The 51,493-nt window shown below is 36.0% G+C and overlaps 5 protein-coding genes across 5 annotated transcripts; all 5 read left to right on the forward strand.

Moving 5' to 3' along the window:
• The first annotated feature begins 6,365 nt into the window (after positions 1-6,365).
• On the forward strand, positions 6,366-13,183 carry LOC121413836 (plasminogen-like). The gene is made up of 4 exons (XM_041606805.1): positions 6,366-6,469; positions 6,864-6,949; positions 7,800-8,060; positions 12,211-13,183. Exons 2-4 carry the CDS (start codon positions 6,889-6,891, stop codon positions 12,474-12,476), a joined length of 588 nt encoding a protein of 195 aa, XP_041462739.1. The 5' UTR covers positions 6,366-6,469; positions 6,864-6,888; the 3' UTR covers positions 12,477-13,183.
• Positions 13,184-17,597: 4,414 nt separating this feature from the next.
• LOC121413835 (plasminogen-like) lies at positions 17,598-25,972 on the forward strand. Its single transcript, XM_041606804.1, has 4 exons — positions 17,598-17,702; positions 18,074-18,159; positions 22,982-23,242; positions 25,404-25,972. The coding sequence occupies exons 2-4, from the start codon at positions 18,099-18,101 to the stop codon at positions 25,667-25,669; spliced, it is 588 nt and encodes a 195-aa protein (XP_041462738.1). The 5' UTR covers positions 17,598-17,702; positions 18,074-18,098; the 3' UTR covers positions 25,670-25,972.
• Positions 25,973-35,461: 9,489 nt separating this feature from the next.
• LOC121412944 (ileal sodium/bile acid cotransporter-like) lies at positions 35,462-39,228 on the forward strand. Its single transcript, XM_041605707.1, has 2 exons — positions 35,462-36,909; positions 39,214-39,228. Exons 1-2 carry the CDS (start codon positions 35,557-35,559, stop codon positions 39,226-39,228), a joined length of 1,368 nt encoding a protein of 455 aa, XP_041461641.1. The 5' UTR covers positions 35,462-35,556.
• Positions 39,229-42,633: 3,405 nt separating this feature from the next.
• LOC121413837 (transcription initiation factor TFIID subunit 13-like) lies at positions 42,634-47,076 on the forward strand. The gene is made up of 4 exons (XM_041606806.1): positions 42,634-42,731; positions 44,150-44,246; positions 45,926-46,023; positions 46,912-47,076. Exons 1-4 carry the CDS (start codon positions 42,693-42,695, stop codon positions 47,074-47,076), a joined length of 399 nt encoding a protein of 132 aa, XP_041462740.1. The 5' UTR covers positions 42,634-42,692.
• Positions 47,077-47,292: 216 nt separating this feature from the next.
• Positions 47,293-47,904, forward strand: LOC121413839 (ribonuclease P protein subunit p21-like). Its single transcript, XM_041606807.1, has one exon. The coding sequence runs from the start codon at positions 47,386-47,388 to the stop codon at positions 47,746-47,748; it is 363 nt and encodes a 120-aa protein (XP_041462741.1). The 5' UTR covers positions 47,293-47,385; the 3' UTR covers positions 47,749-47,904.
• The last annotated feature ends 3,589 nt before the right edge of the window (positions 47,905-51,493 follow it).

The following is a 51,493-nucleotide window of genomic DNA, read 5'->3' on the forward strand; positions in this document are numbered from 1 at the left end:
GGACAACTGAAGAGGACATCAGAAAAAAAGGTTAGATAAACATTTAGAAAAAACGATATGGAAAAATGCAATGAGCGTTACATAACTCTAATAATTTATGTACACGATCGTTAATTTTTTTAATTTGATATTAATCACATTCAAAAGCCTGGATTGCCTCCAGGAAATTTAAAAGCAAAACCTGCCAAGTTGAAATAGTCGATCCCCAAATGTTAAACTTACAATACCTACTTTAAGACTCACATTCTTCATTTTCTTGTGTTATATTCTTTAAAATCCAGATTTCTCTAGACTGGGCTGCCCTAATTTAGACAAGGGCGGTAGCCCGCCCTTTTTCATAACGAAACAAAAGGATTAAGGAGAAAAAAGGGAAGAAAGAATGTTGATTCTAAAAAAAAAAAGATTTACCATCAAATAGACACAGCCTGTTCATCCGTTACTAGCTGCTTCAGTATTTTTGGACTCATTTTTCAATAACAATTTTCAACCATAATTTCAACCTCAGATCCACGGCTCTTTCAAAGGTGTTACCAAGGATTGAATGTATTGTATCTAAGTGCAAGGCGATCTGAATCGGAGAGACGGAGAGGTGGCTTGCCCACAGAGCGACGGAACATCTTCGCTCCATCAGGATAAGGTCAGCAGATTTGCCCGTGGCTCATCATGTACCCAGCCGGGCCACATCATCCAGTGTCATCAGCCACTTCTAATGTGCGTTCTTCTGACTGATTTTCGTTTTGATGCGGAGAGAAGGAGGGGCGCTTAATCCACTCTCTCGGCTTTCTCCATTCTAACATGTCTAATGGGATGAATGTATCTTTCCACTCTTTCCCGTATTTTCATTCTCTAAATTCTATTTCCTCCCTCTAACTCTTCCCCCTTTTTGTTTCTTTGTTTCCCCCATCCCTCTCTCTCGGCCTTCTCTTTTTTGTTTTACTTTGAACTGCGATTTTACAATGACCTCGCTTGCTGCACTAAGTAGTTAGTGATATTCTGTTACCCGCAACCTTATTTTGAAATACGTCTTACTCTTAACCTATATCAACAACTTGTCGTCAGAGCGATTTCATTTTTTTATACTAAAATGTGCTGGTTCACTTCTCACGAAAAGCCTTAATATAACACCTTCCACTTCAGACTAGACGTTGCAAATTAACCTCTCCAAGACCTTTTTTCAGAGTCAGTTTTATAATAATATTCCCATGTTCTAACTATTTTGGGATGTTCATGGATGCGATTGTCATTCAGTGGTCAGACGACTTATTTGTTATCTTCTTAAATATAAACTAATCTTTCGGCTGCTTATTTAGATTAGATTAAAGTTACATTAGTATAACAATTATCAAGGTTGAATTATAATTATTATTACATTAGTATAACATTAGTATACATTAGTATATATTATTATTATTACACTATTATAACAATTAACAAGGTTGAATATTTATTGGCATCTCGATTATTATCGCCCTTCTAGTGACGATATATTTGTCCAGCTCCATTTAATAATAGTAATAATAATAATATATACACTGCGTATTAAAAAAACGGGACAGATTTGAAAGTCTATATTTTTTGTTTCAAATTATGATGCCTATTTTTTTGTGTTAATAGCTTGCTCTGAAGTCTTATCTTTCAAATGCTAGTAAAAAATAGTTTCGGTTATACTTGAGCGAACATGGAATGTTTTTGTCTTGGGTTAAAAGAAAGCTTGCGCCAAAATGATAAATATGTTGATCGGACTTCTTGCTAATCAGCAGACTTCCTATTAATCTTTCATTATCTTTGCCATAATTTTTAGATTATGCGGTCAAAATTCATTTTGAAATCTATTTATTTGCTTGAATTGTTCTGTTGTTGCTTCTTTTTATATGTTCTCTTTTACCTTTGAATATTCCTTCTTCAAGTAAAAACATTTTTTTCAACCGAAGTATGGGAGAGCGTGTATTTTTTGTATTTTTTCAAATCCTTTCATTGTGTGCTACAAAGGTTATGGAGCCTTTTTGAACAGTGCCATACAGATGGGCGGGGGCTCGCCCCCCCCCCCTCCTCAATTAAAAAAAATCATGACCAAGAAAAAAGTGGAAAGGAAATAAAAGAAACGATAAAAAGCAAAATATGATATTATTTTCTGATTACGGTGTGTCAAAATCTATCACAAAATCTGATATTTTAATGATAAAAAAGTGGGAATATTTGCGTGCTCGCTTCGCCACAACTTCGCTCACAACTCACAATACATTTTACCCGATCTGCCATATCTAGCTCCTTCAAAATTGACTCAATACACCATTGAAAGACATGAATCCCTTTTGTTTGTCCTGTCCAGCATGTAATTAAACTACTTGGTCAAGGAATCAATAACCCCTTGAAAAAAGGATTCTTGTCTTTAAAAGGTACCATAACATAATTTGTTTCACATAATAAAAGGATTTGAATATATATGCAAATCTTCTCGCTTGGGTTGATAAAGGATCTTCTTTTCTTACTTATGAAGGAAAATTCAAAGGTAAAAGAAGTTTAAATGAAAAAACAAAGTAATTCAAGTAAATGAATAAATTTGTAAAAAAAATGACAGCATAATACGAAAATTATGGCACAGATAATGAAAAGGTTAAGAGGAAGTCTGCTGACTAGCAAGAAGTCTGGTCATCATATTACTCATTTTCTGCCATTCTAGCGCAAGCCTCTTTTTGAATCCCCAACAAAAACGTCCCGTGTTCGTTCAAGCATGAACAATTTTTTTTAAATTGCATTTTAAAGATAAGATTTCAGAGCATCTATTAATTTCAAAATATAGATATCATAATTTGAAACAATTTTTTAGACTTTTCAAAACTGTCCCGTTTTTTATACGCACTGTATAGCATTTATGAGGCGCCGAATTATCTAGTTGCCTATTCAATGGCGCACTATATATTACCCCGACTGTAGCTCCAGCTGCTAAAGGCGCTTGGTGCATTCAAGGAATTAATCCTGCCGTGTACACATTCACCTCACCTGGGTTGAGTGCAGCACAGTGTGGATAAATTTATTGCTGAAGGAAAACACGCCATGGCTAGGATTCGAACCCACGCCCCTCTGTTTGATTACCCTATGTCACCTATGTGACTCAAAAAATAAATACACGAATCAATGTCATATTAAAGAAAATATAGCCAGTATAAAATTGCATATTATCAGTAATAGTACATTTGTTTGAAAGAGGAAGTACAACAGAAAGTCTGCGGTATGAAAATAAAATATTCCTGCCTTTTTCTAAATGAAATCTGTTCGTAATAAAGTCATAGCATGGAGCTATTAATAGCTCCATGGTCATAGGCAGAAGTCATCGTATCAAAAAAATATTCACATACAAATTTGTATCAGTTCTCTTGCGTCAACATAATCATTCAGATTAATTCTTCTTACAGTTGATTTATTTCATTTCATTTATTGGTTTCTGCAACACTTTTTCATAAACACATGAACAAAGAACACATGATAATAATATACGTATAACTGACAAGCAAAACATTAAACATAATTGCATTTTCTATTAATACATATCGATTTTTAGAAGGTTTCAGGGGTTGCCACTATAAGCTAAGCTTATATTTTATGATATGTTATGTTATGTTATCTCATCCGAGGTGTCCAAAAGTAGTCTTGTAAAATGGTTTCAAGCTATTCAACATGTATGTTCAAGGCAACTAAAGAGTACACCAGAAATGGGTTTGATAAACATTTGGAAAAACGATATGGAAGAACGGAATAAGAGGTTAATGATATAATTCATATAAATCAGGAACGGTAACGGACCAAAGACTGAACCTTTGGGCAGTGGCGTACCTAGGATTTTCCACAGGGGGAGGGCCAAACCGTCCGCCCCAAAATTTGACAAGCAAATCAAAAAAAAAATTAAAAAGTCTTCAATCACAAATAAAGGATTTCGTACCAGAAAAAAAAATTGACAAGCAAAAAAAGGTCTTCAAGCTCGTCAGGGGGGGCAAAAAAGGTCTTTCAAGCTCGTCAGGGGGATGGATACGTCCTTTGTATGGGCTGTGGCTCGTCAGGGGGGCAGACTGCCCCCCCCCCCCCGTAAGTACGCTAGTGCCTTTGGGGATACCACATTTTATCTCCCTAAACACAATTGAGCATTAATATATAATATTTGTTCATGACTTTTTACACGCCAATGCACACAATCGCCATATTTTTCATGTTAATATTAATTGCATTCACTACAGTGGATTGCCTTCAAGAAATTCAAGAACAAAACCCACCAAGTCAAAATGAGTATTTGCACCATTTCTAGTAACTCATCACTTTTTAGTCCCCACCAGGCCCGTAGTAAAATAGTTCGCACCATTAGCGTTATGTATCGGCTCGCAGTTCTGAACCTACTACTTTGGTGGTGCAAAATGCCGATTCTGACCCGAGAGCCGATGCAAAAGCCGATCAAATGTAAACACGGTATGTAGCAGATCCGCGCTACTTTTTGCGCGACTTTTACGATGGTCTGGTGCTGATAAAAGCAGCACCAAAAAGGCATGGGCATACTGCTGGCTAATTAAGCCCGGGGCATTTATGAACTCAAATCTTACTACTTAGTACAGGCCTGGTCTAACTTGGTCTGGACCAGCAAATTACTGAGAGCAGTATTAGTTATCCAGTCCATCCGTTCCTAGCTGCTTCAGTGTTTTAGACCCATTTTTCAATAGCAAATGTCCTCTCAACATGATCAACTTCTCAAATCTGATATATTCGTCAGCTTGCAAGCTTTGCATCTGTAGGTCCTTTACATCATGAACAAAGTGATATGATTGTGAGGCAGTGTCCAGGGTCCCGTAACACAATACGTTAGCGATTAATCGTATGTTTGATTTTCGCGATTGATTGTACATCGTAGCCAATACAATCAATGGTAGAAAAATGTTCTACGATCATTGCTAAAATTTGTGTTACGGGCCCCTGATTCGTTTTTAACTTGAAGTGGATTGGCGGGACGAGATTTTTTTGGTCGTCATTACTAATGCGAGAGGGCGCTGGAAATGACGATATAACAGACTACACCTCGTGATTTTTTTTTATTGATATTAATAAAAATTAATATCATGAACACGATACATGGGGATATATCGTAATTTCAGACCCATCGATTACCTTGATTGCTGTGGCCATGGCTCAATCAGTAAGCCAATCCTGCATGGACGCAGTTTCGACTATCACCTAGAACGATTTTTCAAAGGATTTTTAAGTAATTGAGGCCAGATTCAAGTCCAAGACCTGTAATCCGATACAAAGCCCCTTATATTGTTATTTCCACTCCCCTCTCGCGTCGGGTGGACAAGTCCTGACGAAAAAAAAAAAACCGCGGGCGGAACATGGTCAGTGGTGGGATCAATGCTGCTTAGTGAGCATGGACAGTAAAGAGAAACTGGAGAGCAAAATTCATGACAGAGATTTGACAGTGATTTTCAATGATAAATGCTATGAGCTATAGAAAATACTCGTGACAACGTGACAGCAGATTACTGGGTGAAAATCATTTTATTATTATTATTTGTTTGGCGTCACCTGTGCCTGGGAGGCGAAAAGCGAACTGAATCACTATGACCCGAAGGTCTCTCCTCCCGCTATAACTGATTAGGGGGATGCAGGTGGACCACTACACCGGGGTTTCCCCCTACTCTTATACGAATAGTGCAGTGGGTTCTTAACGTGCAAAGGTGGTGACTCTCCTATACACGGGGCCCCCATTTAACGTCCTATCCGAGGGACGGAGTGTTTTCCATTGTAACATAGCCTGCATCTATGAAACATGGGAGAGACGTTTACACACAACGCACTGACTTTTAAGACTCTTCCTAAAAGATGTCTAGACTAACGTCCCATCAGAACAACCAGATATGTCTCGCTGGCCTGGTATGCATCTCTTGAAACAAATAGTCCTTTCATTGACTTTTGTTATGATCTACTAAAATCTCTTTATCTGAATGATTGACTAAGAAGTTTTTCAGTAAAAGTGACCGACCACGGTTTTAATGAAGCAATCCCTTGATATGCACTTCTTTAACCAGGGAGGTCTAGGACTGGATTTCGTTTTGTTTTGTTTTTTCTTCATTAGAAGGATATAATTAGGTGTGGTTTCACTCTTTGTCCCAGCCAATCGCGACGTTTGCTTTGCATTTCAAGAGGATAATTTTCATGTCCTTCGAAATATGGGCCGGGCTTGGATGGTAATTTGGACCAACCACACAATCGATTAGACACACGGTAACATTTGATTGGTCTCTGATATGGGTGGCTTTAGTCTTTGCGTCGACCAATGAAATTTGAGCCCGGTATAGTGCGTGGGGTCACCTTCTAATTCAAACATTATAAATGTAGGCATCCTGTCCTTCCAGAATCACATCGAAGATTCGACAGGCATTGGAACTGCGAGACTGGGCGAACAACAGATCTTCAACAAATCTTTTCGAGTAGAGTAAGTGAATTCACTATTCAACCATCTATACAAGAAGCAAATGAGGGTTTATTAATTGTCTTGCTCCTTAAACATTGTCTGAGTCTCAATGCTTCTCTAAGATTAATATTACTTGTGATTTCATAAAATGTCATATATTTTCTTCCTTCTGTCTTACCGTGTTTCTGTACTTTTTTTTATTTTGACTTCAGATGGGCCTAAAAAAAATACTTTTTACCTCTAAAGATTTTTTTAACAGCGCCTAGGCATCCAAGAGCTAAGAGCTAACAAATAGAAATAGTTGAGAAGGACTACTTGTAGTCTTTGGAATAATTCTTCATCTGCCACTACAGAATAATATACCACGGTTATTAATCTTTGATTTTAACAAATGTGTACGTTGTTTTAATTTCAGTCCTTCTTTGACTTCGAAAGTGAACATGGGCCGACTGTTCTTGCTTCTGGCATTCACTGCTGTTGTCGGGCTTGTTTCTAGCCTTCGTAAGTAATAGCAATTTTATCTCTCTTCTTCTCCAACCACCCCTCCCCTTCTCTTTCCCTCCCTCTCCCTCTCTCTCCCTCGCTCTCCCTCCTTCTCTCACACACACACACAGAGAAACCCATCACCTTCCCTTTAGTATAATAATAGTTATAATAATAATGATAATAATACATGGGATTTGTATATCAGCGAACGCATTAGATAGAACGATTCGACGGAGAATACAATTCACTGAATTGAAATCGTCTAGAGCTAGACTATTCTAGATAATGAGGAGTAAATAAGAATAATTCATATAAATAAATACAAAAGAAAATAGTGAGTGGATGGCATCATCATTCTCCTCATTTGCCATGTTTTCATACCGGCCAGGATGTGCGCATACCTCTTTTGTGCATTTAAGCGAAACCTAAAAATGTCATAACTTTTTATCTTGCATCCAATTTTATTGAAATTTTCAGTGTTATGCTTGTTGAATTTTTCCCGTTTTATTCAAATCAACTTTTTGTTGGGGTGGACTTGTCTTTTAAACATTTCTTTTGTATTCTTCATGAAGTTTCTCTCGCTGATGGCTAAAAGAGATTGGATTCAGATTCACACGCGAGATTCTACGCAAATCGTTTCCTGTACCTCGTATATCTTGTTTGTAATCTGCCATGCGTGATGGATTTGCAAATTTGAGTATCAAATTTATAGCAGAAACATGTTTAATGATTGTGAAATATATCATTGAAATGGATTTCCTTCTTGGTGGGACGCACCACAGTTGTTTGACTGAAACACTTACACTGTCATGTTTAAGACAAGTAGTTCATGTATTTTTCAGTATTTATTATCGTTATTTTACAGCGGCATGCACGGATGATCCAAATGGGTCAAACTACAGAGGGGATTTATCTGTAACTTTGAGCGGTAAAACATGCCAATCTTGGACATCTCAGACCCCTCATGGACACAGCAGGACACCCGACAACTACCCGGATGCAGGCCTTGGAAACCACAACCACTGCAGAAACCCTGACAGGGCCTTTACTGCCTGGTGTTACACTACTGATCCCGATCGCCGATGGGAATATTGCGCCATTGGTGATTTCAGTCGACAATGCACAGGTAAGTGAACATTAATGTCTATTCATAGAACACTCTTTCCTGCAAAAATGTGCTCAATACACAGGCAAAAATCCCAGGGGATGGGATGATATAGCCCCCCCCCCACACACACACACACACTTTTTGGCGAGGGGGGATGGCATATACAATCACCTCCCTCCCCAAATTTTCAAGACAGAAACATATTTTTTTAAAAACAATATAGCATAGCCCCCCCCCCTCTCACACACACACTTTTCAGCGAGGGGAGATGGCATGTACAATCACCTCCCCCTCCCCAAGTTTTCAAGACAGAAACAACATAATGGTAAGTCGCGTGCATTGAGTGTCCGAAAGTCCGCACACTCATCAGCTTCAAGACAGGGAACAGATTTCACGAGCGTAATATTGCTAAATCCGGGTATATCTTTAAAATTATTAATAATCTCACACCAGATTGTTAATAGTGTGAAATTTTTCTTTAATTCCATTAATTTGATGTCGATATTATAACAATTAATTCACCTTTTATGTCTCGCTGTTGATTTGAAATTATCCATGTTCACAACTCTTGCTATGGCAAACGGTCCGAAACCATCCATGTTTTCGAGACATTGGCATCTTTGTTTTCCTACTGAAATATCCCTAAAAGTAAAAAAGGTCGAGATTGATTGTCATCTCAATGCTAAATAGATTACCTACATGTTGATGTATAATACTTTATGACTGGTAAAATGGTTACATCTCGTTTTTCTCCCAAACTTTTAGATCACGCAGGCAGAACATAACATATTTCTGTGAACAACGTCACGTGATTAACATATGATAGTTTCCGTTCCTAGACCCCTTTCATTTGGAACAATTAATACAATCCAAACAAAATTAACTAAAATATTTAATATTGAAAGTAACAATTTTCTTGTACTACAAAACTTTGTCTACTGAAATTCATAATATCGTCTGCTCGTTAACCAAATGAGCGAACATGACCGAAACTAACGATTATGTTTCCTTTTTCCAAAATAATTATTACATGATTAATACTACTGTTCATGCGTGGAATCATCTTTAAATGCAGTGAACGTGCTTAAAGGACAAGTCCACCCCCAACAAAAACTTGATTTGAATAAAAAGAGAAAAATTCAACAAGCATAACACTGAAAAGTTCATCGAAATCGGATGTAACATGAGAAAGTTATGGCATTTTAAAGTTTCGCTCCATTTCACAAACTGTTATATGCACATCTTGATCGGTTTGCAAATGAGGAACCGATGACGTCACTCAATCACTGTTTCTTTTGTATTTTATTAAATGAAATATGAAATATTTTTATTTTCTCGTCATTGTCATGTGAAATGAAGTTTCATTCCTCCCTGAACACGTGGAATTCCATTATTTTTACATTTTGTGCTTCAGGCAATGGGGTCCTAATCGTCAAATTCGTAAAAATTGAAATATTGTATAATTCTAACAATAAAAAACAAAAGAAATCGTGAGTGAGTGAAATTATCGATTCTCTTATTGGATGTAACTGGCTCGTTCATATAACTATTTTGTTAAAAACAAGCGAAACTTTGAAATGTCATAACTTTCTTATTTTACATCCGATTTTGATGAAATTATCAATATTGTGCTTGTCTGATTTTTCTCTATTGATTCAAATCAACATTTTTCTGAGGTGAACTTGACCTTTAAATTAGCCCAATATTGCATTATAAGAAAATGCTTAATTTTTCGCACGGTCGCTCCGATCCTCCGCGCTCAGTCTTATCTTACAAGATTTTGGTCATAACAAATCCCTACGTTTAGCATACTGTAAAATGTTATATCCCATGCATCAGAAGAGTAAGGTTATGATACGTCCATTTATAAATTGTAAAATATCATCGACTTTTAAAATAATATGGTTACAACTTTGATCAAAAACCAATCTCGAAACATCATTTGAATAATAACCTACCATTTATGGAAGCGGGTGGTAATGTGCACAAAAATATAGGCATACTCTATACTTCATGTTAAGTGTGCGATGAGTTACTGATGGAATTACCCAAATCAATGCTGTTAATGAAACACAGAGGCAAATTAAAACAGCAATATTAGCTAGACAATTTACATCCGTTTACAGGAGACTTTAAATCATATTAATTCATTTTTTATCAAGTTTTTATTGGGTTTTCATAATTTTGTATAACAAATCACATATAATTCAAAATTAACAGAATGAATAAATGAGAAAAGAACACAAAAAGCAGCATGTACATTATTAGTTTACATTAGAAGAAGTACAGCTTATCAACAAATAATACTTGATAGGCATGTAGTAAAAGCAGTCACTTCGTCTCTTCTAAGTATTCCTCATCCCCTATAGTATAGTAAAGGCAAAAATGTAATAACAGAGGGATAACAATCAGGTGATTCACTTATTATTAATGGTTAACAAAATTCAATCCTCAGAAGGCATATTAAGATTTTCTTCAGTTTCAAAAATTGATGATAGAATATCTTACAATTTAAATCTCGTTAATGTGGCTTGTAAGTTTATTATTTTTCTTGGCAATACGATATTCAATAACCTTGTTAGAGGTCAAATATGGTTCATAACCGTCAAAAGTTGGTGGTTTGTTCTGAAATTTACAAATATATATATAATACTTAAGCAAAAGATACGAATACGTTAGGAATTTTTCAATATAACCGAACATCTTTTCAAATTTTGAAACATTCTGTAAACCATGTTATTGGGGTTTCCTTAATAATACCTTTCATAGTTTCATCCCAAATAGGTTTCACAACAGGACATTCAATAAAAATATGTAAATAGGTTTCCGGGTCAGTGTTACAAAAAGAAAAATTAGGGGAGTCCTTCCTTTTGATTGCTTTATGAAATCACTTGAAATAAAAAGAGCGCACACGTGTCATTATAGCGAACTTGAAATTATTTGCATAAACTTTCTCCCAATTTGCCTCATCTGTATTATGGAGATCAATCCAAAACACTATACGTTTTTCTGGAACACATGTTTAAGTAAAATACTATATGCATATTTTGGGATTTTCTGCGTTCTCAGCAGTGTTACTCTGATTTCATCAAAAATGTTATGTGGGGATAAAAATCATATTAATTCTTTAAGTATCTAATAAATATTTCAAATATGAGTTTTGTTCAAATTCAAAATGTTATATTAAAATATAATCTTAAAAATCATTCAACTTTTATCTGCAATATTTTCTTTTGATTTGCATCATTGTGCTATCTCCACCTTTTTGGAAGTTTATTTTGTGGCCTGTGATGCTGCATTTATCCCATAATTACTCACCCCTGAAAGATGGTTTTTGGTCATTATTCTGTCTTCCAACTTTAGAAAATTTGGTCGCTCGGTTTAACTTAAACTCGGGTTTAAAATTATGGTTTAAGTATGGATAGCCAATTTTTACATTAATTACTAATAGTAGAGGTATCATATTTCAGTTCATTTGATTCTTAAATCATTCATAATTGTCTCGGAAGTGTAAATAGATGATTGTCTTCACCATCAATCAATCAGGAAAGAGCACATAAGAAACAAAACCTCCAAAAAAAATGAAACTTTTGGCTTCCCATAATTTTAGCACAGAGTTAGACCATAGTCTAAGTTAAACCTGACTTCAGAATATGGGCCAATGTACCAGGTGGCCAGTGAGGCCTGGTCTTGAATATGTGAGCAAGACTGTTAACACGTCTTTAACAAAATCATTTATAATCTGCATTTACATTCCGGTCAAGAATTTACATATTGTTCCTTCTCCTTTTTCTTTCCTGTATATATACGCATATATGAATAAATCGACTATATTTTCTTCCTTTCCAAGGGGGTTCCACACTTTATAAGCTTAGTGGACCCCCTCATTTCCATTTATGCTCAATATTATACTGTGTTTTTTTTTCTTTTGTTTTACGAAGTAAGAATGCTCGTCTGTAAAATTTTACTTAATTTGTATTACTTTATATTACTTTGTATTGTGTTTTGAATGGAAATTGAATAAAGAATTGAATTGAATTGAATTGAAGGATTTACTAGTCACTGAAAGTGGACGCCGTGCGCAGCCCTTTTACACGTTTTATCTTCGCAAGAATGACCCATATACGGTCAATGAATAAACATACTCCCTTTTTCTCACTCTACCCAGATCCTGAGTACTATGAGGAACCCAGTGGCACCGATTACCGGGGATACGTCTCTACCACAAGGACCGGACTCGAATGCCAGGCATGGACCTCCCAGAGTCCTCATGGACACTCTCGCACTCCTGAAAACTACCCTGATGCTGGCCTGGGTAACCACAACTACTGCCGCAACCCTGACAACTCGGACTTTGCCTGGTGCTACACAACCGACGCTGGCACTCGCTGGGAGTACTGCAACATCGGGTTGCCAGCATTTGATGAAGACTAATGAGGGCATCAGTCATGAAGTTTTGTTGTCTTCTTAAAATGCCGGATACTGGTTGTGTGGGGATGTGTGTTCTGAAAACATCTCATGGTCATAGATTTTCATTTCTGCAAATCTCTTGAAACAAGTTTAGAGTCATAGGGTATTGTGAAGCCAGTCCATTTCCCATTTTATTTATACTTACCTTAGTTACCATATTTGCCATAGTCTCCTTGTAAGTCATTGTGGGTCATTACAATTTCATCAATAATTTTATTGTAGACTATTTAGACAATCATGTCGTTATGCATGGAACAGATTTTTCGTAGTCTTTTCACATTACTCGGCATCTTTATGACAACATTATGATGAAAACACTACCAGTTTAGCTTTTTATCGCCTCATCTAGTGTCAGTTGATTTGAATATTAACAAATAGACATTATCTCAAATAATGAGTAGCAGATCGTGGAAAGTGTACATTTAAGATGCTCTTTATGTTACAGTATTATTATTGAGCTAATTGAACAGTACCTATACTGTAAATTGAATTAAACATTGCAATAAACCAGTTAACTTTCATAGAATATTCTTTATAACGAAATTAAGGTGAGCCTGTCCCTACGGAGTAAGTTTGTTATCTATCGCTATTGATTTCTAATAATTATTTTAAATCGCCACATTTATCTGTTGAAGATATAAAAGACAATTAAAACATTTCAAATGTAACCTTGATATTAGTTTTGTTTTATTATTATTTTTGCCTGGGATTATGGGGAACATGGGGAATACAAAAAAGAGAATGCTGTTTTTTCTACGTTTATATTCCACTTCACAGATATTTTTTTTATCAAAATTTACACATATTAGTATGATCAGGGGGGTGTTTCATCAATAGTTTTGTCCGACAAGTTGTCGAATCTCACAACTTTCCTTGATTCTGATTGGTTGAGAAGCATTGTTACTATAGTAACTGTCGGATAAAACAGGACTTGTCGGCTAAAACGTCCGACAAGTCCTTTCATGAAACGCTCCCCAGGTGTGTCAAACAACTAGGCAACGTATCCTCGCGAATATAAAAAAGAACCTTTAAATACACTAGGAGTGCGTGGGTGTATATATGAGTTCTGCGTCGGCGTCATAATGTAGAAACAAAAGAAGACTTAAAAAGAACGCCGTGAGGAGACATAATCTTCCAAATTTTCGGTCAACCTAATACATTGCGCAACAGCATAACGCGACAGGTGCACCTGTCGAGTTAGGTTGTTGCGCATATATATATATATATATATATATATATATATATATATATATATATATATATATATATATATATATATATATATATATGTGTGTGTGTGTGAGGGTGTGTGTGTGTGGGTGGGTGTGTGTACATATGAGAAACTATACATGTACAAGGGCTTTGTCAACTCTTTTATTCAATATGTTGCGCGAAAGAAATGAATGAAGACAGCAATGGTAGGCGCGTATATATATTTATACATATAGATCTTCCAAAACGTATCTGAAATAAAAGAGTTTCTGAAGCTTTTGTACATGACACTTTCTCACATTTATATTTGTATATATATATATATATATATATATATATATATATATACATTCAACAAAAAAGTAAATCCGCCCTTAAACAAACATCCATAATCCATAATTTATTCATTTATTTATTTGTTCGAAATAGACATAAAATGACATATTCCGAAAATTTGCTTTGCCCAATTGATCGTGGGCCCGGCAGCCACTGTGCAGCGCCAGATCGACGAGGCTCTATCCCTTCAATCGTTGAACGCCAAACAGGGTAGCAGCAACTCCCATCTTTTAACGTCTTATGGTCTGACGCGGCCGGAGTTTGGACCCCCGACCTCCCGGTTGTGAGACGGACGCTCTACCAACTGATCCACACACCGGTTGCGTATATTATAATATAATCTCCGAACCAATGCGAGTTTTTAATATATTTTTACATGAGCGTGTAGGTAATTTTATGGGCTACCCTCTAAGTAAATGTTATGGATGTATTTCATGTCATGCTTCAGTGAGCACCGCCAGAAGAAAAAAATGTTACTTTTCAAAAGTCACAAGCAAAATATGATTTTTATTCCACTTTATTAGAACGAATTCCACATTCTCATCATAAAAATAGTCAGAAGGCTTCTAAAGGTACTTTCCAAAAGACCATACAATTTTTTGGCTTATTTTCACGGTTGAATATAAAACACACTTAGGCGGATCCAGGGGGGCCCGGGCCCCCCAACCCCCCCCCCCCCCCTATTGGCGCAGCAGAAAAAAAGGAAAAAAGGAGAGGAAAAAAAGGAGGGAAAATAGAGGAGAAAAAGGAAGACGAGTGAATAAAATAAGATGAGGGGAAGACTTGGAAAATAAAAAAAAAGCTTTCATGTCACTTTAAAATTTCGCTCGCGCTTCGCGCTCGCATTGCCTTTTACGTGACTTTCATTTCTTGTTCAATAGGGATTTTAACTATCAAGTTTGGAAGTCAATATACAAAACATATTTCACCGCGGATCGAAATCCAACTTTCATTATTTTGTGTGATATAAAAATTTATTTTTTAAACGTTCTCTGTAAAAACGTCGGTTTTATGGTCTAAATATTAACATTTTCTGCTCGCGCTCGCAAATTTATCAGGTACCTATCATTTTCGTATATTCCATAAAGTTTTCAAAATATCCCTTTTCAGGTCTAATTGTCAAACATATCAGCTAGCGCTGCACGCTCGCATTTTGATTGGCGAGTTATGTATGTGTCATTGATTATACAACAAACTATACTTAAAATCCCCTTTTCATGAAAATGAATAAAAAAAATTGGCTCGCATTAATGGTTAAAAATATATTAACTAATGCATCCTATTTATAATAACAAAAGTGCTAGAAATGTCCAGTTATCAGGCCAAAATATCATCAGATTTCGCGACCTCATTAGGCATTGATGAATAAGATATTAATTTAATAATCAAATTTTCCCTTTTGTTTGATCTCGCGCTTAGCAAGAGGAATAGGAAGATAGTCTTTATTTTGATAAAATGACATGTGATAATAATAAAAAAATGTCAGCTCTTCATTAGGAACGATCCATATCCACCTCACAATAAAAAAGCATAGAGCTGAAATTGACTCTTTTTCAGATTAGAATATCAAATAGTTAAAGCTCGCGCTTCGCACTCGCTTTGATTTTTATAATAAAAGATTATATAGAATGCCTAGATATTCAGATACTCAACTTTATCTCTATTTATAACATTATCCAGTTTCGGATCACAATACCAAAAATTTTCTGTTTGGCCTTTGGGCTCGCCGCTTGTAGGACGATGCACTATTACTCATTCTTTTCATACTTTACAAAACATGAATACAGTTTTTTTTACCGTTTTTAGAGCTAAATCTCGTTTTTTCGCTCGCACTTCGCGCTCGCATCAATTGCTTAGTTATATAGCTATCCTGTTCACGATTGATTAAAATTTTCCATTCTTTATCTAGAAATTTCAATCTAAATCTCGATTTTTTTTTCGCTCGCGCTTCGCGCTTGCATCATTTGATTTTCAAAATATGTAACGTCTTCATGGCTAACTGCATGCAGTGTTTAACAGGTACCTCTTCCATCAGTTCATTTTTACTCGCGCTTTGCGTTCGTAAGTAATTACTGAGCTGTATACACACCTTCTTCAGGATAACAGACATTGCCCATAATGTTCAAATTTTAGGAAAAAATACACAAGAATTCATAAGAATAAAGCTAATAGTGACTATTAGGACTACCCCTTTAAAGAAACCAAAAATCATCTTCGAGCGGCCGGTCGGGGAAAATATGACTGAAAAAGAATTCCGCCCACCCCCCCCCCCCCTGCGTTATGTTCATGATCTTTTCTCACCCTTTTTTGTTATGTTCATGATCTTTTCTCATCCTCTTTCGTTATGTCTATGACCAATTAACATGCTTCAATTATTCAAATGCGTTTAATTAAACATTCACGCTTGAATGAACATGTGAAATGTGATCAGCTTTTTTATGTTATTGGAATAAATGCAATTGCTAACTATGGATATCTGTCACAAACCTCCTTGCATAGTTTATTTTATTTTTATAAACATCCCGATGTCTAATGCTTCAGTGAGCACACAATATTCGAAAATTATGCAAATGAGAAGAAAGTTTAAGGCCTTGGCCCACTCTGTGCGGTATCGAATGATTATTTTTTGCGCGCCTTTTGGATAGTGTTACTCTGAAGCAATGTGCGAAGTTTCTTTTAAAATTCTTCTCAGTAGTAATAAAAACCGTCCATGAAACAAACCCTCATTTCATTTTTGTTAAAATTTTGACTTCTTCTCTCATAGACATTGTGTACCTATGGGTGCATATGTTTAAGAATAAGTGACCCCTTATTCAATATGGTGGAACTTTTTTTTTCAAGACAGTCTTTATCAATGTCATTTGGCAGTTATGTATATCAACCTACGGGCAGAATTCTGTGCAAAAATTAAAAATAGATATGTTTATTCATGGATGAGTGAACATTTTAAATGTCACAACTTATTTTGAGGGGTAATAAAGTCAATAATGGGGGCAAATTCGATATCAAATGCTCCCCCTAATCTCTCGCCAGGATTGTATCAATATGTCTAGGTCAGCTTCCCATCAGAACAACCAGATATACATCTCGCTGGCCTGTTATGCATCTCTTGAAACAAATAGTCTGTTTGTTTTAAGCAACTGAAATCTTTGCATCTGAATGATATTGACTCAGAACAGGCTTTTCAGTGAAAATCACCGACCAAGGTTTTAATGAAGCAGTACCTTGATATGCACATGTTTATCCAGGGGCGTCCAGGACTGGGATTTTTTTTTCTTAATAAGAAGGCTATAATTAAGTGTGGTATCACTCTTTGTCCCAACCAATCATGACGTTCGCTTTGCGTTTCAAGAGGATGATGTTCATGTCCTTCAAAATATGGGCCAGGCTTGGCGACAATTTGGACCAATCAGATAAGCGATGAGACACTCGGTGACATTTGATTGGTTTCTGATATGGGTGACTTTTGTCTCTGCTTGGACCAATGAAATTTAGCCTGGTATACTGTGTGGGATCGCCTTCTAATTCAAACATTATAAATGTAGGCATCTTGTCTTTCCAGAATCACATCGAAGATTCGACAGGCATTAGAACAGCGAGACTGGGCGAGCAACATATCTTCAACAAATCTTTTCGAGCAGAGTAAGTGATTTCACTATTCAACCAATCTCTACAACAAGCAAATGATTTTGATATTGTCGTGCCCCTTAAAAAATGATATTAGTCTCAATGCGTCTCTAAGATTAATATTTATTGGGATTTTATAAAATGTCATATAATTTCTTCCTTCTGTCTTGCCATGTTTCTGTACTTTTTTTTATTTTGACTTCAGATGGGCCTCAAAAAGAGAGATTTTTACCTCTGAAGAATTTTTCAAATCCAAAGTGGGCCTAGACATGCTGAGAAGGACTACTTGTAATCCTTGGAATACTTCTCCATATGCCACTACAGAATAATATACCACGGTTATTAATCTTTGATTTTGACAAATGTGCATTTTGTTTTAATTTCAGTCCTTCTTTGACTTCGAAAGTAAACATGGACCGACTGTTCTTGCTTCTCGCACTCTCTACTGTTGTCGGGGTTGTTTCTAGCATTCGTAAGTATTAGCAGTTTTCTCTCTCTTCTTACTCTACACCCCCCCCCCCTCGCTCTCTGTCATTCTCTCACATACACACGCACACAGAAATCCATCACCCTCCCTTATAATAATAATGATAATAATAATCTTTTTGAGGCCTATCTTAATTTTAGAAATAATGAAATAGAAATCAGAAATGAAAATGACAATGCACTTGCATTTAACGAATATTTTACCAACATTGGACTATCAGAAACAACATTGCAAGAGGTAATATTGATTATAGTTTTTACCTGAAAAACACCCTGCCTTGTTCTTTATATCTCAAACCAATTACAGAAAAGGAAATTATTAACATTGCCAATTATTTACAGAATGAAAAAGCCCCAGGAATTGATGGTGTTGAAAATGATGTTGTAAAAAGGACAATTCATATTTTTGTAAACCATTATGCTTTATTTTCAATTTATGTATTCAAGAAGGTATATTTCCTGATAGTTGTAAAATATCACAAGTTATTCCTGTATATAAATCTGGTCCAAAGAATGTTTTCTCAAGTTATAGACCAATTTCCTTATTATCGTACTTCTCCAAAATGCTATACTTTATCAAAAACAATTTGGATTTAGAGAAAAAACATTGTACGTCTCATGTTCTGATAGATTATTTAAATGATATTATAAATGCTTATGAGAATAACGAAATATCGTTTGGAGTGTTCATTGATCTAAAAAGGCGTTTGATTGTATTAACCATGACATATTGCTTAGTAAATTATCTTTTTATGGAATACGAGGTATTGCCCTTAAATTGATACACAATTATTTAAGTAATACAAAGCAATGTGTTCTTTACAATTCATGTCATTATGCGTTCACGAAAGTATCAATAGGCGTACCGCAGGGTTCAATCCTCGGTCCTCTTCTTTTCCTTTTATATGTTAATGATCTTCATCTCTGCTCTAATTTATCAAAATTTGTTTGTTTTTTGTTTGCTGACGACACAAATATATTTTTAATCACATTGACATAGATTATTTACAACAAAATATGAATATTGAACTTAATAAAGTACAGGAATGGTTCTCTAATAATAATTTAGCTTTGAATATTCAGAAAACAAATTTTATGATCATCAGTAGAAACGATGTAGATAAAAAATCTGCTAAATTATATATTAATGATACTGAAGTAGAAACGGTGAAGAATGTGTAAAACTTCTTGGAATTTACATTGATGATAATTTAAAATGGAAAAGTAATGTTAACAAGATAAACTCCCTCATTTCTAGAAATATAGGTGTTTTAAATAGATTACGTGAATTTGTCCCACATAATATTCTCTTAATACTTTATAACACTTTCATTTTATCATATCTCAATTATGGAATTGTTGTTTGGGGGTCTTCAAACTTTATTAGATAGAACTTTAGTTTTACAAAAAAGAGTTATCAGAATGATATCTCATTCTGGTTTCAGAGCTCACACTGCTCCACTCTTTCTTAAGTTTAAAATATTGCCTGTGTATGAATTATATAGTTACAATCTTGGTATCTTTATGTATTTATACTATAAGAAATTACTTCCAATAAATTTTGATTCTTTATTTTTAAAAAATCTCATATTCACAATTATGATATTAGAAGAAAATCTGATTACCGTTTACCATGTGGGAACTTATCCTCATCCCGAAAGTCAATTCATAATGGTCCTATATTCTGAAACAGTCTCCCTGAAGTTGTCAAAAATTCTCTTTCCCTTAATGTATTTAAATATAAACTTAAAACGTTTCTTTCTACAAAACCTTTAATTTCCTAGACTAAGTTACCTCAATTAAGTCTTTCTCTGCAAAACTCAAACTTTTATTGCAAAAATCGGGATTATGTTATCACTTTTTAACTTTTTGAATGATCCCCCACATTTACATATAGTGTTTTTCTTTTTATCTGATTTAAGCATTGTTCAGATTTTGGTTTATTGTTTTGTGTAGTACAGAACAATATATTCTTTATGCATCGGAATATATTGTACTGTGTTTTGTAATACCATCTTTACTCTGTATTGTTCTTTTTATGAAGTGTGGAAATAAATGAATCAATCAATCATTACATCAGATTTGTATTGCGCACTTTCCATCTTGATTCGATCCGAGAACCTGTCCACCCGAAAAAAAAAAGAAAATAAAAAATAAAATCTCGGGCGGAAAGGTTCTCGGATTTGCGCGCTCACTCGGCTTGAGCTTACGCACGGGATAGTACGATACGACGGAGAATATAATTCATTGAATTAAAATCGTCTAGAGCTAGACTATTCGTGATACGAAGACCGCGCTTATTCGACCATTGGCCAAGTCCACCCCAGAAAAATGTGGATTTTAATCAATAGAGAAAATCAAACTCGCATGATGCTGACAATGTCATCACACTCGTATGTAAAATAAGAAAGTTTTGACATTTTAAACTTTCACAAAACAGTTATATGCACATCTCAGTGACATGCAAATGAGACAGTCGACGATGTCCATCACTTTCAATTTTATGATTTTTTTTTTTTAATCATACAATATTTTATTTTTACAGACAATAAGGGCCAACTTGGCTAAATCATAAAATAGTAATTGCACATGTTTAGGGAGGAATTAATCTTTGTTTCACTTGATAATGAGGAGAAAATAAGAATATTTCATGTAATAAAATACAAAAGAAAATAGTGAGTGGATGGCGCCATCATTCTCCTAATTTGCCTTCCCGCCAGCGCGTTTCCGTTTTACACCCTGGCGAAGGCATTTTCCGGAAAAGAAGCCAAAAAGCGACTAGTGAAGAGTCTACACACGTCGCTGGGTTGCATGCAGCGTGCGACACAGGCGAGTCCACCACCGCATGCAATTTGCACAGTTACTGATCAGAGTTCCTCGGCACTTCATGTACAGAGAGAGCGGCAGTCAGGAGTGAAATCCGAACATGCTTTTGCAGTCGCGTTGTTTATGATAGTTTTTTTTTTCTAAAAATAAATTATTAACTAAATGAATAGAATGACAGACAAAATCAAAATAAACAGATACTTATAATGGAAAGACAAATTTAAGTTTGATGGATTGATACACTTAGAAGCTGCCGAAAGATAGATATAGAAGACTGATAAATAGATAGATACAAGATAGAAACAAGATAGACAGATAGATAGATAGAAATAGAGAAAGAGAGAGAGAGGTGGATAGATAGAAAGAGAGAGAAAGAGGGAGAGATGGATGGATAGATAGAGAGAGGGGGAGAGACAGAGAGGTCGAAATATAGAGGGAGAGGGGGAGAGAGAGAAAGAGAGAGAGAAGGATAGATAGAGGGAGAGAGAGAGAGAGATGTTGTAGATAGAAATATGGACGGACAAAGAGAAAGAGAGAAAAGACAGACAGATGCTAGAGAAGGAGAGAGATAGAGAATTTGAGAGACAGATAGATAGATGTTAGATAGATAGAAAGATAAAGAATGAGAGAGACAGAGAATATAGACAAATTAACAGATAGATACATAGATATATAGATAGAGAGAAATAGAGAAAGACAGACAGATGGATAGATAGAGATAGATAGATGTTAGATAGATAAAGAGGGAGAGAGACAAAGAATATTACCATATAGATAAGTTAAAAAATAGATAGATAAATAGATAGAGAGAATAAGAGAAAGACAGACAGATGGATAGATAGATAGAGAGAGATATTAAATAGATAATTAAAGAATGAAAGAGACAGAGAAGATTATTAACAAATTAACTGATAGATAGATACTCTAGTTAAAAATAGATTGAGAGAAATAGAGAAAGACAGACAGATGGATAGATAGATGGATAGAGAGATAGATAGAGAATTTGAGAGATAGATAGATGTCAGATAGATCAAGAATGAGAGTAGAGCGACAAATTAAACGATAGATACTGTAGTTACATAGGTAGGTAGAGAGAGAGAAATAGAGAAAGACAGACAGATGGATGGATAGAGGGAGAGAGATAGAGAATTTGAGATAGATAGATGTTAGATAAAGAATGAGAGAGACAGAGAAGATTATTAGATAGATAGATACTGCAGTTACATAGATAGAGATAGAAATTGAGAGATAGATATATAGACAGATAGAGAGAAAGACAGACATCAGCAAATCGGCAAGGCAAATGATCAAGGCAAACATTCGTATTGAACCTGGAAAGTATAAGCTCAGCTGCGGATAACTTCGGTGCGGACTTTGGATCGCGCGCCCAGCTGATAATGTAAACAAACGTAGACTCTTCACTAGTCGCTTTTTGGCTACTTTTCCGGAAAATGCCTTCGCCAGGGTGTAAAACGGAAACGCGCTTCCGGCCAGGATGTGCACATAGGCCTACATGTTTTGTGAATTTAAGCGAAAGTTAAAGATGCCGTAACTTTTTATTTTACATCCGATTTTGATGAAATTTTCAGTGTTATGCTTGTTGATTGTTTCCTGTTTTATTCAAATTAATTTTTGGGGGTGGACTTGTCTTTTAAACTTTTGTATTTTTTCGTGAAGTTTCTCTCACTGATTGCTGAAATGAGATTGGATTCAGATTCACACGCGAGATTATGCGCAAATCGTTTCCTATGCCTCGTATTTCTTGTTTGTAATCTGCCATGCGTGAAGGATATGCGAAATTGAGTATCAATTTGATACTCAAATTTGCAAAAAAACATGTTTAATGATTGTGAAATGTATCTCTGAAAACAGGTTTCCGTCTTGATGGGACGCACCACAGTTGTTTGACTGAAACGCTTACACTGTCATGTTTAACATGTTTAAGACAAGTAGTTCATTTCATTATTATCGTTATTTTACAGCGGCATGCACGGATGATCCAAATGGGACAAACTACAGAGGGGATTTATCTGTAACTTTGAGCGGTAAAACATGCCAATCTTGGACATCTCAGACCCCTCATGGCCACAGCAGGACACCCGACAACTACCCGAATGCAGGCCTTGGAAACCACAACCACTGCAGAAACCCTGACAGGGCCTTCACTGCATGGTGTTACACTACTGATCCCGATCGCCGATGGGAATATTGCGCCATTGGTGATTTCAGTCGACAATGCACAGGTAAGTGAAAGTTAATGTCTATTCATAGAACACCTTTTCCGCAAAAATGGGCTCAATACACGTGCGAAAATCAAAGGGGATGGGGTGATATAGCCACCCCCCCCCCCCACCACAGACACACACACACACACTTTTCGTCGAGGGGGCTGGCATGTACAATCACCTCCCCCTCCCCAAGATTTCAAGACAGAAACAATATTTTTTTCAAAACAATATAGCATAGCCCCCCCCCCCCCACACACACACACAACACATTTTTTTTTTTTTTTTTTAAACAAAAACAAGTGCACACCTAGTTACCAATAATGCATATAGCATTTCCATTTATTTGAAAGCAGGATAAAAGAGCATTGTAGATTAAACGCCTTGCTCACAGGCATAGGTGCCGCAGCCGGGGATCGAACTCCGGACTTTCCATGTATAGCCAGGCGCCTTAGACCACTCGGCCACAGCACCTACACACACACCCACACACACACAAACACACACTTTTCGGCCAGGGGGTGGCATGTACAATCACCTCCCCTCCCCAAGTTTTCAAGACAGAAACATTTTTTTTTTCAAACCAAATTATTAATACTGCTAGTCTTAATTGCTTAAAGTGCTGAAATTTGCCCAATTTTGCATTCTAAAACAAAGCTAAATTTCTCGCACGGTCGCTCCGATCCTCCGCGCTCAGTCTTATCTTACAAGATTTTGGTCATAACAAATCTCTACGTTTAGCATACTGCAAAAATGTTATATCCCCTGCATCAGAAGAGTAAGGTTATAATACGTCCATTTATAAATTGTAAGATATCGTCGACATTTAATATGATATTGTTACAACTTTGATCATAAACCAATCTCGAAACATCATTTGAATAATATCTTAGCATTTATGGAAGCGGGAGTTAATGTGTACAGAAAATATAGGCATACTCTATACTTCAAGTTAAGTGTGCGATTAGTTACTGATGGAATTTACCCAAATCAATGCTGTTAATGAAACATAGAGGCAAATTAAGACAGCAATATTAGCCAGATACTTCACAATTTTATTCGTTTATAGGAGACTCTATATCATATTATTTTTTAACAGTCTAATAGATATTTAAAATATGAGTTTTGTTCAAATTCTAAATGTTATATTGAAATATAATCTTAAAAAATATTTTTTCTGCAATATTTTTCTTTTAATTTGCATTATTGTGCTATTTCCACATTTTTTGAAGTATATTTTTGGCCTGTGATGGTCTTTAATTATTTTATAAAGCACCCTTAATCATGATAATCATGATCCCTTTGTTTTATTTTCATCTCGTCTTTGACCGGAGTGAGCAAATGGGTTTTCATTGAAGTAGTGCACTTTATGTGTGGAGAAATTATAGATCCTATGACCGGGGTAATGGTAATTGCAAAAAGCGCTTAGAAACCAACGTATGACGCGCTGTGCAAGATATGAAAAATAGTAATAGTTTTATTTATAAAGCTAAACAGATCAAACTATCATTATCATACCTTGCAAGGTCTTTCTACATTTTGTTTGAGCAATAACGTGGACGGAGGTCCATTAGAACACAGACGCCCGTATTCCGAAGTCGGGTTTAACATAAACTCGGGTTTAAAGTTGTGGTTTAAGTATGGATAGCCAATCGTTACATAAATCACTAACAATTAAGATATCATATTTCAGCTCATTTGGCTCTTCAATCATTCATAATTGTCTCGGAAATATAAATAGATGATTGTCTTCACCATCAATGAAGCAGGAAAGAGCACATAAGAAACATAGAACCTCATTAAAAAATTGACACTTTTGGCTTCCCATAATTTTAGCACAGAGTTAGACCATGGTCTAAGTTAAACCTGACTTCAGAATATGGGCCAATGTGCCTGGTGGCCAGTGAGGCTTCGGCTTGAACATGTGAGCAAGTCTGTTAACACGTGTCTAACAAAATAATTTTTAATCTGCATTTACATTCCGCTGAACGATTTACTGGTCACTGATCAGAAAGTGGACGCCGTGTGCAGCCCTTTTACATTTTTATCTTTGTTGGTCTTGCTTGGGGACGTGGGCCAAAAGATGGTCGAGTCGTGATTTTCATGAATTGCGACACTTTCGCGAGAATGACCCATCTGTCAATGAATAAACATACTCCCTTTTTCTCTTTCTACCCAGATCCTGAGTACTATGAGGAACCCAGTGGCACCGATTACCGGGGATACGTCTCTACCACAAGGAACGGACTCGAATGCCAGGCATGGACTTCCCAGAGTCCCCATGGTCACTCTCGCACTCCTGATAACTACCCTGATGCTGGCCTGGGTAACCACAACTACTGCCGCAACCCTGACCGCGAAGACTTTGCCTGGTGCTACACAACCGACCCTAATACTCGCTGGGAGTACTGCAACATCGGGTTACCAGCATTTGATGAAGACTAATGAGGGAGTCAGTCATGAAGTTTTATTGTCTTCTTAAAATATCAGATACTGGTTGTGTGGGGATGTGTTTCTGGAAATATATCATGGTCATAGATTTTCATTTCTGCACATCTCTTGAAACAAATTTAGTTTAGTTTAGAGTCATAGGGTATTTCGAAGCCACTCCATATTCACGTTTTATTTATAATTACCTTAGTTACCATAGCTACCGTATTTACCATAGTCTCCTTGTAAGTCATTGTGTGTCATCTTAATTTTTTCAATAATTTTATTGTAGACTATTTAGACAATTATTTATTTATGCATAGAACAGACTTCGTAGTATTTTCACATTACCCGGCATCTTTATAACAACATTATGATCAAAATAGTACTCTACCAGATTTGCTTTTTTATCGTCTCATTTAATGTCAGTTGATTTGAATATTAACAAATACACATTATCTTAAATGAGTAGCAGTTCGTGAAAGTGTACACTTAAAATGCTTTTTATGTTACAGTAAACCATTTAACTTTCATAGAATATTCTTTATGGCTAAATTAAGGTGAGCCTGTCCCTACAGGGAAAGTTTTTTTTATCTTTCGCTATTGATTTATCGCCACATCTATCTGTTGAAGTTATAAAAAACATTTCAAACATAACCTTGATTTTAGTTTTGTTTTGTTATTATTTTAGCCTGGGATAATGGGGAACATGGGGAACACACAAAAAAGAATGCTGGGTTTTTTTTATTAGAATTTACTCGGATTGGTATGATCAGGGGCCGTTTCATAAAGTTGTTCGTAAGTTAAGAGCGACTGGTGATCATTTCTTGTGGTAAATAGTATATACCAAAATGTTAATTGGCGATGGTATAGTGCGTAAGAAAGGATCACCAGTCGTTCTGAAAGTCGTTCTTAACTTACGAACAGCTTTATGAAACGGCCCCCAGGTGTGTCAATCAACTATATGGCAATGTATCCTCGCGAATATAAAAAAGACCCTTTAAATAGACAAAAAATACACTAGGAGTGTGTGGGTTTATATATATTTCATATATATATATATATATATATGTATGTGTGTGTGTGGTTATACATGTACAACATATATTTCTGTATATACATATATATATATGTGGGTGTGTGTGTGTACATGTATATGTATGTATATATGAGAAACTATAATGTACTACGGCTTTTTTCAACTCTTTTATTTAAATATGTTGCGAAAGAAATGAATGGAGAGAGCATTGGTAGGCAGGTATATATGTTTCTTGTACATGACACTTTCTCACATATTTGTATATATATATATATATATATGTGTGTGTGTGTGTGTGTGTGTGTGTGTGTGTGTGAGAATATGGATCTAAATCGTGTTGTGGGTAGTGTTTGATGTAAGATGTGCGTGAGGGAGTATGTGAATGTGAGGGAGGGGTGTGGGCGGGTATAGGGGTTAATGAACATGTTTGTAATGTCTGCGCAGGGTATTTGAACGACTAGTGTCTTAACTGAGGTGCCCGATATCACACGTGAGAAGTCCATGGTTCGATTCCCGGCACGGCGCTTACTAAAGTTGAACATGGGAGATATCTACATTGGTTTTTTTTTAAAGTGATCCATCAAATAAGTGAAATTGATTCAGGCATTATTTATACCACCATGTGTTCTTTTGATTATGAGTGAGTGGGTGTTAGTGGGTGTTAGTAAAAGGAGTGTACAGAACGTGGCCAAGTGGTTGACTACTCACATTAACGGGAGGTCGGGGCTTCGATCCCGATGGATTCATCCCCCCCCAAAAAAAAAATGGACCAACCGCGTGCCTTCTGATCAGGCGTTCGACGTTTTAGACTGTAGAATAATAACATGGTCTTCTGGCAGTACGCACAGTTCAAAATATGTGACTTGTATTATGTGTTTGATTTGTGAGTGTTTGTCATATTTGTAAAGGATATTTACAAGTGTAAGCTGAAGGTGGGTGTGTGTGTGTGGGTGGATGGATGGATGGGTGTTTATTTATTTGTTTGAATGTGGTGCAATATTTATATGTGTTAGGTTTTGAGGGGTAGTGTGGAGCATTGAAGTGCTAGGGGTCTATTAGGGGTGGGTTTCAGTATAATATAACTATTTTCCCCTCTTTTAATTTTCCTAAGAAATGTTTTTATATATTTTGAGAAAAAAAAAATTCATAACAGCACTAAGTGAAATATAAACAAATATAGTTATCATAGATCGATGCAAGGTAATTTACCTAATTTTGTAATATCTGCACAATCATTCTGTGTGTTTCGGTGGCAAAAAGCAAGTATGTACATGGTGTATATTTGAACATTTTACCAGTGGCGTAACTACGGGGGGCCTGGGGGCACGTGCCCCCTGAGATTTGGTGTGCCCCCCTGAAAAAAATTGGCAGAGCAAAAAAAGGAGAAAGAAGAAAAGAAAAAAGGAAAAGAAGGAGAAAGACAGAAGAAAAAAGAAGAAGAGGAAAATAAGAGGAGGAAGGCGAGTGAATAAAATAATGTGAGGGGAAGACTTGCAAAAGAAAAAAAAAATATTTCATGTTACTTTATAAAAAAAAAATTGCTTGCGCTTCGCGCCAGAATTGCATGCTCGATGAGATTCATATCTTGCTCAATAGGCTGATATGGAGCAAGTTTTGAAGTCAATATACACAAGAAATATTTTATCTCGGACATCGAGCTTTCATTGTTTTTTTTATTTACAAATTTTAGTACTTTGTAAAATGTCAGTTTTATGGTCTTATTATCAGCATTTTAATCTCACGCTGCGTGGTCACATTGTTTGATTTGCCAAGTTCCTATTGTCTAAGTGTATTCCATAAAATTCCATTAAAGAAATGCATTCAGAATGCCCAGATTCTAGGTCTAAATCTATAACATGCGCGATGGCCTTCCATGTTCTTTGTTTAAAATGGACTTAAATTATCCAGTTTTACATCAGAATATCAATAATTGTCTGCTCACGCTTCACGATAGCAATATTAATGATACCCAATTAACTATATCCTATTTATGATTTACAAAATATGAATAGTGTCCCGCTTTTAGGTATAAAATCTCAATTTTCTTGCTTTTGCATAAATTGTTTAGTTACATACCTATCCCATTTATGAATACACAAAGTACTTAATAGAATGACCATTTTTTAGGTCGGAATGTAAAAAAAAAGAATTGATCGCGCTTCGCGCTCCCATTATTGAAATATGTACCGTCTTCGTGGGTAACTGTAAGCAGTCCTTAACAAGTCCCTTTTCGATAATTCTAGAACAGTTGATAAAAATTCTGCTTTGCGCTTGGCATTTGCAGTAATCATATAGTTACATACGAATCTTGTTCAGGATCATACATAACATTGCCCAGAATATTAAATTTTAGGACAAAATACATGAAAAGTAAAAAAAAATCGCTCTGCCTTTGCGCTCGCACTTTATATATGGCTTATGTGATTATTTCATGAAAAGTAAAAAAAATTGCTGTATTTGTATCACTGTAATCTATTTGTCATGGATCGCCCTGCTTTTCAAGCCTCTGGCTTTCCTAGGGTGTTTGATCCTCACATTTTACAAAGTATATATCTACTCATCTGATTTTTTTACCTAATAAATAAATTGAATTGAATTGAATTTCATGTTAATGTTGTTTTATAAGAATAAATCTAAGAAGTGACTAATCGGGGAAAATATAGGTGAAGATAATTTCGGGTCCCAACCCTATTGGCGAAAGTCAGATTCGCCCTTGTGACACATACACACATCGGAAAAATGGTGTCCCCTCCCCTGAAAAAGCAAGGACCCCCCGTGCCCCCCAGAAAAAATCCTAGCTTCGCCACTGCATATTACTGACATTATCACATGATACATTGTAATATTTTTTTATGTTTTGACGATAAAGAAATGAAATTTACTTTGAAGCAAAAAATAGCAGATAGAGTTTGAAATAGGGAGAAACGAACGGTAAATGTAAGAAAGAGACCTGAATGGTTTTAACACAATCATAGAGAAAAGGAGGGTCCGGTGGACTAAGGGAAAGAAGAGTTTATTTCCAATTCGTCTAATGCCAATTTGTCCAATCGCCAACTCGTATACTATCATTTGGTCTACCATCAGTTCGTCCAGTATCTGCATGGTCTAATTGGCAATTTGTCCACTCACCATTTCTTCTGATGACCAGTTGGTCCAAGTCCATAAACCATTCGGTCTAATTTGATAAGTATTCATTGGGCGAAATGAGTGAAAAGAAACTGTGTATTAGACCAACTGGTTATTAGACGAAATGGTAATAAACGAACTGGTGATTAGACGAAGTGATAATTGGACCAAATGGTCGTTAGACGAAATGTTGATGGACGGAATGACATTAGACTAAATGAAACGAGTGGACGAGTTGGCAGTAGACGAATCGGCAATTTACCGAAAGAAGCAGGTAATGTCGAGAATGATTGTCATGATACCAGGCCCACGCCAAGAAGATCGTTAATACCACTCGAGCCAACACAGTCAGTATCAACATAATGAATTTTCTAGTTGATCGTGCAAAGGCATACTGTGCGATGTTTATGTATATCATATCATACCGTCAACTTTATTCGAGTGATTTCTAGAGGAGAATTTAATCCTTTCACAATGTACTTTTTTATAAAGATCCAAACTAACAACATGCAGAATGCAGGTAACCACGGCAATATTCTAATAGTTTAATGTTTCAGTATTTTTATATTAAAAAATCGTTGGTGATAAATTGGCAAAATGCGTAGTATTAGATGAAGTCGAACAAAACTGATTATCTCTGAAAGATCTTTTTTCTTCATTTATAAAGACAGTGACATTAATATAACTTATGTTATTGTAAGAAAAAGAACCTTGTCAAGGGATGTACTCCGGAGCATCATGGTAATTTTGTTGATATCAACCATTTTCACCATGTTCTAAGGTGCTTAATCGAAAAAAGTGACAACTTTATTATTTTCGTATATATTTGGAGTAAACTTTTAAACAATCTCACAATTTTTTTTACCATCTCACTCAATTCCTGAGATATTACACTCTATAAAAACAAACAGATAAAGATCATAAAGGTTATGCATCTAGGGATTGATTCGTATGGAGCAATAATATCTTCACCAAGTTTACCAACCCCGAGGGGCGGATCCAAGGGAGGCCGAATCGCCCCCCCCCCCCCTATTTTTGGCGACCGCCCAAAAGGTGTCCTTTTTAACTTAAGAGAAGCACTGAAAAAAATAAGGAGGTATTATACCCATGTTAATTTACGGCCTCGTAACAGCCGATGTAGCGGCGGATCCGGTGCCTGGCAGATAAGGTACTAGGCACACAATCCGCCGGCGGATCGTGTTAAAACTCCGGCAGATTACCGTAAGACAAAGACATAATAGTAGCCCTATTTCGAAATGGCGGAAAATGGAAACAGTTTATAAAAATAAAATCGCCTTGCGATTTGCGCTTACATTTTTTATTGTTAAAAATAATTATAAAAACCCATGCATTCTATGCACTATTACAAAGGTGCTTAAAATGTCGTCAATAAGGCTTATCAGATTAATAAATAAGACAATGGCACTTTCATGAATTTCTTATTACTACATTGACCCCTTTTGCAGAATGGAATATCGAAAACTTTCATCTCGTGTTTAGAAAGAGGAATAGAAAGATACAGTCATCATTTTCATTCGACGACAAACTGTTATTTGAATGTCCCGGTCCCAGGTAAAAATAATAATAAAAAGAGCAGCTCGCGCTTCGCGCTCGCATCATTTTTTTAGTGCTATCCACATCCACTTTACAGTTTGTATGCATATATTGTTTGAAATAGTCCTTAATTTGATCCTTTTTAGATAGGAATATTGAATATTTTCACCGTGCACTTCGCCCTGGCATTATTCATGATAAAAAATATATATATATTCAGATTGCCATGCAGATTATAGGTCTAAATCTAAAACACACGCACGCATGTTTATTGAGAGCTGGTTTATTATTAATCAAAACGTGTTCAAGTTATACAGTTTCAGTTCAGAATCTAAAATATTTTCTACTTTCTACTACATTATTAACGTAGGAATTCCAATCACCCATCCATTAATTTTCATGATTTACAAAACATGAATAGAGTGGCCCGTTTTTAGGTCTGTATCTCATTTTTTTCCGCTTCGCATTCGCATCAAATGTTTAGTTATATATCCCGTTCCAAATTACAAAAAGTACTTATAATGTCATTTTTTAGGTAGGAATGTCAAAAATTATCATGAAATATGTATCTCGTCTTTGTGGCTTACTGCAGAGAGTCAGAGGCCCCTTTTCGATCGGGCCCAAACATGTATTAAAAAGTTCTGCAAATGCTTCACGCACGCGGTAATTATCTTATTATGCATTTTGTTTAGGATCAAAAAACAATGTACAGAATGTTTAATATTCGGGACAAAATGCATTAATTTCAACAAACAATTGATCGCTCTTCGCGCTCACAATATTTGAATAGGGCTTATAAAATGTAGATGAATTTTTGTTCATCCCCCCTCCCTCCCTTGCCATTTGGTCCCCATCGTAAATCATATCATACCCTCTTCACTCCGCTACAGTATTGGGACTGTCTTGAGACTATATAGCGTTGTTGCCTTCAGTGTGAATTCTCCCGCAAAAAAAAACTATACCGGGATAACCTCGCCACGTTATATATCCGCAACAAGCTACCGCTAGGTAAGCCATAGTGAGCACCGGGACAGCCCCGCGACCATCGCGATGTTCCTTCAGTACAGTGTGAAGGCACACCGCAACAACACCGGGGGAGCATTTCATGAAAGGACTTGTCGGACGTTTTATCCGACAGGTCCCTTTTTATCCGACAGTTACTCCGGGCAGTTACTATGGTAAAAGTGCCTCTCAGTCAAAGGAAAGATGTCAGATCTGACAACTTGTCAGACAAAAAATGTTGATGAAACAGTCCCCGGGTTTAACCACTTGTGATATGTTTACTATAATGTGGGGGCGTCGTAATCTAGTGGTTATGACTCTCGTCTTTCAATCTGAAGGACGTGGGTTCGATTCCCCGCCCTCAAGTATTCCCGGTGTATCAGAGTCGGGTCACTCATGGGGTCACAAACCTACACGTCTTTTGTAACGGAGATCAAAAAATGAACTGCGGCAGTGTGAATTTATACATGGAATTTATCCCGGGACTGTGCCGGGATAACTTTTCTACTGTGAATTTTATAGCGATGATGTCGCCATTCCGCCACAGCACCGGGGAAAATTTGAAAACTAGTGTGAAGAGGGTATTAGATACGTTAGCGTAAATCATACCAGTGTATTAGTCAAGGTGTAAACCCTACTAAAGGCCAATGCTAAAGGCTTAATCTCCAAACAAAATGGCCAAGGATGAGATGTAAAGGTGATTCCACTCGCGCTTCGCTATCCAATATAAAAGAGATACATATCCTGTTTAAGCGGTGACCCGGTTTTGCTCCTGCGACAATTGCTCCGGGCTTTATTTGGTCTAAGATAAAGGATTGGGGTTGCAATGGGGTATTATTTTTTAGGTTTAGGGTTAGGTTTGTGATATGATACAGTGTTGAATCCAGAGTTGAATTTGGCGATTCCATTTGTGTGTGGAATTCACAGCGGATCAATTGTCGCCGGAGTATATGTCATGGATTACGAAATTTTCAGGTCAATATACAAAATATGTACTGCTCACACTTTGAACTTTCATTGTTTTTGTTTAGTGAGATACCCTTTTTCAGCATTCATGATCCATGAGACTTTTGCCAGAAGTCCAAGTGCCTTTCATCCTTTTTTTCGAGTAGAGTTTCAAAAACATTTACATCAACGCTAATCTGACGTCACACTCTCCCTAGCTCACGTGCACCTTGATATGTAGGACATCGAACCCACATGGAAAGTTCATTGCATATTGGCATAACAAGTATACATAACACAACAAAATAAATAATTCGAGAAATAAGTCAGTCCAAACTGCCATCGCAATAATAGAGAGGCCAAAAGTATGAGCCTACTGTAGGTATAGTATGTCTGTAAAATAGAGCTTGATTTTTAGGGCCTTTGAGTTTTGAAATTTTAGATCAACATGACTATTGTCAATATTTAAGTATTAAGTAAACACGAGAAATTATATCCAAAGCATTTGGACAAAAACGATCTGAACATTTTTTTTTATTATGATGTGATGTTTTTGGTTTTGAATAAATAAACTTGAACTTGAACTTGAACTAACAGGGCAGATGAGGATTGACATTGACAATGATAATAAAATAAGTAAATATACCATAATAATCATAACACGTAGTATACCAACTAAATCGTAGACTCCCCTTTGTATAAGAAGGTGTAGGGGTGTATGTCAACATTTTCATGAGTTGGTTCCTGGCATGTAGTTGACAAAGATTCGAAATTACAGGTAAGTATATGATTTCGATTTTCGTTTGACATGTATATATATATGAGAATATTATTTTAGCCAGGGTCCTGGGAACATTTGTTTCCCCTTTTGTGGGGTGCTCTGAGGCAAAAAAGGACTTTCACTACAATATCGAGATCATTTTGGTCCCGAGAAATTTGACAAGCAAAAAAAGGGTTTCATTTAGAAATTAAGGTCGTTTTGGTCCCAAGAAATTTGAAAAGCAAAAAAAAATGGTTTCAAGTAGAACCAACACAAAATGGTGGTCATTTTCAATACATCTTTCCAATTTGACACATCTACCAGAATTGCAGGGGGTGCTTTCTATGGAAAATGATACACGCAGCACCCCCTTGGAAAATATTAGGTGTGCTTCAGCACCCCCGCTTCCCAGGGGCCTTGTATTTAGCAAAGTAAGTGACTATGATGTTGCAATGATTAATCTTATTGCTTGAGTTGCATTTTAGTGTGAATCCAAATAAGAAACACTTATAAATCATGTATGTAGGGTGGATATGTGCGTGTGTGCGCGCACGTGTGTGTATTGATGTAAATGTGCTTTGCATTGATTTCCTCCATACCTTACTTAAATATGACATTTTGGTCCAAATGACTTGAGTAGGTCTGTAAGGGGGGGGGGCACTTTGTTTCTCACAACAGAACATTGACTCCACCGTCCCTGAGACGTTAAAACAACCCGTATTCACTATCACAATCTAATTCTTAAAAACGATTGGTCAAAAAAGCAATGTATTCCACAGAAGAAAATAAAATAATGAACGTAAAGATTAAGGTTAGAGGAAAGATTTTTTTCAATCTGAGCTACTATAAGCGATTGGTATTGCCGCCCTTTCACATGGTTAAGAAATCGTAATTTGAATGATGATTCAAGTGAAACATAAGGCTAATGATGAATATTAAGCACGTGTGAAACCAAACAAGAACATGATTAGAATCATGAACGCTAATTACCGTCACGATTACAATAGCAATCATCATTACACAGATGATTCAAGATTCGTTTGAAAAGGCCCTTGGATTTATTGGCCTTGGTCATCTAGTTAACTAACCGCTGTTTCAAACGGTAAAAAAAATTCAATGATATAATTCCAGTGAAAAATAAGGCTATTAACGAATATTTAGCACGTGTGGAACCAAACCAGAACATGATTAGAATCATGAACGCTAATCACAGTCACGATAACAATAGCAATCATCATTACAATTATGATTCAAGATTCACGTTTGAAAATACACTAAGATTGATATTGTTATACAACAATGTTGTTTTGTTTTTCCTTCCGCCCAGATTTCTGTGAACGTCATTCTTCTTGACACTTCAATATGGGTGCGACTTCACTCTGTACGAGCATTTGTGTCCTATTGTGCATTCTACATGCAGGGCTTGGTGAGCTGCAGCCTATCAACATAACATTTGGTGATGTCACGCAAGTAGTTATGTTCGAAGGCCAAGATAAAACCATCAATGTTTCAGTAGTTTCTTACGATGGTGCCGTTTCCGTTTTCTTCGACAGTGAAAACTCGTACACATTTGAAGTTATGAACCAGACATTCGCCCGACTTGAAATGAATAACGATAGCCATTTTCCTGTGACCGCCCAAGTGACTCTTAAAGGACGACACATTGGCATTTCTAATCTTCGGGTTTTTATGTCAGCAGTGGGATCTACCAATAGTACTCAGGTTGCATCTCTAAAAGTGAAGGTTAATGTCGGAAATTTTTTGATCCAGGGGATTCTCCAGTATATTTTCTATATCCCTTTGGTCTGTATATTCTTCATGATGGGAGCGAGTATGGATCTCGAAGAAATCGCAAGTTGTTTCAAGCATCCAATCCCGATCTTCGTCGGATTCTTTTGTCAGTTCGCCATCATGCCCGCTTTATCGCTGGGTATTGTGAAGATGTTTGGACTTGACACCGGGTACGCGCTGGGTCTTCTTCTATTGGGATGCTGTCCCGGCGGTAAGATTAGCAACGACCTAACTATCCTACTCGACGCTGATTATACCCTTAGCGTAACGATGACGGCTTGTTCGACGGCACTGGCTTTGGCAACGATGCCCTTGAATATATTCATATATACCAGATTCTTGATTCAGTCAGAAAATATCGAAACGCCTTACGGCCAGATTGCTATGCAGATAGCCATTCTCATGACCCCTATCCTACTCGGAATGTTGCTTAAGTATAAGCTTCCATCAATCAAAGACAAGGTTTTGAAGATTTTGAAGCCCATTGTAGCAGTCGTAATGTTAGCATCTGCTGGCCTGCTGATTCCGTTTACTTTGTATATCTTTTTGTCTCCCTTATATGTTTACCTTGCTGCTTTCCTGCTACCTGTATGTGGAGCATTCCTTGGTGGATTTATTGCAAAACTGCTGCAACTTCCGAACAATAAAGTGGTTGCCATTTCTATGGAAACAGGGGTTCAGAACGGGTTGTTTGCTTTAGTTGTCCTTAGAGCCGTGTACCCTTCACCGGAAGCAGATTTGGCTTCTTCGGCGCCAACTTTATCCTTTCTGTCAATGCTTCTTATTGGCATCGTACTGGTCATCGGCAAGATCGTCTACACCAGATTTGTAAAGCGGAAGCAAGGCGAAGACACCGAAAATATCATCAAGATAGAGTCGGATGACCAAGGCAAAGGAAAGGAGGAAAATGGAAAGGCAGTTGTCCTCACCTCTATAAACACGCTTGATGATGACCAAATTATATGCAAAAACAACAACAAACTTGTCGGTATCAGTTTTCCTGGTGGAGATGCTGGTGGCGATAGTGGTGGCGATGGGGTTGGTGGTGGTGGTGGTGGTGGATGTGATGGTGGTGATGGAGGCGGTGATGGTGGTGATTAGTAACACTGAATAAGCCTATACAATTCTTATATCTGTAGTCCATTGTAAATTTGTAATCTAAGAAACATTTCTGTTGGTTCATTTTTGTTCTTATAATACGTCGATTTCGAACAGTATAAGGTACACTTCGTAGCAATGAAGTTTGTACCATATTGTTACTTTAATTGTCATCATCATCATTCTGACTGTCATCATCATTATTAATCTTAGTATGGACGTTGATATGGCCGCCATAATTGTAATAGTTGGTGTTGTTTACATTTTTATTAATTTCGATTCGGGGACGCACCCGAAAACCTGATTATCCAGCACGCCCCCTGGTTTGTTGTCTGATGATGATCTCATTCGAGACTTCATATTTCTAAAATGTTTAATTCATCGAAGTTACATCATTGTACTTCCTGATAACGATATTTCATTTGACAGTTCGTTCACGTTAAACGAAAACCCTCGAATACTAAATAATTCATTACCATTTAAAAGAGGGTTTTAGGGGTCTGCAGAAATACTTATCTGATCACTTGTCATTAATTACTGTAAGTGCAATATGCTAATCCATGTCATCAGCCCTTAAAGAGGGGCTGATATTGCTCCGATCTCAATGATATTATGGTTACTCTTGTACTCTTCGGGTAAGTTATACATGTTTATTGAATACTGACTTATATAACCGTACCATTAGCACAAGACATTAACAAATGTTTTAAAATCATTATCTTTTCCATATACCTTAAAGTTTATGTTTAAGACAAATCTATTATGTATATTTTTTTCTTTGCAAAATCAAGATAAATTTCAAGTCTAAATAAGACATTTGGATGCATTTTTATTACACATTTTAGATAGGATGCGTTGACAGTACTTATATCCACCTGCTGATCCAAACTTTGGTCATACTTTACGTCACTTACATTACCGATGTTAAGTTGAGCCGATTCTTTTTATTTGACTTTTTAAAGTTTGTAACAAGGTCCCATACGTTATACAAATTAAGCCGTAAGAAAACTGCACTATTATCTACTACTTTAAAGGTAAGAAAATAAATTGACTGGAAACACCGTCCCAATTTCATTTTATATTCTTCATTGTTATACAATAAGAGTCGCTATCAGAAAAATTAAATAAATTGTTTTCTGCATGAATTTGGGTTGTGTTTTCTTCTTGTGTGTTTCTTAAAAATCCATATGCAACAAAGTCGAAGTTCAGGGGGATTTTCCTAACGAAGACCGTTATATTATATTATATTGATATTACATAATTTCTTTCAATTATTTCATGGTGAGCCCTTTGGGCCGCATGGGAAAAGAGCAGTATAAATAATTAATAATAATAATAATGTAATAACCCTTCAATTTCAACCATGCCAATTCACAATCTAAACTGCTGAAACTCCTCATATTTGCTGACTTAAACTGAAACATTTTAGTCATGTATGCCCGGTAGGAAATTTTTTATAATACCTTTTCTCTGCTCCCCTTTTTAACGTTCATATTCAACAAATCTTTACCAAAATATGTCTACAGTATGCGTCCCAGCAATCCGTTTCTCAATAAAGATGGAATTACCATTAAAAAAAATGGACAGTTTGATTTCTCCAGCTTAATAAAAGGGTATCATTATCCTAATTATGCACCCAGGGCCCGGGGCATAATGTCAAGTGATCCATTAATTACAGGTTCTTGGAGGAAGCGAAGGTCCCAAAAGGCCCGACTAACTGCTCTGTGCAGAAACAGTAATCATAAAATAAACTTAATGATACGCGGACAAATTGATTTATTGGTGTTGTGATGCCTTATGGATACACCAATTGATTAGGTGCTGAAATGTGATAACTATAAAAAAGCAAACATGATTAATATAATAAATGAACATGAATTTTCAAAAGACTTCTTTGTTTACTATACTACGTGATCATCATAATGAAATAAAACATGAAGCAGTTTGGCAAAGAGCCATTTGGTAAAGATTTACATGCAAATATTGCGCACACATCGGTGTGTGCATAATAAGCAATCACTTTAAACCCTCAAGCTATCTGGAAATTGCAATGTCGTTCTTGAAGTATGAAACTAAGGTTTTTAGTGAGTTGAAAAATAATAATTATTCAAAAACTATGATTCTTTCATATTCACACTTTAAACGTCATTCATAATGTGAGATTTCTTATTTTCTGATTACTTGGATAAAATATTTATCCAGAGAATATAAGTTAAATCTTTCACATTTTCTTTTTAAATGAAGATTTTCTGTGGATAGACGACTTGATGTTTAATATTCAACGTGTCCATGTTTGTGAAAGAAAAAAATAAATCTTTATATGGCTTGGCATTATTTCGTATATAAAATGTCATCTCATGGACTAAGTTAAGGCAGGATAAGGATATTCAATTGAATTCAAACCGCCTAAGTTCTAAGTTCTCATGGACTAAGTTGAAGCAGGTTAAGGATATTCAATTGAATTCAAACCGCCTTCTTTCATGCCTCGTGAATGCAGTGCTAATTGGAGTTCCTTTTCAGATATTTAGAATCCTAACTTTGAGGGTATTCTCTGAATGTACATACTGTATTAGAGTGGGAACGAATATTTAATTCCAAATCTTTCGTAAGGTAGCAAATTATTTCTTTACTGGTTATTATGTTTCTGTTTATGGCAACGTATAAAAACTCAGCAGGACTGCGCGTTTTGCTGGTAAACGTAATTTTTTAAGCTGGTATACAACCAGTTACCTATAGTAAACATTTTACGTCTAGGTTAGTCAATCATAGTGGCTGACGTTATAGACGAGATAACACTCTCGGGCCTTTTTATCAATGGCAGCGTTGGGATTCGAACTCACAACCTTGCGATTATGAGTCCAATGCTCTAACCACTGGACCACACGACCCGTATGGTCCAGTTCCCACTCTGGTGGGAAATGTATAAGTTACATATTTTTAGCTAATATCATGACAACATATTGGCCTGCCTGGCAGATCAGGGCCACGTTGTACAAAGAGTTACGATTGATCCAATCAATGAAATGAAATGCATGTTTGTCAAAAAAATTCTAGATATGAATCCATATTCATAAATTCATTGATTTCCTGACAATTTGGAGTGTTCTCCTTTGATTACAAAGGACATTTTGCAAATTTCCTGTAGAAGAAATTATGACACTGATGGATTTCCATAGAGTTACGATTGATCGGATCAATCGTTACTCTTTGTATAACGGGGCCCAGATCTCTGATGGTTGAAAAAAAAAATATTCATCTGAGAAGTAGAAAGCTTTGTTGGGACAGGCCAGGCGTAACTCAATAATTGGCCAGACTCCCGCGTATACTGTGTGACCTAGAACGGTAAATTTTCTTTATACCTTAATTGCATGCCTTCAAAAGTTAATGTTTCCGTTTGCATCGTTCATTGACGGATCTTCATTTTATACAAGTAAATTGTATCAATATCTAGATTTTAGTAAAGTTGTTTATGTTTATGTTTTCATGATCTACTTCGCCAACTTGGGTGACTGTATGGAATGCCCCCGTCACTGATCATACATCGGCCAAAGATGTAATTACATGTTTATGGTAGGAAACAACACTTACAAAAAGACAAAAGCAAGAATGAAAACAAAAAGGGAAACATATATGAATTAAATCTACCCCCATCTAGTAAACAAATTACGAAGTTCATAATATAAATGTGGTTGTTCCAAATTATTGGGCCATTAAATAAATCAATGTACAGTTCAAAGGACTACGCAAACATTTGAATGAACTTTTATCTTGTAATCAGGGTAATATATATTTATTAGATGTCTCCCCGTTGCTGTACTATGAGTGAAAAAGAGCAAACATTGACCTTGAACTTTAGAAGTTGTTGAACTCGGTATTCCAAAACTGGGGAAAATGTTTGAAAATATACCTATAGCAGACACGCCTTCATAATGTACTTACTCGAGCCATCGATGCGAAATGATGTTTTTGTGTTTATTCTTACTTTGGGAATATTTAGATAGGCTTATCTTATGATATGCCATTCATGAATGTCTTGTTGGCAGATTTGCCTGTATATTTGTGGCATTTGTAGGCACGATTATAAAAAAATAACTCCATTATAACTCCATTTTTCCAACATTTCTGATATATTGTCTTCTGTATCAAGTGTATATTCTTTATATTTGGTTTATTTGAATATTTATGTCATTTGTATTTTCTGATGTTATATTTTATTTGTTGTAATTATTGCTTATTGATATTGTTGGAAAAATTGAATGAATGAATGAATGAATGAATGAATGAAAAAGTGCTTTTAAAGATCTTTTCCCAGATTTTTTTTTAACGAATTGAGTTTAAGCTTCGAATTTGTGTTTTTGAATAGTGAGTGACGTATCGTATAGGGCCTAAGGCTTAAAAATGAAAATAAATTCAATACTCTTTTTCAACTTAAACTTCATGACTACCGCTCCATCTTGATGCTAAATCTCCATTCTCTTTATTTAATGTTATATATTTTTCATGTTCAAAATCATAAAAACATTATTGTTATACTTCTCTATTAGTTCAAATGTCTGGTGATGGGGATGCTATAATTATCGTCTTTCACAAACAAAAAATGTTTTTAAAACTAAGTAAATGCTTAACTCTTATAAATGCCTTGAATTGATTTCAAGGCTTCAAATCCTTAAGGCCAAGGCAGACCAATATAGCGGAAAGCTGCAGTCTCTGTTCAGTCAGGGTTTTTTCCCACCTGATTATCCCCCCCCCCCGCGCTTATAGCTTGCATCCAGACCAGTCTTTCCACTAAGCACTTTGAAGGAAATTACCCGAATTCCGGTGAATCCGGATCATTTTCTGGTAATTTTCGGGTACGATAAAAAATTCTAGGTAATTCTGGCTAATCCGAAAAGCACAATGAAATAAATTTTGATATTTATGTTATTAAAGAATTGTGTACCTCGATACGAAGCTCAAAATTTTCTGCTCTGGCTCCGAGCTCGCATTTCGTCAATTTTGTTGAACAATAATTCGTTGATTTTGGTCACTTGGACTGAATATAGGCTCGCTGTATTATTGGCCGATTTTGATTTTAAAAAATCAAACTTGAAAATTTCTGGAAATTCATGAATTTTCAGGAAATTTGGGATTCAGTTGCGGAAAAAATGTTTTGGATCTGAGGAAACACTAATGCACTGACGATGTTGCCAGCGCTTCCACTCTTCCTGGAATCCAGGAAATTACAGGAAGTTTTGCTATTTTCCAGAATCATTCCAGGAAGTTTTCCAGGAATTTCTAGAATAACATATTATCTGAATATTATGTCAAAATCTGTAACAAAATTGGATCACTTTAATTAAAATGTCAAAAATTTATCTCGCTCGCTCGCGACTCTTTATAAACTTTTTCCGTTATACGTCAGGTTTTGCCCCCTCAAAATTTTTGGCTCAATTTATTTATTATTTATTTATTAAAATATCTTTAAACAGGATAGCAGGCTCAGATTAATTACGGCACTGGGTCCTATATTTCATGCTTTGTGTGTGTATAGAAGAGAATTATAACTTATTTAAGATTAGAGAACCGTTCAGAAAATTCCAAGATATTTTGTAAAATTCCAAGAACTTTCAGAGTAAATTCCAGGAAGTTTCGTTTTAAAAAGGGGAAGCACTGGATCATGTAAGATCGTATCTCTGTGCATTGTGTTGCAGTCACGCACGCCCTCTGTCGTCATTTTTACAATAATGGCTGAATCTTCAAGTGCTGCTGCTTCCAATTCAGAGGTTTGCTTTTCGTTTTGTCACAATAATAGGGCACTATTTGCTATAATCTTTTTCGTTTTTATTTAACTAAGATGTATTTCTTTATTTCAGGATAAAATTATTTCGTATTGTTACTTTGAGAGATCGGTAACAGTAATGAAGTTAAGTTATATTTTATTGTATGTCCCATATGCTGCAAAATTTGTTTGTTGTGCACTGTTAGTGTTACGAAATACCACTCATTCAATGAACAAGCCAACAAGGTTATGAAATATGATTAGGTCAGGGAATCTGAAGTGATCCAGTGGTTGTCCGTGTAATACTAGGCAGACAAGGGTATACTCCAAAATGGGGTTGCAATAGCTTTCCAAATAAATTGGGGAAAAATAAATTGTGCACTTGCGCCTCGATTATCATGATTACTTATAATAATATAAAATCGTTTGTGACTTTTTTGTGTTCTTCATCCATTATTATTAATGGATGAAGAACACACGTACACCATGAACCGCGTTTGGCAGTGGATTTCTAATTTGTGGGTCGCGTGTGCTGCGTTCCCACTTCTGGTGTACCCGCTGCCTAATATTACTAGGGCAAGTCCTGGGCTCCGACCCGTTTTGCGGGCCAGAGCTCCCTTGTGATAGGTTATGATTAGACCAAAAGCTTCATGGTTGTTCCGCTGAAGTCCGTTGGCTCCACTCATCGAATACAAAGACCAAAGTTCTAGCTCGATCTGTACGGTGACTCAAAGTGGATTTTCAATGGTTTTCCCCATGTTCATGGATGTTGGAAACGTCCTCTCATGAAAATGGCACTTTCATGAGCTAAAGTCAGCCGCCATTTTTCCCAGGAAGTCATGCGGGAAAGGCTAAAAAATTGACCTTCATTATTGCTTAACAGTGTAGTTCACCAGTAGAGGCACTGGTAAGAAAATTGGGGACGTCCAAGTTACAGGGACTGTCTCGGTTTTCAAAGATTTCTCCAAACATGAAATCTAGGATAGTTCATTCACCAGTCAAGTGCCGACTCCAATCTTAAACATATCAGGTCTCATAACAAGATTATTGGAAGATGACAAGTCATGAAAAATAGATGGTGAATTTGGGGAATTGAGGTCACTGAATCTGTATTAGCACACGATATCCCTGTAATTGCTGTCTATTTCTCGGAGGGGTAAGTGAAAAAAAAGCTGTCCCCATAAACAAGGAATATCTCCATTTTTCAAGATATGGTTTGTCTTGGTTTATGAGGATGTCCTTCGTTTCTGGGACAATCCCAATTTTTGGACCAGCGGCTCTACTGTTCACCGATGAACTGAAATTACAGAGCTAGATCTACGGGTACATGTACCAGTATGGGATTTTTCCCTCTGCATGCATCACACTGTCATCTATAGAAAACGGTTTTGTTTGCAATTTGATCATTCTCTCCTGAAACAGGAAACTGAGGATACCCAGGACTTCGATGGGCAGGAAGTTGATCAAGAAATTCCAGCTGAGAGTGCCGATAAGAAAAAAAGGTTCTTCAACAAAGAGTGTAAGAGGCATTATGATTTCAGGCTTTCCATCCTGTTTTAGTTTGCAAGATAACTGAAGGTTCATTTAGCAGATAAACTTAAAATGTATGCTCCTTTTTTTCTAACTTACATGTACATCCTCTAGGGCACATGGCTAACGTGGATATGCCTTGAGTTTTATCATTCCATACTAAAAGAACATACAGAAGAGGAGGAAGACAAGTGAATGAAATAAGATGAGGTTAAGACTTGGAAAATAAAAAGAATCTTTCATGTCACTATAAAATTTTATTATTAGGCATTGATGAATAAGATATTAATCTAATAATTAAATTTCCCCTTTTGTTTCATCTCACACTTAGCAAGAGGAATAGGAAGAAAGTCATCATTCTCATATGCATGTCCTAAGGATGTGCCGTTCCTATGTTAAAACTCAAAGTAATAATTGATAATGTTTATTCAGATAGTCAACTTGTTCGGTACAAAATCATCCAGTTTCAGATCACAAAATCAAAAATTTTCTGCTCGCGCTTTGTGCTTACATTATTAATGTAGGAAGATCCCTTTTTACTCATTCTCTTCATGATTTACGAAACATGTATAGAGTGTCCCATTTTTAAGTCTAAATCTCGAATTTTTTTCCGATCGCGCTCGCATCAATTCTTCAGTTAAATACCTGTCCTGTTGATGATTAAAAGAATTGATTAGAATTTTACATTCTTTGTGTGAAAATGTCAGAATTTTTCAGCTCGCACTCTATGCTCACATTATCTGATTATTGAAATATGTAACGTCTCCATGGCTAAGTGCAAGCAGTCCTTAATAGGTTCCTTTTTAATCAGTTCAAAACGTATATAAAAAATTTCTGTTCGCACTCTGCGCACGCATTATTAATGTAAGGAAGATCCCCAGTTACTCATCCTTTTCATGATTTACAAAACTTGAATAGAGTGTCTCGTTCAGTAGGTCTAAATCTCTACTTTTTCCGCTCGTGCTTTGCGCTCGCATCAATTGTTTAGTTATACCTATTATGTTTAAGTCACAAAAAGTGCTTAGAATTTCCATTCCTTATGTAAAAATTTCAGCTCACGCTTCGCGCTCGCATTATTTGATTTTTGAAATATGTATAACGTCTTCATGGTTAACTGCAAACAGTCTTTAATAGTACCTTTCCCATCAATGCATTTCTGCTCGCGCTTCACGTTCATAGAATTATTCATTTGCATACACATCTTTTTCAGGATAACGAACATTGCCCAGAATGTTCAAAATTTTAGGAAAAAATACATAAGATTTCCAAAAAAAATAGCTTGCGCTTTGTGCCCGCATTATATAAGTAAGGATTATGGTATTATATATTATGTTTATTTAATGAGAATAAAGCTAAGAAGTGACTATTAGGACTACTGCTTCAAACAAACCAAAAATCTCGGCAAAAATCATCTTTGAGTAGCCGATCAGGGAAAATATGGCTGAAAAAAAAAATTTCCCCCCCCCCCCCCCCATTGGCGAAGGCTGGATCCGCCCCTGATATATAGATATGTATGGAGAGAACAGAATTTTTCAAGTTTGAGATAGCATTTGTCATTCTGTAGGAGGTATCAAAGTATAAATCATTTATCCATATACATGTATATTTTTTATCATATTACAGAAAAGCAATGTTTACATCTCGTTCTTTTTTCTTCTTACTGTACAGTGAGATGTATGATGTATGGCTTTGGTGATGATCAGAACCCATATGCTGAAACTGTGGATCTACTAGAAGATTTAGTTCTTGGCTTTATTACAGATATAGTAAGTGTGCTATGCATGTTGCTTTTGAAAATAAATAGAAAAAAAGAAGTGTGGATAAAGTGCATATTCCACAAATGTTCAAGGTGGATTTTTACAAGTTTATACTAAACGTGACAATGATGGTATTGATAGTCATCATATTTAAAGGTCAAGTCGACCGCAGAAAAATGTTGATTTGAATAAATGGGGAAAAATCAAACAAGCAAAATGCTAAAAATTTCATCAAAATCGGATGTAAAATAAGAATGTTGTGACATTTCATTTAAAAAGTTTTGCACGATTTCACAAAACAGTTATATGCACATCCTGGTCGGGATGCGCATGAGGAGACTGATGACGTCATCCACTCACTATTTCTTTTGTATTTTATGATATGAAATATTCTGATTTTCTCCTCATTGTCAAGGGAAACGACAATGATTCATTCCTCCCTGAACATGTGGAATTAGCATTGGTCAATACTATATGGTTCACTCAAGTTGGTCCTTATTGTCCAATATATACAACAACAAAAAATTGTATTATTCAAACAATAAAAAAACAAAAATAATAGATTTAGATGCAATGTCTCTACTCTTATAAGCCAAGAGAGTAATAACTACATGTACAGGTATTTGAATGGATTTTCCAATTATATTTATGAAGATATGCATTACCCATGAAAGCTTGTCAACTTTTTTCTTTAGAGGTGTAGTCTAGAAGAATATAGAGATTTATTTTAGTAACTAGACCATGCTTGTCTTTTCAGAGGTACAATACATGTTTCCCATTATCCACCCTTAAACTTGCTTTAAATTGTTATTGACTTTTGGAAAGTACTGCATGCAGTAGAGTAAATAATAGTTCCATGCAGCATCTCATTCTCTTCCTCATTTTGTTTTCAATCAGACCCTGAAGGCAACCCAGGTAGGCCGACAAGGCAGAGTTCAAGTAGAGGATATCATCTTTCTCATCAGGAAAGACCCTCGCAAGTATTCCAGAATCAAACAGCTTCTGCTAATGAATGAAGAACTCAAGAAAGCCAGGAAGGCATTTGACGAAGCCAATTATTAGTGAAAATATCCTGTTGAACTGTCAATCATAGGAGATGATACGGGTACTAGGACGGAAGTTCCGCTACTTTAGGAAACTCAGCAAAGGACCAATAAACTAATATAGATATTCGATCTTAGATAATTTTTCTGGTGATACGACAGCTGTGAATTGTAAGAACTGAAATACAGTGAGATAGTATTAGGAGTTTGTTATTGGTGTGGAAACGATATGAAGGTTACGATACAGTGACTTTCAGCACATATTACCGCTGCATTTCTTGAAGACATCCTTAGCTTCGGAACCTCTAAAGGATCAGCCTTGCCCAAGATGGTGAAAAGTTGCAAAGGTGACACGGGTCACCAGCGAATGAACTACCTGTACCAAGCAGCCCACTGCACCCTGGCACAGAACCCAGGGAACACTCAGCTGGCCAGGTTCTACATCGAGACCATGAAGAGTGTAGCAGCAAAGCTTGTGCTGAGACTTGATCCTCATATCAAGCGTACTATATGCAAAAAGTGCAGTTCCCTTTTGATCCCTGGGGTCACTGCTACCGTCAGGGTCAAAGGTCGTAGGCAGAAGCACATGGTCGTGACATGCTTGGATTGTAAACAAGTCAAGAGGTTCAATACGGATGAAAAGCATGTCCTGTGGGCACATAAAACAGAAGCCATTCAAGACAAGAGCTGATAAATCGGCTTTTAAGTGTAGATTGCCAAAAGAAACTCGTGCTAAGAGGATGCGCGATAGTGCATAGTTTTTTCTACAGGAAAATTGTAAACTAAGGAGATCACACCAAATTGTCAAGAAATCAATGAATATATGGATATCTAGATGAATATTCATATCTAGATTTTTTCTTTAGAACAAACTTCATTTTATATGTTGACTTTGCTGGCTTTCCATAGTTGCGATTGATCGGATCAATCGCAACTCTTTGTAAGACGGGCCCCAGGGCTCCATAACACAAAGCTTTGCAATCAATAGCTAAATACCAATGACCAATCAAGATTATCGTTGCATGCACACTCTGTTTAAAATACTGGCCAGGAGCCAATGGCCCGTATTCTGAAGTCAGGTTTAACTTAAACTCAGATTTAAAGTTGTAGTATGGGAAGCCGACAGTATCAAAATTTTCATTAAGTTGTATATTTCTTGTGTTTACTCTCTGCTCTTTCCTGATTCATCTATGGTGAAGACAATTATCTATTTATACTTCCTAGACAATCATGAATGATTTGAGAGCCAAGTGAGCTTAAGTATGATATTTCTAGTGATTTATGTAACAATTGGCTATCCATTCTTAAACCACAACTTTAAACCCGAGTTTAAGTTAAACCTGCTATCAGAATACTGGCCAATGAGTGCAGTTCTTTCATGTTTGCAATTCATTGCAAACCTTGGTTCCGGAGCCCTGGGCCCCGTCTTACAAAGAGTTATGATTGATCAAATAAATCGTAACTTTATGGAAATCCAACAGTGTCATAATTTTTCCTACAAGAAATGTGCGAAAAGTAAAGAAAGGAGAGCATACTGAACTGTCAAAAAATCAATGAATTTATGGATGTACATCCATATCTAGAAATTTTTTTTTAGCAAAGATGCATCTAATATGTTGACTTTGCTGGCTTTCCATAGTTGAGATTGATCCGATCAATCGCAAGTCTTTGTGAGATGGGCCCCTGATCTCCATTGGCATTGGGTTAGTTTCTTATTTAAGGTCACCTGTCTTTTGTAGTATGAACAGCTTTATTAAACACCCACCCGCTGTGGTAATAATCATTAATTACAATTTGTAAGAAAATGATCCTGGGACCCGTCTTACAACGAGTTACAATTAATCCAATCAGTCATAATTCCATGGAAGAGAAGTGCAGTGAATTTTCAAGAAAACAATGAATGCATGATTGTACATCATAGCTAGAAAATATTTTGAACAAACATGCATAATAGATGTTGGCCGTCCATAGTTGTGATTGATCAGATCAATCGTAATTCTTTGTAAAAGTAAAGACGGGGTGTTGTCTTTTTCTGGCAATGTGCAATCACGATGACATCTAGACACCATTGTATCCATTGATTTATCCATGATTGAAGGCCACAAAAGCAATGGTTGTTGATGCCATTTCCACTGTGCTCAGTTCACCTCCAATTGACCTTTGGAGTTCTGGGGCCCATTTCATAAAGAGTTACATCTGGGGAGCGTTTCCTGGAAGGACTTGTCGGATGTATTATCCGACAGTTACCATGGTAATAGTGCCTCACAGCCAATCAGAATCAAGGAAAGTTGTCAGATTTGACAACTTGTCTGACAAAAATGTTGATGAAACGCTCCCCTGTTGTAACTTTGCCATTATGGTAACTACCATGGTAACCTTGATTATGATTGGCTGCCGAGTCCTGTTACCATGGTAGTTGCCATAATGGCACAGTTATAAGTCCTTTATGAAACGGGCCTCTGATATGCCCTTTAGTTTGAGTTTTCAATTTGTGCTGTATTATAGAAATGTACCTGACAGTTGTGCTAAAATCTAATCAAAAATTTAAAGCATGCAGCTACCATGGTTGAATGAAATGGAGCAGGGTCATTTTGCATAAAGAATTGATTATTATGGTTACTTGGCTATTTGATATATTATTAACTCCATGTACATGTAACAGGGCTTAGCAGCAAATCAAACAAGGTTTCCATTTCATGATAATTAAAAGGCACAGTGACTATATATTTTGTTGGTACAGCTAACAATTACAATACATAACTTCAGGGCCTAAAGTTGAATTGTTTTTGGTCTCGCTTATTAAAATGTGCATGAATACCTTTTAAGCAGTGAACCCCTAGACTACAAAAGATTTTCTAAATTTTATATGGTCTCCATTTTCTTATAATACAGGATACTCAGAGTGGCTGTACCTTGAGGATTTTAAATGAAACTGGAAAGTCTTAATTTTCTGATTCATTTGAAAGTCTAAAGGCGACCGCACACCTTACGACTGGTCCGCGACCCGATTTTAGAATAGAATGTATTAGAATGTGATGCTAATATTGAGACTTGGAATATCTTACTCTGTAATGTTCTAAATCATTGTACGAAAACCTATGATCAAATTTGTGACTATGCTATCATCCTTAGAATAAAAGCGAATTTAATATCTAGTCATAATGACGTCATAGCAGTCTTACGATTGGCTACGATTTGAAACTAATTTGGACTTTACTCCAAAATAAGGACTTGCAATCTTTCAAAATTGCCATAATATTATTTCTATTAATTTTAACCTCAAATAAAATGATACCCTATGTTCCATTCACATCTTCAGAAAATGAGCAAAAAGCGATTTGTTCCACAATCGGGTCGCAGACCAGTCGTAAGGTGTGCGGTCGCCTTTAATTGTCTTGATTTCATTTAAATTTTTGTATGTAGATGTATGATGTAAATAAAGTGATTATCATTGTACATATTTTCATTAATAAACATCACTACAGCAGACATATGTAAATGCTTGCTTTTGTCAAGTCTATTGAGCAAATGCATGAATGAAAGAGGAAATCAATTCACAAATAATTCTATATATAATTTTAATTTGATTGACAAAACATATATGTAACATACATTTTTCCTGGAGGTTGGAAAATAAATCAATAATTATAGTTGAATATATATAAAAGGTAAGAGTTTCTCGTCTTCTTAAGATACAATTGAAAATCCATTTCAATGATATACGGTAGATAATTCATTTTGGAAGAGATAAGTTACCATATCCTCTGAAGTTTGGAAGAGTGTAATTCACATCTTCAAATCTGATTTTAGACAACAAAAATTACAAATTGTGAACACCCGTCTTCACAACATTAGTTATTTAAAGGACAAGTCCACCCCAACAAAAACTTGATTTGAATAAATAGAGAAAAATTCAACAAGCATAACACTGAAAATTTCATCAAATTCGGAAGTAAAATAAGAAATTTATGGCATTTTAAAGTTTCGCTTATTTTCAACAAAATAGTTATATGAACGAGCCAGTTACATCAAAATGAGAGTTGATGACATCACTCACTATTTCTTTTGTATTTTATTATATGAAATATTTTTATTTTCTCATCATTGTCATGTGAAATGGAGTTTCATTCCTCCCTGAACACGTGGAATTCCATTATTTTAACGTGTTGTGCTTCAGGCAAGGAGGTCCTAATCGTCAAATTCGTAAAAATTAAAATATTGTAAAATTCAAACAATAAAAAACAAAAGAAATAGTGAGTGACATCATCGACTCTCATTTGGATGTAACTGGCTCGTTCATATAACTATTTTGTTGAAAATAAGCGAAACTTTGAAATGTCATAACTTTCTTATTTTACATCCGATTTTGATGAAATTTTCAGCATTGTGCTTGTCTGATTTTTCTCTATTGATTCAAACCAACATTTTTCTGAGGT

Source organism: Lytechinus variegatus, chromosome 4, assembly GCF_018143015.1.
Source record: "Lytechinus variegatus isolate NC3 chromosome 4, Lvar_3.0, whole genome shotgun sequence".
Classification (NCBI taxonomy): Eukaryota; Metazoa; Echinodermata; class Echinoidea; order Temnopleuroida; family Toxopneustidae; genus Lytechinus; species Lytechinus variegatus.

Excerpts from the sequence above, each read along its gene's own strand:
- LOC121413836 (XM_041606805.1), top strand. The coding sequence starts at position 6,889 with ATGGGCCGACTGTTCTTGCTTCTGGCATTCACTGCTGTTGTCGGGCTT. Across the intron at positions 6,950-7,799 it reads CGGGCTTGTTTCTAGCCTTC|CGGCATGCACGGATGATCCA; the intron begins GTAAGTAATAGC and ends GTTATTTTACAG. Across the intron at positions 8,061-12,210 it reads TTTCAGTCGACAATGCACAG|ATCCTGAGTACTATGAGGAA; the intron begins GTAAGTGAACAT and ends CACTCTACCCAG.
- LOC121413835 (XM_041606804.1), top strand. The coding sequence starts at position 18,099 with ATGGACCGACTGTTCTTGCTTCTCGCACTCTCTACTGTTGTCGGGGTT. Across the intron at positions 18,160-22,981 it reads CGGGGTTGTTTCTAGCATTC|CGGCATGCACGGATGATCCA; the intron begins GTAAGTATTAGC and ends GTTATTTTACAG. Across the intron at positions 23,243-25,403 it reads TTTCAGTCGACAATGCACAG|ATCCTGAGTACTATGAGGAA; the intron begins GTAAGTGAAAGT and ends CTTTCTACCCAG.
- LOC121412944 (XM_041605707.1), top strand. The coding sequence starts at position 35,557 with ATGTTCGAAGGCCAAGATAAAACCATCAATGTTTCAGTAGTTTCTTAC.
- LOC121413837 (XM_041606806.1), top strand. The coding sequence starts at position 42,693 with ATGGCTGAATCTTCAAGTGCTGCTGCTTCCAATTCAGAG. Across the intron at positions 42,732-44,149 it reads CTGCTGCTTCCAATTCAGAG|GAAACTGAGGATACCCAGGA; the intron begins GTTTGCTTTTCG and ends CTCCTGAAACAG. Across the intron at positions 44,247-45,925 it reads AAGGTTCTTCAACAAAGAGT|TGAGATGTATGATGTATGGC; the intron begins GTAAGAGGCATT and ends CTTACTGTACAG.
- LOC121413839 (XM_041606807.1), top strand. The coding sequence starts at position 47,386 with ATGGTGAAAAGTTGCAAAGGTGACACGGGTCACCAGCGAATGAACTAC.